Source organism: Miniopterus schreibersii (genome assembly GCF_964146895.1).
Source record: "Miniopterus schreibersii genome assembly, chromosome: 4".
NCBI lineage: Eukaryota > Metazoa > Chordata > Mammalia > Chiroptera > Miniopteridae > Miniopterus > Miniopterus schreibersii.
In genome coordinates, this window is record NC_138105.1 from 90,686,152 (window position 1) to 90,758,240 (window position 72,089).

Consider the following 72,089-nt stretch of genomic DNA (forward strand, 5'->3'; position numbering starts at 1 on the left):
ACGTTTTTGGCCCAGAAAGGAGATAGCTTTCTACCCTATATCTCCCTGGAAAATCTCCGTGTTTTGCCCTAGGAGACGGTGCCAGAGGCAGGACACAGAAGAAGATGACAGAGGGGACTTGCACACCGAGGAAGAGACCTGACTGTGGCATGTTAGGTAAATTTATAACAGAATTGGACAGTATCCCTCTTGGTCCTTGTGAAGCCTTGGAGTTACTGTCAATGGATCTGGTCTAACAAAGATGATGACCTTTAGTAGGAGCTCGGTTCCTGCTCCTACCTTGGAAAGCAGTGGCCTAATCCACTCAAGTGGTCAACGTTGATGGTATTCCTCTCTCTCTTTCAGGATCCCTTAAGGTAGGTATTTTTTTTTGAATTTAGTTTTGCCTGAAAAATCTGCCTCCAATTTGAATGAAATTGAATATGTTTCAGGACTCAAGCAGCATGTCTTCCATCCGAAGCAAAATGGAGATGAATTTCAATTAGATGTTCCCATTATAATCTGTCTCCACCTGGAGTTTTCATCAAAAATTGCTAGGAAGTGTGATATAATGTATGATCAGGATTTGCCCACTGGCAGCTATGTCCCATTATCTTAGTAAAAAAGCACAAAATAATTAGTCTGATGCTTATAGACAGCAGCTTCTTACTGCGAGGGACTTTAATTGAGGTGAGTAATATATATGGAGTTTAAAGCATTATATATTTCCCTCCCAGGAAGACACCGATGACTAATTCCGTTGACAAAGTAACAATGTTTCAGAAGATTTAATGCAAACTGAACACCACAGTCAATAGCCACTGCAAAATGTCCATTTTCAGGCCTTATTTTCGCCGGAGCTTAATTTATGGTAATTTGGAGGTTGCATATCATCTGGAAGCACGCCGTTGGCTGCGGAGTTAGTGCTTGGTTATTGCATAAATCATGGCCGGATGCGTTGGCTTCATTTCATGCTCTTCTTTCTCCTACAGCTGGGATCCTCGCCTTGTCAGCCCCTCCTCGGTCCTGCCCGCTAACTCATGGGGCCCCGAGAGCTCAGTATTTAGGAGATCACTTCTTTGTGGAGTGGCATCGTCCAAGGGCCAGGTAGAGGGTTTCTGGGCGTCAGAGGGAGGGAATTCAGCGAATCTTTCTGTGGGATAGAGTGTTTCGATCGGCTCGCCTTAAGCGCTTTAGGGGGAAATATAATTCCCCTTCCCCACCCTCCCATTGGCCCCTACGCTCTATGCTAATACAAAAGATGAGTTTTAAAAGTATATTGGCTGAATATTGCTCATCAGGGCAGGTTTATATTACTTTTTGTAAAAATCAATTTGAGATAGAGGAGAAGTAAACCAGCATGTTCTAGGCCCACAAATAATCTTCCTGGGAACCTGAGTAATATGAATCAACTGACTATATTGTAGGATTTAGTTTAGGCTACTGGTCTTCAAAGAAACATATTGGATATTTCAGACTAATGAAAGACTTGCCTACTTATTTACAAAGACTTTGAGTTTTTAGATGTCGTTAATCATTTTCAGAAGCTATTACATTTTTTAAATAAGTAAATGTCATACATCCAATTGTGGACAACTTTATTCTAAATGTTGTGGGAAACCATGTTTTAAAAGGTTCTCTTGAACCCTTACGATCATAATATAAATATTGCCATCTATTCATAAGTTTGATTACAATATTCTTCTAATTCATTTATACAACTCTTGCCCTTCAGTTATTGTATAATCATAATGGCCAACATATAAATATACATTGTACATTACCTTTATGTGCATATCACGTTTAATCCACACATCAACCCTATGTTGTGGGCATTATTATCTGCAATTTAAATAAACACATTTACAATGGTATTAAATTATAATATTGTAGGAAATCTGAAAAGTGTCTATAGTACACTGATGTTAAAAACACTAATCAAACAACAAAAAAAAATAAATAAAAAAAAGGGAAAAGACACAAATTACCAATACCAGGAATAAAATAAGTGGATATCACCATAGACCCTGCAGACATTAAAACTATGATAAAGAAAATCCTACAAACCATTTTATGCACATGAATTCAACATTCAACAATAGATAAAATGTACTAATTCTTCAAAATATACACATTACCAACTCACCGAAGAGGAAATAGGGCACTGGAATACTCCTATTAAAAAATGGAATGACTAGTTAAAAACCTGAAAAAGAAATCTAGAGGCTCCAGTGGTTTCACTGGTGAATTCTAGCAAACAGTTAAAGAAGAGTTAACACAAATTCTCAAATTCTATACAATTTCTTCCAGAAAACAGAAGAGGTAGGAATGCTTAACAAGTAATTTTATGAAGCCAGCATTGCCCTGATATAAAAAAGGCAGGCAAAGACACTGCAAGAGAATAAAACTTTTACAAAACAATAAAACTCTCCCTTATGAATATCAGTGTAAATATTCTCCATAAAATATTAGCCAGTGTCATCCAACAGTGTAGTGTATACAAAGAATAATACAACGTGAGCAAGAAGGTCTTATCCTGGGAATGCAAAGCTGAACAGTATCTAAAAGTCAATCAAGGTATCATCTAATGAATTAACACTTTAAAGAAGGAAAAACATGGGTTCATATCCATTGATACAAAGAAAGCACTTGCTAAAATTCAACATTTATTTCTTATAATAACTCTCAAAAAACTAGAAATAGGAGAGCATTTCCTTAACCTAACGAAGGTCATTGATAGAAAAACATAACCGAAATCATTTAATGGTGAGAGACTGAATGCTTTCCCCATGAAGATCACTAGCAAGGCAGGGATAGTTGGTCTCATCACCCCAATTTCACATTCTTCTAGAAGGCCTAGTCAGGGCAATAGGCGATAAAAAGAAATAAAATTCATGTGAATGGAAAAAGAAGAAATAAAATTGCCCCTATTTGCAGACAACATGACTTTCTACATAGAAAATCTAAGGAATTTATAAACAACAGCAAACAAAACTAAATCAAACCAAATAAAAAAACCCTAGAACTAATAGGTGAGCTTTGAAAGGTCACAGATACTAGTTTTAATTTTTATTATTTCTCTTCTCTTACATTGGATTTAATTTGCTCTTTTTCTGCTTTCTAGTAAAATAGAAATTAAGATGATTAATTTAGATTACCCCCCCCCAATATATGCATCCAATGCTGTAACTTTCCCTCTAAACACTGATTTCACTGCATTCTACAAATTTTGATAAGTTGTATTTTCATTCTCATTTTGTTCAAAATATTAAAAAATTTATCTTGAGATTTTTTTAGCTGACTTGTATCTTATTTAGAAGCATGTTGTTTAGTCTATAAGTATTTTGGGATTTTACAGCTATCTTTCTGTTACAGATTTCTAGCTTAATTCCATTGTGGCCTATGTTTCCCCTGCTTTTAAAGTTGTTAAGGTGTGTTTTGTGGGCCAGAATGTGGTCTCTCTCAGTGAATTTAGAGCACTGGTATATTTAGAGCATTGACATTTAATTGATATAGTTGGATTAATGGCTACCACATTTGTTACTATTTTCTATTTATGCCCCTTGTTTTCTTTCCTGTTTTTTCTTCCAGTATTTGTCTGCATTTTGTGGTTTTCTCTGAATATTTTACGTAATTTTTATATGAGCATTTTCTCTCCTTTCTTAGCATATCAGTTACACTTCCTTTTTAAAAAATTTTAAATGTTTTTAATGGTTGTCTTTGTGTTTGCAATATACATTTACGACTGATCCAAGTCCACTTGAACAAATACTATGGCACTTCATGGGTAGTGGGACTATACTATTTGGAGATAAGTCACTCTGAGTAGCCCACAGTTAAGGCGGGGGGAGTCATGCTCCCTGCTCTGGCAGGGAACATTATGCAAATATTTGGAATTCTTCTGTTTGGAAGGTTTAGCTCTTCTCCCCATTTATTTGTTTATTGAGTAATTTATTTCTAGTGATATGGGATCATGGATATTTAATTATGCCTTGGGTTATAATCCAATACTATTTTATTTTATCGCTCAAATTGTTCTAAGTTTGAACATTGGTAGCTCCAGTTGGCTCCTGTTTTCACTTTCATATGCCCTCTTTTTGGTGTGTGTGTGTGTGTGTGTGTGTGTGTGTGCTATCTGACTTTCTGGCACTACAAGATGCTCCTGGATCATCTTGCATATTTCCCGAACAAGCTCCTCCTCTATATTTCCTGCTCCATCCCTAGAATGTCCCATTTTCCAAGAAGACCTGATTCTTTTTCTTATAAGTGGTATTAGAAACCAAGACCTGGACATTAGGTATGTTCATTTCTATTGAGATGTCATTGGTTCTAGGCTATTTCAATTGATGGATCAAGGAAATATTTGTGTGTATACTAACTTTATCTGTATAAGTGTCTATACATTTTTCTATATAACCATTTTAATTTATATTAAGCTGAATGTGAGGAGCTAATAATAATGTTTCCAACTCTAATTCTATTACCACATAGACCATTTTAATCCCTTCTCTTGCTTATCTGCAAACTCCCACTCCAACAGTGAGAAATCTGGTCCCATCGCTCACCATATATGCTTAATTGTTTAATTCCAGTAAGCATGCATACCTAGCTGCACTTGCCTGGGAAAAAACTTTATAAACTAGAGCATAGTGTTTACACTTGATCTTAGACAAAAGGATGAGAAGTGATTGAGAATAGTGTTTAAATAGTATTTTTTTTACCTTTACTTTAACAGACTCCACTAATTTCGAAAGTTACTTAGGTCAGCACCTTTTCTCTCACCCCTTCGAGTGAGCTTGTTTCATTCATTTGTGATACAGTTAAATTACTGTCACATTCTGCATTACATCCTGGGATCCCATGTCATCCTAAGTAATTTTTATTTTTAAAAAAATATATTATTGATTTCAGAGAGAGGAAGGGAGAGGGAGTGAGAGATAGAAACATCAATGATGAGAGTCATTGATCGGCTGCCTCCTGCACGCCCCCTCCTGGGGATCGAGCCCGCAACCCGGGCATGTGCCCTGACCGGGAATCGAACCTTGATCTCCTCTGTCCTAGGTCGATGCTCAACTACTGAGCCACAGCCGGCCGGGCATCCCAAGTAATTTTTAAAAATTTGTCTACATTAAGGTCCACTGTGAAATGCTATAAAATTGAATGGGTTTTGATAGACACATAGTATCATGTATCAGCAGTTATGTGTCATACAGATAGCTTCACCACCCAAAAAAATCCCCTGTATTTTAATTAGCCAACCTCTCCCTGCTGGACCCCTGGCAACCACTGTTCTTTTTACTGTCTCTAGAGTTCTGCCTTTTACAGAACGCCATCTAATTGCAATCAGACAGTAGGAAACCTTTTTAGACTGGCTTCTTTCACTTAAAGGTAGGCATATATGATTCATCCATGTGTTTTATAGCTTTATAGCTTATTTCTTTTTGTTTCTAGGTAATATTCCATTGTTTGTTTGCCATTTGATATTTACAAAGGCACATAAGCAACTCAATGGAGAAAGTATAGTCGTTTCAGCAAACAGTGCAGGATGCATTCAAACCCATTTGCAAAACATGAGCCTAAATCTCATCCTTACACCTTATATAAAAAATCAACTCAAAATGAATTACAAATCTAATTTTAAAGTTATTAAACTTTTAGAAGAAAATCTTCCTGACCTGAGGTTAAGTAAAATGTTTTTTACAGAAGCAGGATCCATAAAAGAAGTTGAAAAACTGGAATTTATCAAAATTAAATACCTCTGCCCTGCAAAGTCCATTATTTAGAGAATGAGAAGACAAACTACAGCCTGGGAGAAAATATTTACAAGTCACATGCCCAACAAAGGACTTGTATCCAAAATATATAAAAACTCTCAAACCTAATAGTAAAGAAACAAACAAACTAATTTCAACATTGGCAAAGACTTCGACAGAAGCTTCAACCAAGAAAACAAATGACCCTTGAAAAGATGTTCAACCAACAGGGAAATGAAAACACATAATCTGGCCCCTTAGTACTTCTCTGAGTTTCTCTCCTCCATCTCCCTGCCTCGCTTGTTCCTCACGAGCCACACACACTGCTTTGCTTTTCCTAGAATATCCCACGTACAGTCTTGACCTCTCCCTGAAATGTGCTTCCCTACCTGAAATAAATGCATGACCTGAGATAAACATCCAGGTAGCTAGCCCTCTCACCTTCTTCAAACTGTGCTTAAATGTCACTGCCCTGAGGCTACTATCTTTACCTAGTTTTAAATTGCAGTCCCCCATCCCAGCACTCTCAGCTCCTCTCCGATTTCTTCTTTATAGCATTTGTCATCTTTCAAAAATTATATAATATACTGATTATATTTATTGCTTATTGGCTATTTACTAATATCTGAATTTTATGGAGACTAGTTAGAAGGCTATTTATTATTAGTAATAATCAGGGAAGTGCTGGTTTAGACTAAGGTGGTTTGGACTAGATCGGTTAGGAGGACTTTGTAATAGTCTAGGCCAGAGATGAGGGTGATTTGGACGAGAGTGGTAGTAAGAGGGGATGGAGGGGATGACTGTGTTCTCCACATTTGTCTCATCTCTTCAATGCCAAATGGACCAATAGAGGCCATCCACGTAATTGATGCAATGAATTAGCTGCCTAAAGCCAGTTGATATGAAATTTATAGGCATGGCTATTGTTTAATGGACCCCATTTTGGAGATCAAATAATACCGCAGTTTTTTAAAGGACCAAGTTTCCATCAGGATCTTCCTGCAGTTTTCAGAAAGCTGGCATGATGCTGTTGGGAATGACGGCGCAGAGCTCTGTTAGAGCTCCAAGAACACACCAGAAGAGGAGGGCCCTTGACTTGGGAGCTGCCGCAGTGGCTGGCAGCTAACCCAGCAGCAGGAGGCAGGGAGGTGACAGACACGCAAGGCAGATGTTCTACTGAGCTCCTCCATCTGGATGGGGCCTTTCGGTTCTACTTTTCCCAGTCATGCAGGAAGCAAGTGCCAACGATGCGTCTTCATTAGGATGAACGGGACCTGGGGCAGACGGAAAGCAGTTGCCACTTACTGAAAGCCCAGGGTCAAGGAGAACCCAGGAACCGTACTGATGGTGCTGTGGGAAAGAGATGGGGCCATAATCTGTTCAAGAAGTGTTTTTGTTTTTTGTTCGTTTTGTTTTATTTTTATTATTATTGTTTGTGTGTTTTTTAAAGGTTAATTGTTGGCAGTATTAAGGGAAACCATCGAATCCTAACCTGCACCAATAACACAGGGAAGAAGTGTGTTGACAGTAGCTTCCTTTTGAATTCTTCCTCCGTACAGACTCCGCTCCTTGTCCCTCAGGCATCGTTCCCCGCTACGGTCCCCGCTGGCCGCAGCCATCATCAGGCACATCAGGCACCATGACCTCCTGATTGTCCCTTGAAGACCCCAAGCATGTTGCTGTCTCATAAAATTTGCACTTGCTATTCTCAGTCTAGAATGCTCTTCTGCACAGGTGCATGGCTTGCTCTGACACTCAAAAGGGCTCTACTCAAATTCATGCCCCAAGGGAGGCCTTGCTTGGTCACCCTGCTTGACCACCTTTCCTTGGCCATCCTGGCTTGGCCACCCTTGTTTGGCCACCCTTGTTTGACCACCCTGGCTTGGCCAACCTGGCTTGGCCACCCTTCCTTGGCCACCCTGGCTTGGCCACCCTGGCTTGGCCACCCTTGCTTGGCCACCCTGGCTTGGCCACCCCTGGCTTGGCCACCCTGATTCCCAGTGGCCCTTTGTGTTACTCTCTAGCCTTCCATACTGCTTTAGTTTCTCTGCATAGTTCTCTGCACCGCCTCACCGTAAAGTACACATATACTTGTTTATCTCCCCAAATGGAATGTAAGCTTAAAGATGCAAAGATTTTGACAGTCTCACTGTGTTATCCCAGGTATCTAGAGTGACATCTGCACAGAAAAGGCCCTCAAGAAGGCCTATGATGAATGACCAAGTGGATCTCATTTAATATTCACAGCACAGTTTGAGAAGCAGGCATTATTGTTACCCAATCTGACAGAGGAGGAAATGAGATTAAGCATTTTATACAAAATCAAACACATATTGATTTCAGAGACTGATCTCTTTGCTAAAGCCATTCTGCCCCATTTTAATCTTTGATTTTTCTCTGTATCATATCAGCTGAAGGGAAGGATCATAAAATACTACTTGCCTAGTTATCAAAGCTTTCCTTTTGCCAGGTCAGAGGGTGACGGTGTGGCTATTGTCCAGGTATAAGAAAACCCTTTTGAGCCTGCTGGGCGTGGCTCAGCAGTTGAGCATCAACCTAGGATCCAGGCGATCGGGGTTCGATTCCCTGTCAGGGCACATGCCCAGGTTGTGGGCTCGATCCCTAGTCGGGGGCGTGTAGGAGGCAGCCGATCAATGACTCTCTCATCATTGATGTTTCTATCTCTCTTTCTCCCTCTCCTTTCCTCTCACTGAAATCAATAAAGATATGTTTAAAAAAAAAAAAAAGAAAGAAAACCCTTTTGAGATAGGAGGTGGGAACAGAAGGAAATTGTTACCATCTGAATGTTTGCGTCCCTTCGAAATTCGTAAGTTGAAATCCTAACTCCAAAATGACAGTATTAGGAGATGGGGCCTTTGAAAGATAATTACGGTTAGATAAGGCTGTGAGGGTGGAGCCCTTAAATGAGATTAAGTTCTCTTGTTAGCACAGACCATGCTCTCAAGCTGCCTGTGTCTCTGTCTCTGTCCTTGTCTCTCTCTGTGTCTGTCTGCCTGTGTCATGGGAGGACATGAGAATCCAGCAGGAGGGCTCTCCCCAGGATACAAATCTGCCAGCAGCTTGATCTTGGACTTCCAGCCTCCAGGACTGTGAGAAACACATGCCTGCTGTTGAAGCTTCCCAGTCAGTGCTGACCTGGGGTAGCAACCCAACCTGACGAGGCCAAGCCCGCTTTCTGAGCATTGACGCTCAAGGCCGCCTCTCCTTTGAGGGGCACCAGAGGGAACGCATATGTCTGGAAGAGGAGGCTTGGCGTGATGCTGCGTCTGAGGGGCAGACGACGACCTTCTCAGCAAAGGACACATGGGAGAACGTGTGTGGCCAGCGGTGGAGCGGCAGCCCTGGTGAGCATTTAGTGATGTGAGGCTCTGGTAGTGGAAATAAGTGTGGAAATCGCAGAGCTTACAAATAGCAACGGCCACGGACCCCAGCCCCCCAAAGCCAGGCCACGCTGCAGTGGCTCGCGGGGGTCGTGGCCCACGTCACGCGGAACGCCTTCGGTGGCGGTGATTATGTCACGCTGCTCGCACCCTTGCTCCGTCCTGACGAATTCCCCACAAAGAGATCTCAGTTGCCGGGGCTTAACTTCTTTGTGGATTTTTGTTAGGAGTGGCTATTTTTTGTACTATCAGTTGCAGAAATAGTTTTTCTTTGTTAAGCACATTATCAAATATATGCCGTTGAAATGATTTTGTCATCATAAAAAGTTTGACCCGTAGATGTGGTAAGCAATACGCGAAAGTAAAATCACGACTTAGTGATAAAACTTGGATAAACCCAAATGCTGGAAGGATGGGGTATTCTGGATAATGAAATATTTTTATTTTTGGTTGGCTAAGGGTTAGGCATCCCCCCTCCCTTTTTTTTAAACTCTGAAAATCTTAAATAATATTTAAGTTTATTCTTCTATGATTTAAAACAGAATATTGAACCTGATAAGATCCACTTTTAATTAAAAATCTTATAGTGCATCCAGTAAATCATCCCAATTTATCAGTTTTCATTGATTATAGTAGATGGAAGATTGGTCTAGATGCTGGTTGGTTATAAGTCATACTTAGAATTTTAAAAATTCACCTTTATAAGTATGCAGTCAAACAGGACAGTCCTAGCTAGTGGGAAGTTAGGGTAGCTTGAATTTCAAAGCTCCCCTGTGTTTTTGTATTTTCCCTATGAAAGGCGGATATTTCTCTCTGCCCTTTTCTTATTAAAAATCAATTTAGTATCTCCACAATCTCATAATTTCTTTGTTTTAGTGATATTCCGAACTTCTGATAAATTTCAGTTGTTGTTGTTACAATGACCTCAGTTTCAATTGTCGTTGTTACAATGACCCACTTGAGTGGAGCAGCTTTAAAATAATAATTGCAATTTGAATGTTATAAAGAGAATCAAAAAAGAAAGTAGGAAATACAAAAAGGTAAAATATTGCCTTTATATAGATTATGTTATGTTAAGGCTATCTATTGTAAACCCTAGATCAGTCACTAAAAAGAAAATAATAAAAGGTATAGCTAAGAAGCCAATAGAGGAAATAAAATAAAACACAAAAAAAATTCAAAAAAATAAAATAAAATAATAACTGCAATTTGAATGTGATAAAGAGAAGCAGAATGATTGGTTTAGAACAACAACAAAAATGAAATACCCAAATAAAACAAAATACACAATTAACACAATTTATAATCATGATCTTAAAGTGTGTTACTATTTTAGTTTTATTTAACAAATCTTTATGTGGAGCTCACCATATTCCAGGCACTGGTCTAAGGGCTGAAGAGACATTAAGTCCCTTCATTAATTCTTATAACACCCCATGAGGTAGTTACTATAATCCCCTTTCCGCACATTAGAAAATGAGACACAGGGAGGCTGCATAGGTTTCCCAAGGTCACATTACTAATAATGAAAGATCTATGATTTGAAACCTACAGAATATGTGCTTTTTAAACTATCGTACTATGCTGTTAGTCTTGGTGGCTTAAAAGATAGCAGTGGTCAAAATGTCAACTTGAGTTCTCATCACTAATATCTGGAAATAGATGAATTTTATGACTTACCTCTCTTACCTAGGGAATATATAATGAGTACTTTACAAGTTTGTGCATTTATGCATGTTACACACACACACACACACACATTACAACATAAACACAGTTATAACTACATTATAGCCCAGTGGCTCAGCGGTTGAGCATCGACCTAGGATCCAGGAGATCTGGGTTCGATTCCCGGTCAGGGCACATGCCCGGGTTGTGGGCTTGATCTTATCGGGGGCATGCAGCAGACAGCTGATCAATGACTCTCTCATCACTGATCTTTCTATCTCTCTCCCTCTCCCTTCCTCTCTCTGAAATGTAAAAAATAAATAAATAACTCCATCATAGCTCTGGCATTTCCTTACAACTTGTCCACTTCAGTGATTCAGGCTTTTCCAATCTCCCCAGAAGAGGCTAATGGAAATGTCTCAGTCCTGGTCAATTTGTAGTTCTTACCTGTCTTGACCTCGCTTCACCTGTGGGGCTGATTATTTCTGTGTTTCGTGCATTTCCACATTCTATGTGAATCTGTTATATACTCCTGCTTCGCTTATATTGTGGTTGATTGATTATAGCAAAAAAAAATCAGTCAGCCTGCAGAGACTCAACTTTCTCTGTGAAGTAGATCAGAAAAGCCAAAATTTTCGTTCTGACTTAGATGAGACGAAACATGGAGCTCTCTTCGTTTCCTAAAACTGGTTCGCATTGCTCTCATGTTTCTCCTTTGCTTATCCCCTCTAGTGGAAGCCATAAAAAGCCATAGGCTTGCCCGTCATGTTAACTGGACTCCTCTAGTTTCAGACCATCTCTTGTAGACACGAATACAGTAAATTCCGAGGTGACACTAGCCTGTCAGTACTGTTTGTCTTGGGCTGATTCCCACAGTGCAAATAGCTGGTTTGGCCCCAGGCATGCTGGCCTCTGCCGTGGACCATGGGCCCCATCTTTATCTCTGGTTGTGGGGTCCTTGCTCTCTGTGGCCGCCTTGTCCTGAGCGCTGGTCTCCTGTCCCCTGCCCCCGTAAGCACCTATAACACAACATTGCAGTAGGATTTTCAAAGGCGAGAGGACGTTACAGATGCTAAGGTACCAGATTAAAATGCAGCTTTTTGAAAGAGGGGGAATCTTTCAGTCAAATCAAAATAGAAAGGGGTCAAAGTACTGAGATTTGGTGAGAAGATTTTCTTTAGAGAATGTTATGTTCAACCTTATAGTAGTCACAGTTCTCCAGGGAAACAGAACCATTAGGGTGTAGACAGACAGACAGATGGATGGGTTTATTTTAAGGAACTGGCTCATGTGATTGCGGGGGGCTGCTAGGAGAGCTCACAGTGGGACCCCTCTGGGTCTCCCTCATGTCAGAGTGAGCTGGAGAAGCCAGGGCGAAGGCAGGGAGAGCCCCTGGAGGACTGCATTCAGGGAAGAACTTCATGTCCACTGGTGGCCAGACAGATCATGTGCCTTTTCCCTGGACCAAATGTGGGCCACACGGAGATCAGACCTGTCCCTGACCTGCTGCAGGCTCTACCTTAGAGGAGAGCAAAGATCGCCCAAGGGTGGGAGTCCATGTGTGCAGTTGCCACTGGAGACCCACACGGAAGGAGAAATCCCGCCGGTGTCATCGGAGCTGTCCCCTGACAGGCAGGCCCAGAGTGGAAGGAGGCTCTGATAGTCCCCACAAAGTGCCCAGTATAAGTATCTGCCAGGCCCACGGAGCGTGAGGTCGCCGTGCCCCTTCCATGCCATGTGGACGGTGGTGCCATGATGAACACGTGGGCTTTTTCTGAGAAGCTTCTGGCCTCCTCGGCTATGCCCATGGAAATGGCGCCTACGTGCAATGTTCTCAAATCCCAACACACTCTCTGGGTGTTTCTGCGCCTGTGTCTCCCTTGAAGGCTGTAGGCTGCCAGGACCCCCCCCTTTTCCCTGTATTCCTTCCTCGCACTGGGAAGGACCTCGACTTCATTGCCTGCCCTCGCAGGAATTTCTGACTCAGGCCATGGCATGTTCTTTTATCTGCTCCTTGTTAGTGGCATAATCTTAATGCAAGAAAGGATGCCGGGAACCACGTGTATTTTAGCAGAACCAAAAATATGTATGTGTATGTATTTTGGGAGATAACCTTGTGGCCGTTTCTTCAGAAGAGCTTCTCTCCTTTGCTCTGTGGCGCCCGTGGACCTTCCTGGGCTTGCCTTGCCTACAGAGGGTTGGGGGAACTCTCATTGCACTAAGATCCTAAACTCCTGGTTGCCTCCTGCATTACACACCGCTCTCTCCCTTTATCTATCAACAGATTTCTTTCCTTTCTTTTTTTTAAAAATATATCTTTATTGATTTCAGAGAGAGGAAAGGAGAGGGAGAGAGAGAGAAACATCAATGATGAGAGAGTCACTGATCGAGCCCGCAACCAGGGCATGTGCCCTCACCAGGAATCGAACCCCGATCGCCGGGGTCCTAGGTCGACACTCAACCGCTGAGCCACGCCCGGCTGGGCAACAGATATCTTTTCTTTATTTTTATTTTTTTGTATTTCATAATCATAAGGTTATTTTTCAGAGGAATTATAATAACCTGATTTCAGTACTCTACTCTCCTCATAAGTTGTTTGTACAAGCCAGGATCACTCACCGGACTCAAAGGCATGGAAGAGTTGGACAGTAACTGTACTACACTGTTTAAAGGTGCAGGCAGGAAACAAAATCCTGGCTTTTCTGCAGATGAAAAAAATACATGAGTATTTGATCAGAGCTATTTCTAATAACTTTAGCACTTTGTCTTGATAGTGAAGCGATTTTCTTTCCTTTTTTTCTAGCAGGGGGTAGAGGCATATTTTCAGTAAAGATTTTAATTGCGTAATTCGACTTCCTAACAATCACATGCTAGATGTATAATGTCTGTGTGTGCGTTTTCATTAAACATTCTTTTCGATCAGACGTAGTTAAAGATTCTTGTTTGGGTTCAGCCCGATCTGTCAGCTCTTCAATCAGCGTGTAGTACATTGTAAAAGAGTATGCTCAAAACAGAGCTTGGCTGTCAGGCTGTGACACCTCTGAATGGGGAAGATTTTCAGAAATCATGAGTGAGATGTTTTAAACGTCTCCTTGACACCCACAGCCCTATTCAAAATACTTCATCAGAGCCCTGTGCTTTGAAAGTGCACTTGAGAATTAATGCGAGGAGGGCAATTTGTCAGTCTTTGTCTTAGCAGAGGCGTCACTGACAGTCACAGAGCCTTGACTTTCAGGCAGCAACGAGTCTCTCCACCGGGGCGCTGCCGGGGGCCCTGGAGATGGAGTGACCTCTTCCAGGGGCGGTCAGAAGGGCCTCGAGCAAAGCAGAAACATAAGAGGCTCCCTTCCAAGTCCTGTCTGTATCTGTCGGAGCCGGTGGCGAGCCGCAAACTCCATTTGTCCTTTGCCAGGAGAATCATATGATTTAGTGTTTCTTCGAAGGAGCCATTTCATACTTAGCTGTGAGTCAGGGACGTGAGCTATTTGTCCCGACTTCAGCTCCTGGTAGGGAAGGCGGTGGCCAAGAGACAGAGCCCTGGCTATTTATTTTAAATAGGTCTCTTAAGGGGCGAAGAAATACCGCAGGCCCGGGGCTGTTCTAAGTTAGCGAGCGTCCTGTCAATTCAGGGAAACCTTTCCAACGCCTGACCTGCCAGGACCCTCCGGGAGCTCGGCCGTGCAGGGCCTCAGGATGGATCGCCTTAAGCCCTGGACCCTCGTGTTTCTTTTCCCTGCATCTCAGCGCCTGTCAAAGGCACGTGCTGGGTTGTGTGCTCGTCTGCAGCCAAAGTTGATGAGATCGAGGTGGGAGTGGGTGCCCAATGCTGGAGAGTAAAGAGAAAATCATAAATGACGTTGAAAGGTAGTCCTGTCTTCCATTTGCATAGTGTCGCTGGTCTTTCAAGGTGCCCCCAAAGGGAAATTCAAAGTAAACATAAATGACAGTGTCACAGAACGCAAACTCGGGAAACCGGGAACCCAATTCCAAAAGCCGAAAGAAATGTAGCCACTGCTGACCCTGGACTATGGTGCCTCTCTTCTGTGTGCCTCTCTCCCCCACCCCCCCCACCCCAGAAAGAGGGTCTTCAAGAAACAGGGAATGGCCACCAGTGTTAGAGGCTGTTGAGGCAACGTGGTAGAACAATGGCCACTGGGCTTAGTGACAAGGGTGACCTGGAGGAGCTCTGTTTTCATGGTGGGGGAGGCAACGTGCCCTCCTGGAGTGGGTTGAAAAGAACATGAGAAGCAGAGCTATGGTGGGACAGCACTGTAATAATTTACATATTCTTGCTGTTCTGTAGCCAACCATTTAGGAAAAGAGGGCATTAGTACTCTGCCTGGGGTTGTGCCTCTAGAGAGTGGCAGGTGCAGGATCCAAACCCAAAACTGTCTGCCCTGCAGCACCGAGCTCTTAATTGTGGTTAATTTTTCCACCGAGGCCATGGGTATGTGGTCGCCTACGGGACAGAGGGCCTTCTTGGTCCCTGGGCACGCTGAGTACATTTGTGGCCACGTATCTGTACTGGACAGAAGAGATACCTTCCATGTTTCCCTTAGCCTCACGAAAATATGACACAGACGAGGGAAGGAGGTTTCGTTCTTAATTCAGCAATTTTGAGCTGGACGTAATTGTCTCATGAGCCCCAGCCCTCCATTATCACTTACAGGAAATTAACTGTTTTAGTGGCTTCCTGTCCCTTATCAGGGCACCTATCGTGATACAGTATTTTGCTGTGTCGCTTGTATATTCTATCCGTAGCATTTAGAATAAAAGAGTAATAGCAACAATTAGTTCTGCTAAATGCATCTTGGAGCTGCGTGTTAGCTTATCTATGGATTTTCTCCTCTGATGTTTGAATATTCCCCCTGCAATTGAAGTTTCAGCAGACAAAGACGATCTGATTTAAGATAATTCTCTTGGTAAGAAAACAATTGTTGCTGCAATCTGCCATTCACCCAGAGCCATCGATCCCAGCATAAACATTCATTTACCGGAGAATTCAAAATAAAACAGGACATATGCTGCCGTTTATAACAAATTCATGGGTAGAGCGCTGCGTTCTTCCCGGGTTCTCCTAGCTAAGTGTTGTTTCATTTACTTTGGTGAAAATTACTCTAAAATATCAGTTTCATCTTTTGCCATTATTCTTAGTTCCAGCTCCAAGCTGGTAAACTTGCTGCAAAGTCAGTCCATCATCTTAACCTCATTGCACTGTTAGGTTTGTTTAAAATTGTCTTTTCAAAGCAATGTGGATGTTTAAATGGTCTCTTTTTATAAGCTGCTCCATCCTTTGGAGCCACTCGCTTTCTGCAATGTGCTGGTCAGGTGCTTGGGAGGAATTCAGGCGTCTGGAGTGTGACTTTGGCCTTGCGTGGTGACCTTCTCGCAGCAACCACATAATCATCTTCGGAAAGCTATCGTTCAGGTGCAAAGAGGTTGTGGCCAGGAAGAAATGCCTTTCATTAGAGTTGTTATTGGGTCTCGCAGCTGGCACCAAGCAGGCAGAATGACCATGAGCGGATAATTAAGTGGCCTCTATTATTTCAGGGAGGAGCAAAGTTCGCAGTTCTGGTGATTGCAAAGCCTCTGAATTGGAGATTAAAAAGGAAAACACACAACATAAAACACTCGTGTGAGCGCAAATTTCCTCCTTTCATTTTTTTAAATGTAGGTGATTGTTTTTTTTCCCTTGACTAATGAGTGTCTTGTAGGACAAGAGGCTCTTGACTGAAGGTTGGCTTTAAAATACTTGCTATCCAACAGCACTCTACGCAGATTGTACAAAGGAGACCACTGTTTAATCACCGAAGTTCAAAACCAAGGTTCCTCTCTTCGAAGCGTGTTTGGAGCCTCTGAAAAATTGCAACAGATGGGTACCTCAAGTTTAAATTCTTTTGATAGTGATTAAGGATTTTCTGCTTAAAATGATGAAAATAAAACTTTCACTGACGGCCTTTGAAGATGACAGGAGAAGATCTATCAGGAAATTATAAATTTTTTGTGAGATTCATTTGAAAATAAATGGTTTTTGCTTCTCTGTACTAGATGATCTGACTTTTTGGCATTTTCATAAAAGTTTTCACTTGAGTTTACATAAAACTCAGAAAGGGGCTATAGTTATAAATAAGAGTATGTGCGTTATTTCTTGTACTTTTTTTTTTTTTAATATATCTTTATTGATTTCAGAGAGAGGAAAGGAGAGGGAGAGAGAGACAGAAACATCAATGATGACAGAGTCATTGATCAAGCCCACAACCTGGGCATGTGCCCTGACCGGGAATCGAACCCTGATCGCCTGGATCCCAGGTCGACACTCAACCGCTGAGCCACGCCCGGCCGGGCTATTTCTTGTACTTTTTAAGAAATATGTTTTTGTTGATTTTAGAGAGAGAGAGGAAGGGAGAGAGAGAGAGAAACATTGATGAGAGAGAACCATTGATCGATTGATCGGCTGCCTCCTGCCCCCCCCCCTCCCCGGGGATGGAGCCTGAAACCCCGGGCATGTGCCCTGACCGGGAACTGAACCAGAGACCTCTCAGTGCATGGGACGACGCTTAACCAACTGAGCCACACTAGCCAAGGATTATTGTACTTGATTAAATTGAAAAACGTAAAACAGGAATTAAATCTCTGGTTAAATAAATAGAGATGGTCCCAACTAAGATTTCATTTATCATTCCTCTCCTGGTCATTCAGAACATCACCACCTGAAGTGAAAAACCTGCCAATGACCTACAGGATGCAACATTTATATAATTTGTCTGCTAGTTTTCTCATCTATAATCTGCATGGGATTGTGTAAAAGTCCATACACATCAACTACAAAAGTATTTAGTCAATTCCTAATAAATTTTTATATTGCTTTCCCCATGTCATTAAGGAGTTGTTTTGAAAATGTTCCAGTGTATTAGGTCCTTCCAGCGTTTCCAGGGAATTGCCACCCCCATGCCGTTAATACCCAGAGGAAGGCAATCTTGAACACATTCACCTTTGGTTATGCTCAATGTCTAGGCTAACTCGATGTTTATCACATCTATGAAATTTGCCATTTAGGTAGTGCACCAGTGCTTTATGTACCTGGCAGATTTAATATCTATAGAATCTCAAAGAGCACATTGTGTAATATACTTGGTTAATATTGTGTAATATACTTGGAAAGGCTTTATATTACAAACTATCAGCAATTATTGATTGGACTAGAGCAGGCTGAGGAATTCTGGAGTGGCAAATTTGTACCAAGTGTAAATGAAACATCATGTAGCATCATGGAAGATTTTTTAATCTCCAGAAGGAACTTTTTATATCATCAGTATATTTTGTAGTTTGGATGTTGAATATGGATGGAAAAAAATCAATATTAAATGCATTTTATTTAAATTAAAAAACGTGCATCATATTTAAATGCAACGGCTCAATGGTTGCACTAAAACAATCTAAAAGTTGTTAATCCCACAGCATGAGGCCCTATCTTTGCAAAATGAGATGACATCTACGAGGTGCCAGAGTTCCAGATTGCTGGCTGCCTTTGCCTTCTCATATGTGCAAGAGCTCAGTAAAATATGCTCTGTGAGAAAAGAAATCAGTGGGCTTATAGGATTCTTTCTAGTGGAAAAAGCTATATTTCTTTATGAAAAATTTCAGAGGTCCGTTGTTTGCTTTTCTCTTATTTTTATTTTATATTATCAATTCCTCTTAGAATTTAGAGGAGTTTTAAAAAATTTCTTTTTTTTTTTAGATTGGTACCTTTAAGAAACTAGTCATAAATCTACATATGTTAGGCTTCCTAAAGCTGTATTTGCATAACTGGCTTGAAAGCAACATTTGTTATAAGCTTACGTGCGGATGCTGTTGCCTTGTGGCAGTTGATTCCAGCCACTGTGAACTGTCAAGGATGAGCTGTGTCTGCCGTGACCCTGTTCCTTTCCCTCCCCGAAGTGGGAGGCACTGGGCGAGCACTTAGATTCTAGGAGGCTGGGAAATAGGCCTTACTATTGCTCAGGATTCACTTGTCCTCTCCTCTGTCCCTGTGGAATGAAAGGCATCCCCAGCTGTTAGGTGCCTCCACTCTTTTCTTCTGTTGGTGCTTCCTATCGGCTATACCTGGGTCAAATCCTAAAATCCACATCTGATCATGGACCTCCATGGCCCTCAAATTTATTATCTCCCCCCCCCCCCCCCAGCGCCAGCTGCAGCTGGAATAATGTAATTCTTGGAGCGTCGATCCCTTCCTGACACAACCTGTCTTCCCCCAGCATAATCTTCCCAGCTCCCCGCCGGGCATGGCCTGTCCCTGAGGATGGGGCCTTGTTTCCTGCCCTGGAGACTGTGATTGGTGCACAGCAGTGTTCTCGGGGAAATTGGGGTCTCCCTTTCCCCAATGGATGCTGGGGATGGACTCCTTATGATATCTCGTAAAAAAGAATTTTCTTAGACTCGCATGGGAGGATGAGTGACTTTTTATTTGCGTGGAATGACATCCCTGGGTTTCCAAAGTCACATTCCAGTCACAGGAGCAGCATAGCAGGGGTTTTCGTAGAGCTAGAAGCAAAGTCAGTGCCATAGTTTCCATTCCACATTGCAGCCGGGTCCAGCTCAGCATCAGGCTAGTTACAGCCCATTGTGTGTCGGGTCCACGTGGCTGTGGACCATGTGGGCAAATGCAGGGGGAGCCAGGAGAGTGCGCCCCCTGCAACCAGCAGAGTCCCAAGAGAGCCAAAAGAGACCAGGAGCAACCAAGACAGCAAATTCCTTTGTCCAGGGAATTAAATATCCTACATCGTCCCCAGCTTGCAGTGGCCACACCCATGCTGGCTAAAGACCTGTTCTCAGGTGTGACTGACAGGAAAGTACCCTCCTGAGGTCACCCTGACTTTGCTGGGCATGCGTCTGTCTTCCCTTGGCCGGGCCCCTGGGGAGTGTGAAGTTGTAGCTTCCAGGGAAGCTGCCCAAATGACATGGCTGTAATGTCTGGCCTTCCCTTTGCTCCTTTCCTATTATTAATAGGTTAATTACAACGGTATTGACAGATGCTCAACAAACATTTTTTAAACAAACAAATGCATTTTCTTTAAAGACACACTGTATCTCAACATTCCTTCCTGCAGTCTGTGGTTCTGCAATGTGGCCATAGCAGTGTGTGCTCTTGCTCACTTATTAACCCAAAGATAAGGATTTTCCTGCTTGGAGAGAATGTGATACATTTATTCCATGGTTGGAGATCCCCTGGTTAAAGAGGTATTCATGAGAAATATAATCAATACAAATGACAATATTTATGTTAAGCTCTTTTTCTCCTATGAAAATAATTTCTTTAGCAATTTTGGTTCCTCTAATCTTTCCAATCTGCCATAAGATTATCTGTGAAATTGCTACGAGATTTACTTGTGGTCTCAGGGCGTAGGGGTTGCTACCTGAAAATGACACTAGAGTCTTTTAGAAAAGTACATCAGGATTAATTTGTTTTATTTTGTTTTGATCTATAAGCAGCTCAGATTCATACTGGCCTCTGCTGTGTGTGGGAGAAATCCATCGATAATTTGTGCTTTTCATGGTAGAGGTTCCCATGAGTCTTTACGTGAATGTCCAGACAGGAAAGGCCAAAGTGCCTTTTTGCCACTTAGAAATGCAGGACAAAGCAGCTGACAAGTGTCATCTGGAGCTTTATATCATATAAACATGCACTCCCTGTGTCGACAAGGGTCTGCCTGTATGATTTTCGTGGTTTCCTTCCAGTTCCTCTAGAAATAAAGGGTTAGTTCACACAAGACAGTCTCAAGATTATTGATATAATCACAAATTGAAAAGGGACCCTGAGCTCTCTCTGTTCACAGAAAAGCATGCCCGGCTCTTTCTGTGTTTGAAGTGATTAACGCTGCTGTAGCATTATGGGGAAAGGATATATCTATAATTACGGGAAGCGGCGGGAGGGAGAAACCCTTTCTGAGAGTGGTCTTTGAAGCCACCCAAGTTATCTGAGTCTGAGCCATTGGCATGGGAAACAGGAAGGAAAAAAGTATGGCAAATACATATATATTTAAAATATGTTTTCTATTGATTTTTAGAGTGAGAGGAAGAGAGAAGAGTAGAGAGATAGAAACATCCATGAGAGAGAAACATTGATCGGCCGCCTCCTGCACGTCCCCTACTGGGGATCGAGCCCGCAAACCCAGGCTTGTACCCTGACGGGGAATCGAACTGGTGACCTCTTGATTCATGGGTCAACACTCAACTACTGCGCAACACCGGTTAGGCTATGACAAATATTTTTTCTAAAAAGGAAGAGAAAATCAGGATATGTAGGAGTGGTAGCGTTTTAGGGGGAGACTATGTGAGAAAGAAAACAAATCGGTTGGGGTCCCGGCAGGCTAATGGATAGGAGGAGATACTGGTTCAGCAGTTAAACAAGGCACCGAATAGAACACTTCCCAGCTCTCTAATAATCTCCCCATTGTTTCTATCACTTCACCCTTCTTTCTGATCTGCAGTATGGAAACGATATTTGTCACCATCTTTGTGGGGCACAATGACACGGACAGAGTTTACTAAAAATATAAAAGACTATGTAAATATTATAAGCATGGATACGGAGTAGGTGAGTCTACCTGCTATCCACCCCCACCCCTTTGGAGTTCATGAAAATACGAGCCTCCTTGAAATGAGGAGAGTGTAGGATTCACGTGAGCTTCAGATTCCCCGTGAAGGCGTCAGGGGTCCGAGGGATTTGTGTTCCTCGCTGGCCTGGGTCCCGCACTTCAAGGAGCTGGCTGCCTGGGGCGGTGTCGGCCGCACACCTGCAGCCCCGCAGAGGATGCGAACCCGACCCGGCCGCCGAATTCCCCCGCTGGCCACGAGGTGCCGCTGTCGCTCTAAGAACTGCTCAGCCCCAGCCTGATCCCGGGAAACCGCTTCCTCCCGGGCTGGCTTCTGAGGTTTCAAAGACGGTCATTGTTTCGAGAAGGTCATTTGCTTAGTTGGGTGGCCGATGTGATGAGAATGTCTACAGCAAGTCGCACTCCAGGTGCTTTGTGTGCGAGCACTTAGGTGTTATTACCAGCATTAATTATCCGAGGGACACGGAACAAACACAGGTGGGCCCTTGTTGGTTCATTTATTTGAAAAGCAAGGCTCTGCAGAATGCAAACCGCCGGGTAGCCACCCAGGCCTTTAACTTGGAGTTTAATTTGGGGATAGGCTACAGCCCCCTCCTCCCCCCCACCTAGTCTATTCATTGATTGTATGTTATAGATTCATAATTAGTTCATATTAGTTCCTCCTCAATATATGTCACACACACACACCCCTATAGTAAAAACATGAAGAACTTACAAATGCCGTTGTTGAGTAAGCTTCCAGCATTCAGTAATTTCAGGGTTTTATTTTATTTTTCCATATACACCCTCTTTACTTGTATAACTTTCATTTTTTAAAAAAATGATCTTTATTGTTGAAAGTATTACACATGCCTCCCCCTTTCCTCCCCATTGACCCCCTTCACCCCTTACTTGTATAACTTTTAATTCATCAACAAAAAGGACATTTTTGTGCACAGGAAGAACCATCTTTCAATGAGGTAACTACCTCTAGTGTTATCCAAAACGCGACCCCAGTGACATGTTACCCAAAACGATACATCTTCGCTCTACTCACCTCTCTTTTTCTTCTGGGGCCAGACGGGATTTGAGGAAGGAATCTGTGCACAGCTTTTACAGCTTTGAGACGACTTTCTAAATTGGAGGACATTGCGGCATTTAGCTGAAGGTCCTGTGTTCCGTTTTAATGGGAGCCCAGGAGGGGGCTTGCCTACTTCTAAAGATGCTATTGAGAGCAGTGCTTTTCTGACTCATTAATTTGGAAAGGCAAGAGAAGGCTGCCATTAAGAAACGTCTTTGCAATTAATTGCATGTAAAACCTCAAGGTTTTTTCCAGATGCATTTATAGAAACCGCTTTGCCTTGTTTATGCCCTTGTACTTCTGCTGGCCCTAGCGCAGGGGTGGAACTGGCCCTCGGCAAAGCTGAGACGCTGGGAACACCTGCTTCTGAGCCCCTCCTGATTTCATTGCAGACCTTTCCCTTCTCTGAACCTAACCCTTCCTTCTGTCTCCCCTTAAATCTTCTTAGTATTGAGTTTAATTGCCTCTGGCATTCAGCTTGTCAACTTTGGGTTGTCCTTGGGTTTGGGGGGCTGAGAGTTCTGTTAGGACCCCGATCTGCCATTTCCTTGCTGTGTAAGTTTAGGGAAATTATTTAATTTCCTTGCGCTTTATGCCCCCATCTGTAAATAGGACTCTTTTGAGCAATAAATGAAATACCACATGTGTTTTGGCATCAGAAGAATCAAACACTGAAGGTACTTGTTAAAGATGAAGTTTTCTGGAACTTATTCTAGATAACTGACCTCGAGTCTTCAAGGAGAGGCCCAGGAGTCTGCACTTTTGAAAGAACTCTAAGAAATTCTTACACTCACCAAAGTGGGCTGGGGCCAGCAAGCTGTGATTTTCTGTCATTCAAACAGTCCTAATGCCATTGTTGTTTGAGAACTGCTGAACTTTAGGGAAATGTTGCTCATTGGCTTAAAACTTTAATGAGCACCTATTTGGCCGAGTGACTGATCCTTCATATAGTGGCATTAAGGAGACTAGAAAAAGGCTAATCTGTGGCTCTGTGTGGCAAGAAGTGGGCAAGACAGTACCACTGGTCAGCTATGTCACAGTCACGTTTACTTTTTTGCCTGTGGCTGACCCTGTGAGTGTGTTAGAATAATCCCTTAACCTCTGGGCTGCACGGTCCTGGTCTGTAAATTTAGGAAATGAGAGCCCATTTCCCGTCTGCTGTGGGGTTAAATGCGGATACAGGTTAAGGCCTCGTGCAGCAGGTGTTCGGGGATGGCCCCTTTGCCGCCTTCACTGGAGACAGTGAGCTACCTGAGACTCCGCGGGACGGCCAGGTCAGGGGGCGGGGACAGCCTGTCCTATGGTCAATGTTATAGCCCGAGCTACTAGAGCAGGTCCTGACCCAGAGCTTACTACTTTTCAGGCAAAGGAGAGGCCTATTAGAGAAAATTTAAGGGCCGACTCTGAGGTCTGGGCCAGAAGCGTTCGCACCTGGGGTCAGGCGCAGGCGAGTGGAAGGCGGAGGGGAACGCGGGCCTTGCCCCTCCTGGAAGCCTAATGCCCAGGCTGGCTCTGCCCCACCCTGGAGAGGGTGTGAGGGGTGCGGCCCGCCTCCTCCACGGTCTGAGCTCTGTGTGCCTCTGAGTCAGTCCCAGCCCCCAGTGGTGAAGCAGTCCGTCCACAGCAACCTGATGGCCATGCAGCCGAAGAGACCATGGTGTGAGTACCTTCAGGGGTTCCCTGAGCGTCGTAAGATGACCCCGCGCCCCCCGCATGAACCTCCGGAGCAGGCCCGGCGACTGACACCCTGATCGTCCGCAGACACCAGTTGGGGGCCTTGAGGCTGCTGTGGCCGCTCGCAGTAAGTTTCCCTACAAATTCCGAATGTCTATCCGGGAACCTTTGGCGGAGATAGAAGTTGTTAGTAAAATTGCCTTTCGTCATTTAATTGAGTTCACGTAGGCAGCAAAATTAATGATACAAGGAGAAGCAGAGCCAGTGGCGTATGGAAAGCAGCGGTGTAGATGAGTGCTGGAAGCTACCAGAGCCCCTGGAGCCAGGAACAGAAGGTGAAGGCATGCTCTTCTCACGTCGGAGGTGTGCAAGTATTTTTGGAACATAAACTTTTTGAATGACACTGAGGACATGAGTAGGACCTTGATTTGCTTTGCCAGCATTGCGTCGTTGTTTATTAAAACCGAGAAGGTTCCTGTCATTTGTTACGGAGCAGGAATTGCCTTACAGATTTCTCCTTCCCCGGCTATTGAGGTGTGTGTAATTTACGTATAATACAACTCACCCATCTGAGTGTAGAGTTTGAAGTTTGTACTTGTATACAGTGGAGTAACCACCGCACAATCAAGACGTAAGAACATTTCATCACCCTAAGTTTTCTCACGATCCTGTAGTGGGCCCCGATCCCTGGCCTCAGACAACCACTCTGATTCTGATCCCTGGAGCTGTATCTTACAGGGTCGTATAAGTGGACTCCTACAGCGTGCAGGCCTTTGCGTTTGACTTGTTTCACTCGGAGTTATGTTTTAGAGATTTGTCCATGTTGCGAATGACCTATTTTGCTCCCTTTTATTGCTGAGTAGTATTATGTGTATGAATATGACATTTAGGGGTTTGCAGTTTTCGGTTAATGCAGAGAGAGTGGCTGTGAGCATCTGTGCACAGGGCCTTACAAGCACTCCCCAGTTAGGTGTAAGGAGAATGGGTTTCTCCCATCAAAATACAACGGCGCTTAAATCTGTATGGGTGTTTACTGATTCTGTATAAGTGATTAAGGGAAATTTAAAGGACTTCAAACTATGAAATAGACTTTAGAGATCTATTACTAAAAATATTTAGATAGAATAGGACCCAGGAGAGATCTGACTTGGGCTATCTGTGCTCTCTCCCGAGTCCTCTCCATTCATGGAAACTTGGAGCTTCTTTTGAGGTATTTCTGACCTGTCTAAGCAAAAATGATCTCTCTTCTGAGTTCATGATTCTGTTTGATATTCATAAGTTACTTAATTGTAATATTGCTCTCTGGTAGCAGTAAATTAGCTAAATAAGCTAAATTAGCAATAAATTAGCTAAGTAAATAAAAGTTAGATAAGAGCTCATATATATAATAACATCACAGTAAAAACATGTTCTGTAACTTGTGACTAATTATGTGTCATGGATGTCTTTCCATGAAAGGATATGTTGTCCTATTATAATTTATTGTATTGTTTCTATAGTATGGATACACTATTATTTATTTAGTCATTCTATTATTCATCAGTATTTAGATTATTTGTGATCATGAGAAAATAGCAAACTATATGCAAATATTTTAGTCTCTACCATCTCTGTAAATGCCAGTTTCATTTTTTCAGCTTAGGTCTAAAACTTTGGCACTGTCCTGATACCTCTCTTTTTCTAACACCCCATATACAATTCATCTGCAAATCCTGTTGATTTTATTTTTTTAAATATATGCAGATTCTATTTTTAAAAAATATGCAGATATTGGCCATTTTCTCAGCACCTCTAACCACCACCATCTGGTCCAAACCATCACTGCCTCTTATCTGGATTATTGTCATCACTTTCTAGCACCCTCTCTACTTCCCAACAACTGCCAAGAGTGATCTTTTAAAACTCGAATAAAAATCACACTGCTCAGAGCTCTTCAATGACTACCCATCGAACTCACTGAAATCTAGAGTTTTTGCCATGGTCTTTAAGACCCCCCCACCCCCCTGAGCAAGGATTCTACAACTTTTCTGACCTCGACCTCTATTCTCTCCCCCTGCTCACCTGCCACATTCAAATAGTTACTATTTATTGAATGTCATAAGCACAGTGTCCTCTTGGGGACTTTGCTTTTATTGCTCTCACTACATCGGCTCCTTATTTGCCTGACTTCACTCCCTTATTTCTCCTTTAGGTCTCTGTTCAAATGTTGCCGATGTTTGTCGAATGAGTGTTGAATGAACATAGCTTTATCCGTTTGAATAAATGCGTTGTAGAATTTGTAGAATGAATTCTAGAAGTGAAATTGTTTGCTTTTGCATTGAGCGCAATCTTTTTTCTGTTTTGTTATTACACTCCATCGGCCTACCTTCCTGCCTACTGTGTTTTGCTGCTCTCACGCCCTCTTCGAAATGGTTTTCTGAGTCTGTCTGGTTTCTACTCTGGCTGGCTGGCTGGCTTTCTGCCTGTCCTGGGAGCTCTGGAGGAAAGGCAGGCTCTAGGCAGCTGGCCTGGTCCCCATGGGCCTCTTCACAAGGCTGTGATTTCAAGAGTGACCTTGGGGTACGACTGAGTTGTCATTAAATTTTTAATAGATGAAAGAATCTCCCCTTTATGCTTCAGTAACATTCGTTTCTCCCTTAATGCCCCTCACGAAGTTGTAAATATTCAGTACCACAAATAAAAGTTACAAAAAAGCTCTTATTTATCGTATGGGTTTAAAATTTCTAGAACATATTTGAAATTGGAATAGATCATAGAAATCCTGGGATGTTAGTCATGAAGTAAAATCCCTGCTCATGTATACCTTTTAAAAATTGCTTATTCTTACCACCATCCTTTTAAGAAAATAACATGACTATTTATTCTTAGATCATTTTTTTAGAGAGGGAGGAAGGGAGAGAGAGAGAGAGACAGGCAGACAGAGAGACAGGGACAGACACACCCATCGGTTGCCTCCTGAGGGGACTGAACCACAACCTAGGCATATGCCTTGACTGGGAATCAAACCCAAGACCTTCTGATGTACAGGGCAAGGCTCCAGCCACAACTGAGCCACACCGGCCAGGGCCGTTCTTAGACACCCTGTGATTTGCATTGTCTCCTCCATCACTAGGATAACAGTGACTAATCCAAATAATAAATTACGGAATTTCTGAATTAGAAGAACTCATTTCTTTAGAACCCTAATTTTATAAGAAGGGAAACAGCCGTCTCCAGAGGTTGGGTGACTTATTCAAGGTCACACAGTTAGTTAATGGTACAGGTGTGTCTTCTGACCCCTCCCCTAGTGCTCAGTAGCATCCACTGAACAGTGTCTGTGAACCAAGCTCTGCTAAATGAAGTTCTACCCTCCAGATAATTTCCGCTCCTTCCGATTGTCCTGACACCCCGCAGTTTATTTAGATTACCTGACCTGGCCTCATATTTCCTCTGGAGCTAGCGGGACAAGGATCACCCTATTAGAGCGCTTAATTTTGTGCTAATGATCCTTCGTGCCGTCTGAAGTCTTCGGGCTGCAGCTTTTCAAAGGCACTGCGTGCGGCGTGTCCTCTGCTGGCCGCGTGGTGTGCGCCCCCAGCCCCCCCAGCCCCCGCAGCCCCCCGCAGCCGCCCGCTTTTAATTGCCTCTCCTTCCTGATGAAGCCGGCACCGGCTCAGTGCTAATTGAACTTCGCTCTTCATTCAGGCTGTTATTAAGCAAATAGTCACAGTGTTTGGTCTCACTTTAATAGGAGCATTGATGTTTGCTTAACATCAAAAACTTATTCGTAATCCATTGAAAAGGCAATTAATGGGGGCACGTGGGCGAGGGGATTGAGCTAGTCTGCGGCCCAGGACAAAGCGCGGCGAGGACACCGGCATCCCGAGGCCTGGCTGTCTGCGTCCCGGGAGTTGCAAACTGGCTGTTAAGTTTGGGACTCATCCCAGATCGATGAGGCGGTCGCTTATACGAAGTGGCAGTTACGTGTCTGTTACTGAAATGAAGGATGTCATCTCCCTTGATCCCAGCCTCTCTCTCTGTCTTCTCTCTTTAAAACATTCCCCCGAGCTTTTCAGCATATAGAGTTATATGTCATCAGAGAAAACACGGACAGGTAAAAAGAAACAAACACCTCATATACACACGTCTGTTTTTTTTTTTAAATCTTCACCAAGGACAAGCTTAGAGAGAGAGAGAGGGAGAGAAAAACATTGATGTGAGAGAGAAATATCGATAGGTTGCCTTCAGGACGTGTCCCCAAGTGGGACTGAACCCACAACCCAAGTATGTGCCCTGATGGGGAAGGGAACCGGCAACCTTTTGGTTCACAGGATGGTGGTCAACCAACGGAGCCACTCTGGCTGGGCTTCACTTCTTTTTAATTTTTAAAAAATTTTTCTCTTCTCAGACTTAGACTGTTTTATTTTATTTATTAAATTTATTGGGGTGACCTTGGTTAATAAGATTACATAGGTTTCAAGTGTTCATTTCTATGATATATGATCTGCATATTGCATTGTGTGCCCACCACCCAAAGTCAAATCATCTTCCATCACCATATATTTGGCCCCCTTTACCATTTACTACCCCCCACCCCCTTCCCTCTGGTAACCGTACTCTGGTCTTCATATGTACTCTCACCCACCCGGAGACAACCACTGGTAAGATTTTTGTGTATGCTCTTTTGTGCTCCATTTAAACATAGATATACATAGAAAATATTGGTTCACATACCACACTGACCTATTGTTTGTTTATTTTTTAATTGGCCATATGTCCTGGACAACACAGTGGACCTACGTATCATATTCAATGGCTTTTACATATACTTCGGGGTGGGTAGGTTGTCATATGATTTCATATTGTGTCATGTTGTTGAAGGCTGAGAAACTTAGAAGGTACCTCTTGTTTGTATAGTGCTAATTGAGCATCATTATTTGGGTGAGTAATATTAATATTAGGAAATCAATTTGACGCACTGCTCTGTTGTAAGACATCACCTTCTGTTGTGTGAGTATATGCAATATTTGGTATAATTAAGCTACAAATTTATATCCTGTATAAGTTGCATATATAGATACACACACTCTAGGTTAGCTAGGATTATGATGCATAAAATGTTGGTAATAGGTTTAAAAGATTAGCATAGTCCGCCTTTCCATGAGATCATTCCTTGTACATACAAATTGTTATTTCTAACATCATCATAAAAGTAAGGCTGGGGGATTATCGATTTTTGGAGGCTTTTACTAGATAGCTTGATAATTGACTCAGGATTTTAGCACTTGGCCCTGGGCTTGCTGTTTACCTTGCTTATCAAGCAATTTGGTGTACTTAATTTTAATAGCTGTATTTACTTTTAGGGCTTATACTTTGGGGGAGCATTATCTCTAGTCAGAATCTCATAGAATTATTTTCTCTCTTCAAGTTAAAAATGTACAAGAGTTTAAAATAAGAATCTCCTCAATAAGTTTAAGAGAGTGGAATGCAAAATCTGCTTTTAATGGGTTTACAACTCCATGAGGTAGAAATGTCTGTAGATGAGAATTGAAAAGAAAAACAAAAGAGAAAGCAGTTAGTATATTAGATGGTAAAATTGATGCATATTTTTAGTAAAGAATAAATAAAAATTGGGAAAAGGGGACTTCAGGTAAGTCTTTTGTTTGTTTGCTTTTTATTGTCATCATTCCAAAAAGCTGTGAGTTGAGGCTTATCTGTCAAAAGATTTGGTTGGAAAAATAGTTTTGATCACAATGACTGATAAATATAATCAATCAGAAGTACATGTGGCTCCGTAGGCTCGTAAGGGAGGAGAGAAACACTGGGTAAGGTTAGGGAATGATAAACATCGGGGAGCCTTCCTGCCTCCCCCCTCTTTTGTCCCCCTAGACTCATTGATTGTTTGCTTTTCAGGAGTCTATTTTCCGCATGTGATACCGGATCTCTCAATATCTCTTAGGCTGACACGTTGCTCCTCCTAACCTGATCACTAAGGCAGATACAAAATTTAAAAAAGAAAACAGTTATGGTTGGAGGCCTCTATTTCTTGCTGTTCAAAGGAATTTTTTTTAACATTTTAAAAATTAAATTTATTGGGGTAACATTGGTTAATAACATTATGCAATTTTCAGGTGTATAGATTTTAAAACTCTGATGTTTTAAGTATTACATGTTGATTTTAAAAAATTAGAAATACAGCCCAGCCGGGTGTGGCTCAGCGGTTGAGCGTCGACCTAGGATCCAGGCGATCAGGGTTCGATTCCTGGTCAGGGCACACGCCCGGGTTGCGGGCTCGATCAATGACTCTCTCATCATTGATGTTTCTATCTCTGTCTCTCCCTCTCCCTTCCTCTCTCTGAAATCAATAAAGATATATTTTAAAACAAAAACAAAAAATTAGAAATACAAATAATGTAAAAATAAAATAAGAATAATTGATACATTCTCTATTCAGAGTTATATATATCCTAGTATTAAAGGGTTTTATTTTTTTTTCAGTCTCTTATTCTTTCCAAATGTACACTTGCGTGTATATTTTTGCTACAATACTAGAATAGTGTTATAATAAACCCTCCTGTATACACATTTTGAGTACAGTTCTAATTGTTTCCTGAGAATGAATTAAAATTACTTTGAGTTTCTCTGAGGTCACCGTGGGGCTTGGGGCTGGAGAAAGGGAATGGAGACTAGAGGAAGAAAGGAACCACAGCTTTTGAGGTATTTTGGTCCTTCTAGTTATCCCTCCCTACTTTGTGGGGTACTACGGAATTGTCCCTGGCTCGGTTATACTTCCCAGGACACCCTAATTGACATTTAGGGTACATGGGAAGGAAAAACTAAGACAGGTTCTTATGCATGTAAGCCACTCCTTATCAGTTTGTAGAAAATGAAAGGTTGTTTGAGACTGTTATATGCTATAAACAGTCTGATGTATAAATTCAGCTTTTTCCCGAGGGAGCATATGAACTACAGAGCATTCTTCCTGAGTGTTCTTCCTTTAAAAGAGAACACGGCTTCAGTAACAGAGATTCAGAAACAGAGGAGTAAGAGAAATACGAAATTCTGCTTTTGCAAACATACTGAACTGGAAAATAGAAAAGCTGAAATCAACAATAACAACAACAAAAAAATGCCACATCCATTTGGACTAAAATACACGTATATATAACACACCTTTCCAAGCATAAAAACGAAAACTCTAGCCAAGGGAATGAAAGAACTATCTTTTGGGAAACTGCTGAAATAGGCCTGTTGTTGAAGTAGTTTTATTTCCCCTTTAGAAGATCTGTGTACTGCAGTTCTGGGAGTGAGAGGGATGATTTTGAATGAAGAACAGAGCCACTGAAGACGTTGTGCACAGCACCGGGATTTACGAAGGCTGGTTTGAATTAAAGCTAAATGTCACCAGCAAACAGAAGACAACAGACATGTACATGTTATTTATTGTACTGAGAATTGGGGAGGGGAGCTGGGGTGGGCTTACGCTTGCAGGACTCTTATACGGCACTAATTTTTATAGGAGGAACTTAGACCTTACAAAAGCACACGCTTCTCTCAAATCTTCATAGCTGTTGAGATTAATTCATTAGTTGGCAAGAGATGGAATGATACCTCCTCCTTGGACCAAATGGTTAATGCAGTGACTCATGCAGCGGGTTTGCACTAAGCACCAACTGTTTGCCAGGCGCCGTTCAGCCGGCCTGAGGACTTCGGTGGACCAGGCAGACAGGGCCTCGTCTTTGGGATCTTCTGCAGCCGGGAAGCGGGTCATCCAGGGCAAGAGAGGGCTGAGCGCTCTGCCAACAATTAAAGTTGGATAACTGGGAGAAGCTGGTTCCGGTTGGGTGGTCAGGGAAGGCCACTGTGTCACGTTTCAGAGGGCCTCCCAAGATAATTCTGCAAGCCTGCTCCTTCCTGCAGTTTAGAATAGTATCTATCTCTCCTCCTGTGGCCCTCACCTTCCTGCAGAGGGCTTACTGTTATGATTTGCTTTGACCGAAGAACTGAAATAAAGATGCACTGGATAAAAAGAGCCGGACATGCAATTTTTATAAATCAGAGGCTCAGGTGCACCGTCATTTTCTCAGCTCCGAGAAAATCATAAATTATTTTTTATTGGAACGAATTATAGCTGCTCTAGATCTTCATGATTGCTGAACAGGAGGTCTTTTCTTTCTTTCTTTTTCTTTTTTTTTTGCTAAACATCAAGGAGCTGCCAGTTTTAATTTTCTTTTAGAATTTACACATTAAAAACATTGTTTTAGCTGTTGAACAAAACTGCCTCTTATATCCCAGGGACGGTGCCAGGGTCTGAAATGCACATCTTGGTTTGATTTCCTCTCCTCCAGCTTGAGTCACGAGTAAAAGCCAGCCTTGCGTTTTATGATTAGAGAGCTAGTATTCAATATTAATAACTATGGGAAAAAAATCAAGTTCCAACTTTACCCTTTAATATCTTCATGCTCAGAAGTCATATATTCGGGAGTTTTGAGAGCATGTCGACCACATTGCTGGTATCTTTACTTGATTGTGCTATGGGGTTCTTTAGCACAGATTTTTAGTGCATTAATCCTGGCACTATTGTTTTCAAGACACAGCAGAATGGCAGAAAAATAAATGAGCAAATATTTATTCATGGTTCGTTATGCATCAGACACTTTTCTAGGAGATGGAGAGGCTGCAGAGAACAACAACAAAAAAAGGAGGGGCGAAAATTACTGTCCCCACGTAGAGTCCATCTGAATGCAGGGAGGTGTTAGACAATACATGCCAGGTGGTGATAGATACTAAGAGAAAGAATTGCAGAGAAGGGACCAAGGGACAGTGAGGGTGGGGGTGAGGCTTACAATTTTAGAAAGGAAAAAGATTGGCTTGGAAAGTTATTACTGAGCTGATAACTTTTGAGTATAGGTGGGAAGATGGTAAGGGAGCAAGCCTATGTGAGTATCTGGGTAGGTGAGAGCAGTAAGTGCAAAGGTCCTGAGGCAAGTGCTTGCCTAGCATGGTCTAGGAGCAGTAGGGAAGCCAGTGTGGCTAGAGTAGGGTAAGAGGAAAGAAGAGTTGCGGGACTCAGACAAGATGAGGGAGCCAGATCATGCAGGCTGTTATGACCAATTACAAACACTTTGGCTTTTAGTTGGAGTTATGTGGAGAGTCATTTCAGGATTGTGAGCACAGAAACTTCATGTTTGACTTTCTGAGAATATACTAAAGAGAGCAAGGGAGGGAGCAGAGAGACCAATTAGGAGGCTGTTTCAATAATCCAGGCAAGAGGAGATGGTGGTTGGAGTGCAGCAGTGAAGTAACGGTGGCGAGAAGTTGTCTGATTCTGCATATGTTTATGATTAGAGCCAACAGGTATTACTGTCGGGTTGAATGAAGCCAAGGCTTTTGGCTGGAGCAAATGGAAGATAGAGTTGCTATTTGCAGAGATTGGGAAGACTGGTTGGCAAGGGTGCAGGTTTTGGCGGGGTGGGGTGGTGGTGAGGATCAGGAGCTTGGTTTTGGGTTCAATATCCAACAGGGATCATAAACAAGATACTGGGATTGAGTGGCTCAGGCTGGAGGAATAGATTTGGGAGCAGTCAGCACCAGAATGCATGCTCTCCACTGCTGGGCACACTGCTTTCCGTGTTACACTGTTCGTGACTTGCATAGAATTGTGTTTGTGGCAATCTAGAGCTATAATCCAGTTTAAAACTGGGTCTCCCAAATTTTATCTGTGGCTTAATTCAGGATCGGGAGTGACTTTATGTTTATTTTTGTTTGTTTTTACCAATATTCTTCATTCTGCCTACTCAGTGATAACCATGTAGCTTTTTACTCTCCTTGTTTCCCAAAGGTGTGGGCGAGGGCCGGAGGCTACATTGAGTTCCTGGCCACAGGAAAGCAAGGCCTTTTTGGCATGGCTCTGAAAGGAAGCTCTTTTCCAGAGAGTTTTTGTTGCCTTCGAGTCGATTGTGGTTTGAAGCTTTGTGATGCAGTAATCTGTAACATTTCCAGAGTGCCATTAGCTTTTCCCAGCGCTTGGCGAACACTTGTTAACTGCCCGCCTTACCACCTCACGGGGCAGGTAAAGCCGGATTTGCGTTCAGTGTAGGAGTTTCCCCGGGAGGTGGTGGGGGCCTGAGCAGTGAGGCGACTGTGTATCGAACATCTGGCCAGTCAGGGCTACAAGGGTTCATGATGCAAGTCGTGATGATGACCCCATCTTCATGAATTATTATTATTGTGGTACTTCCAGCATTCTCCTCATAAAAGTCAGAGCCCCGAATAAAAGAGGTGTGTTTTCTTGCCCTAGAGATCACAACTGATAATGACCATGGCGATGAACAGATGGGTGATATGAAGCACCAAGGAGAAAAATGAGGTGGCCAGAGCTGCCTTAAACACTTCCAATTAGGAAAAGAGAGAACCGTTACCCTCGGAGGACCGTAAAGCAGCGTATACTCAGTGATCTCGTAGAGTGCGAGTAGAAGCATTTGACTGACTGGCTAATTACAAATGCAACTTCATTTTTGCTAATATTGTTGGAGCACTCAGGCAAAAAGTTTTTATTATTTTTTTTATTCACTCATAGACAACTTTATGGACATGTTGTATATGATGGACACTTCATAGCCTCAAGGGGAGACAGCAATATATAAAACAGACTGACATCCCTGCCCCCATGGAGCTTTCTAGGGGTGGGGATAATGTAATTAACATTTACTGAGTGCTCACCATCACTGAACCCGCCTCTATTCTGCATTTAAGAAATAATTTAATAACAGCAATAGTCCTATTGTTACCCACATTTTTCAGAGAAGGAAATGAAGACATAGGGGAAGTAAGTTACTTGCTCAAATGCAGTTAGTACATGGTAGGGCTTTCATTGAAATAGAGCGACTCTTCTTTAGTTCTGTTTTCTCCATGAAGTATTGGAGATGAAGGGGGTGGTTGGTTTAAATGTCACATTAACTACCTGGAATGATAAAATTTGACATATTGATATTAAATTCTTGGGAGTCAAAAATGCATCCAGAATTATGGCACAGGTCAGAGAAAAATAAAATGGCCTCACATAGTGTTTCTCTAAGTTTTTGCCTTGGGCAAGTAGGGCTGGGTTATTCCATTCTCACATACCCTCCTTCCTGTTCATCTATATTTAATGAGGACTGCTGATTCTTTGAGATAAGTCTTATTTCTAGGCTATTTGGAGATGATAATTCAGGGCTGGCCTTAGGCAAAATTGTGAAGTATGTTGAGTTAGGAATCGTAGACCCAGTCTCTTACTGTCTCCCCACCCTCATTTTACTCAGTCACTTAACCCCTTTTCTGTTCCTTTCTACAAATAAAATGAACAAAAATAGCTCCAGTTTAACTCTTTCACCACACAAAATAACTTTACTTTTATGTATTTCAAGTGGTATTCTACTTTCCATGATGAAATTTCATGCAAACTTTAGATTAAGGTCTAGGCCTTGGAGACCTCTCAAAACATCCTTTTAAATATCTTCAAAGTATTATTAAGTATGATGCAGTAGAAAGAATGAAGGCTTTCAGGTTGAATAGAATTGGGTTTTAATTCTGACCCAATCATTTACAAATTTGTGGGATGCTGGGCAAAATCATTTAGTCATTGGAGTCTCATTTCCCATATCTAAGTAAGAATAAATAATTTCTAATGTATGTGAAGTGACTTTTTTGTGCCTAGTGCTTGATAGATCCTTAATAGGTGGTTGATGCTTGTTAATATTCATCCAACAGCTGCTCGAGTATCTATTATGTATGGGCTCGGTTCTGGGGAGAGGAATTACAGTGTGGTGCAAATATTGCGAGTGCTGATGAAAAACACAATGAAAATAGTATTCACTCTGAGCCTCAGTCACTGGAGTAAGGTGCCTTCCTTTTCACGCCTCTTCATTCCTCTTTCCCTCTTTTATGGGTGACCCTGGCAACCAAGACACTTTTCTTAGTGCCCCTCAGGGTCCTATTCTGTTAAGAATGGCTTCTACCCATCCTGTAGCCATTTGTCTGGCCGAAGCTTTGAGACCGGCCGTGAATGCCGCTCCTGCTGTTCCTGTGGGCCCCTTATTGCTGTGTTTGACCTGCTACGTTCTTCTGGAAGGTGAGGAGTTTGCGCCTGCCGCCTGCAGTGCCTGCGCTTCTAACATCCGTGTCGCACGGCCTCCTGAAGTAGCGGTGACCCCGCTCAGGCTCTAGTGGGAGTAAAGCGGAGGGGTGGATTCCAAAACTAGGAAAACTGGAAGCAAAGGAGAAGAGCTGGTTTTGCAAAGTTCAACCCCACAAGAATGGCAGCGCCATTAGCTAAAATTTTGACCACAGAAGAAGGTGGTTTCAAATGGGTGACGGGAAAGGCCTGGGCAGTCGGAGGATGGTTTCATCTCTGGACGTATCAATTTGACATGTGCAGTATTTATCAAGGCTAGTCTGTAGTTCCGTTTGTAGAGACCTTTGAAAGCAGGCACATTAGTGTATATATTTTTTGATCTCTGGTACTTTCCAGAGTAACAGGAGCAGAACGCTTGAAAGTCGAACAGATCAGGGAGGAGACAAGCGTTTGGAAGAGGAATGCGGGCTGGGAAGGGAGGGAGGAGACATGGGTCAGGGAGTCCCCTGCACAGGGATGATTTTAACCCCCGAGACTGGATGAAAATGCCCAGGGGGCAAAGGGGTAGGTGGAGGAAGAGAGCAGGGAGGGGGATCAGGGTGCTTCTGCGGGGGGCTCGCACTTCGTGAAGGAGCAGCCAGAGGGCCTGCGGTGGACCCAGCACCTGGGAAAGTGGTGGCCGCGTGAGATAAGAGAGCTGCGGATGTCCCTTGTCAGGACACGGGAGGGCTGCGCGCGGATCAGGAAGCAGCGCTGAGCGACAGATGGTGGATCTTGCGAGGGAGTGGCCACCAGAAGCTCTCAGGGGAGCAGTTGGGACATAGTCGTCGGCACAGATCGCTGCGGATTAAGAGGCAGAGGCAAGAAATGAGCTACTCCTTCCAGATCGCTTTCCGTGGAGGGAGGGCTCACGCGGAAAGGGAGAGAAAAAGCCCACCCCCACCCCCTGACGTCTCTTTTTAGGGAGAAAAATGGTGGTTCTTAGTTGCAAGGAGAAGTAGATAGGTTAGGTCCTGATAAACGCTGGGAAGGAAAAAGTGATATTTAGGATTTAAGGAAACAGGTAGGATTCTGGCAATCAGCATTCCATAACCGGCAGTCTGAAAATCCTGCTGCCGGTGATGTTCTCACAGCGCTGATCATCAGATCGGAATGAAACTGCCGTTACAGGAGCAGTGCCCGTTTACTAAGGGCCTACTGTGTCCTGGCCACCGCACTGTTTCACATACATTATCGCCTCCTTTAACCTCTGTACATGCTTGGCATACATTACCTCCTTTACGTCTTCGAACAACAGCCTGGGCCAGGCTCCTTGACAGGCTGCCAGCCGCCTTTGTGTGAAGTAGGAAAGGTGGCCCTTCTGGGTGGAGGGAGGGGGCCAGCCTGGCTAAGTAGAGCAGGGGTGGATTTGGGCTCCTTTCCTCCTAAACCAAATCGCTTTGTGGGCTTGGTTCATCTGCCTCGCACCTGGATGAGGCAGCCTTGTCCACTGTCCCCATTTATTTTTCTTTTTGTTAATCTTCCCCTGAGGATATTTTTTTCATTGCTTTTTCAGAGAGAGTAGGAGAGAGGGAGGGAGAGACAGATGAGGGGAGTGGGGGGAGGGGGAGAGAGAGAGAGAGAGAGAAACATGGATGTGAGAGAGCCACATCCACTGGTTGCCCTGACAAGGCTGGGGCCGGGGGGAAGCGAACTGCAACCTGGGGCCTTGCCCTTGCCCCTTGAGCAGAAATCAAACCCGAGACCCGACACTCTAACCACTGAGAAACACTGGCCAGGGCAGTTGTCCCCATTTTACAGTATGAAAACTTCAGATTTAGAGGAGTGTATCAGCCTACTCATGCTTATATAACATGGGGCATTTCTCGGCTTTTGACAATAGGATTTTACTCACTAGCGTCTTTGGTGGGTCTGTGGAGAAATGTTGTTGACTAAACAATTCCTTGAATTTCCTCTTCAGGTTTTACCTCCTTTCTATGATGTGTTTACCAGTCTCATACTTACTCAGGTTTCTCTCTCTCCTCATTGACTTATTCACATGAAATAATTTTCTTAGTTGTTATACTATTAAGAATTATTGCAATTACTACTTGGTCATGGAACTTTGCATAATTATATACATCTTTTTAGTGGACATTAGTTTTAGATGATAATTATTGCATTAATTTTTAATTGAGTTTATAAGCATTCAGGCACAGGGAAAGCTCATCTGTATGAGGTTTTTGTTTTTGATAATATCATTCTTTATTAAAAACCTCTCAAACATCTTTGAATAACCATGTATCTTCTTTTATCCATCGTAGAAGATTATCAGGTTCTATTACATTGCTTGATGATGACATAACATAGAATGACAAATCTGGTCCATCATTATATGCCATGTACAATTTTTATTTAATTTTACAATGTTAAAGCTGTCATGAAAAATCCCAGGGGAAATATCTTTGGGAATTGCAAAAGCAATTGTTTTTGAAATAAATTGTTTAGAGGTTGCCAGTAGGTACTAGATTTTGCAAATGTAACTTGTAATTGGAATTTTCTGATGTTGAGAGAAAGTAAATTAAAATCAGATGTTCATTTCTTGCTATTTAAGTCCGTGGTTTACTCATCCTGCCTTCTGAAAAATAGGTATAATTAAATCTCTTGAATAATTTACTAAATATTCTATGAAAAGCAGCATACAGATTAGTAAGTAAACAGAAACATTGGCAAAAACGGCTCCCAGTTAGAAAATGATTGATTAGTTTGTTGAAGCTGGTAAAGTATTTCATATTTTCAGATTCTGGGACTATAAAGCAAGTAACCTACTGCGTGTTAAAATCAGAGGCTGCCAACTGCTTTGAGACACACTCCTTGTTAGAGTAAACTTGTTTCACTATTTCTTCTGTTTTGTTTTTGTTTCTCAGAGATAATGCATTTTCTTGAAATATTACAGGAGACCTCTTAAGCAAAAGAAGAATTTCTTTATGATACGTGTATGTCAATCTAGGACATTACTCTACAGCAGTGGTCCTCAAAGTGTGGTTCTCACACCAGTAGCATCAGCATCACCTGAGATCTTGTTAGAAATGTGAATTCTGTAGCCCTACCCCAGACCTACTGGATCAGAAACTCTGGGATGGGCCCAGTGACCTATCTGTATTTTTTAAAGACCCCAAAGGGGATACTGATTCATGCTAAGGTTTGAGAACTACAGCTCTAATGGAAATTTAGTGCACCAAAATCACCTAGGTTGCTGCTAATTATTTACAATATTTTACTACTGGGAGCGGAACTGCTAAGTCATGGAGTATGGACATATTCAAGTTTACTAGGTAATTCTCAACAGTTTTATAAACTCTTGTTTCAATTTAAATTGCCACCAGTGTAACTGGAAGTCTTACTGTCTTTGTACCTAACTTTATTAGTCAATTTTTTTTACCAATCTGGTAGGTGTGAAGTGGTACGCAGTTGTGGTTTAAATTTGAATATCCCTAATGAGGTTTAGTATCTTTTCATATATTTATTGGCCAGTTGTGTTTGCACTTTAAGTGAATTGCTTATTTTTATCTTATGCCCATTTCTTGATTGGGTTGTCTTTTTGGACTTAGGAGTTTTGAAATATTATGGGTTCTAATCTTTTGCCATTTTATATTTCAGTTATCTTTTTGCTGGTTATAATTTTGTATTATTCTTTGTCATGAATCTTAGAAGAAAAGGAGTTCATAATTTTTAAAATCTGTCTTTTTATTTATGAGTTTTGTTTTTGTGATTTATTTAAAAGTTTTTTCTATTCCCAGAAAACAGAACTATTTTGTTTTTTTTCTCAAAAGGTGTTTAATGTTTTGCCTTTAACATTGTTTTTAGTTCATATTAAAATTATATGTACATATACATAATATACATTTTGTTGAGGTATAATTTACATAAAACAAAATATACCTATTTAAAGTGTACAGTTTGGGTTTTGACAAATGTGTACACTCATGTAGCCACCCCCACATCAAGATGTAGAAAATTTTCTTTTTTTTTTTAAAAGTTTTTCTGTGTCTTTTTTTTTTTTTTTAAAGTATATATTTATTGACTTGAAAGAGAGGAAGGGAGAGGGAGAGGGAGAGAGAGAAAAACATTAATGATGAGAGAGTCATTGGTCGGCTGCCTCCTGCACGCCCCCAATTGGGGATCGAGCCCACAACCTGGGCATGTGCTCTGACCAGAACTCGAACCACGATCTCCTGGATCCCAGGTTGATGCTTAACCGCTGAGCCACGCCTGGCTGGGTAAGATGTGTTTTCATCAGCTCAAAAAGCTGCCTTGTATCTTTTTACAGTCAGTGCCTCCAGCCCACCTGGCCCCAGCTAAACACTGATCTGTTTTGCAGCCAGAGATTAGTTGATCTTTTCTAAATTTCTTATAAATGGAACTGTATGGTATGTATTATTTTGCATCTGGCTTCTTTCACTCAGCAAAATGTATTTGAGATTTATCCATGTTGTTGTGTGAGCTCTAGTTGGTTCCTCTTTAGTTTCTTTTTTGCCGAGTCCTAGTCTAGTCTACTGCATGCATCGTCTACATTTGTGTATCTGTTTTCCAGTGGATGGACTTTCTCCAGTATTTTGACTATTGTGAATAGAGCTGCTGGAAATATTTGTATTCAAGTCATATGTGGACATATGTTTATTTATCTTGGGAAAATACTAGGAGTGGTAAGTTCAAGTTTAATTTTATTAAAAACCGCAAAGTATTTTCAAAAGTACTGGTACTTTTTTGTCCCATCAGCCATGCATGAAAATTTTAGTTTCTCCATTTTCTCACCAACACTTGGTATTGTCAGTTTTATTAACTTTAGACATTTGAATGTGTATGTAGTGATGTCACCTTGTGGTTTTAGTTTGCATGAAATTGATCTGTGTGATTCATGGAACAGATTCTTCTTGATTACTTTTTCCATATGACCAGCCAGTTGTCTCAGCATCATTTACTGAATCAGGTAAACTTTTCTTAATAATATGCAATGATAAATTCTGTCACATGTTAAAGAAATGAGGTAATTAAAGATAATTTATTATTGAAAGTTAGTCTTTAGCTCTTTCTCCTCAATTCTACCCTTTTGTATATCTTTTAACATTAAATATGCAGTTTATTCTATAACAATTATTAAGACTTCTGTGTTTGACTACTGTTAAATTGCAAGGTTAAAACCTAATAAAAACTATTTACATTGTTGTGACTGTATATTTAAAAATATTTTGTATAAATAACATTATTTTTAGACATAAGCACAACAACAATGAATATATATAACAATAATCACAATTAAGGAAATATGTTCCAAAATATATCAAGGCTGCAATATTATTTGACCTGAGAACCATGTTTGGTATTGTTCTGAGTCAAGGATGTTAAATTGTGCTAATGTTAGTTTATATCACAATTTTTATAGAAACCCTATAGTGAAGTAAACAGTGCAAAGTAAATTCATCTATTTTTATGTTTTTCCTGAGAAAATTTATGTTTGCATCCTCAAAGCAGAAGCTTCAAATTTATTTTCTAATATTTAAATTCCCTAGTTAAGGGCAGAGACAAGAAGATTTAAAATGTCTAATCTCTTAGGGTTTAAAAATACACGCAATTATGGTATGTTGGATTTATTACTTTTGTAGATTAAAATCAATGGGATTTTAGCAATTAATGACAAAATTACATGTAATGGTCTTATGGTACTAATAGTCTTAGTAAGCCATCTGTAGCAGTTTTCAATTCTCAATATAATTGCATAGAGTAGTTTATGTTTCTAAGGAAAAAAATCTCTAGACAAACTATGCCTCATTTTACTTCTGTTTTCAGTTTATCCCCTGACTGAATCTGAGATCTATGAGCTACCCTCCTTTGGAGATTTGGCAGTTTGCAGAGACATAGAGATTATAAAATCATGATTTGAAAAGCCTCATACTTTTTGAGATAGCAGCTTCTTTCTATGCCAGTATCAGTACTTTATTGTCTAGTTGTTGTTGTTTTTGCATGTGAGCTGAGGGGGAAGGGAGAAGGGAGAGATAAAATTCTGCCCTTCATGTGGGTGTGAAGGTTCATCATTTGGACATGAGAATGTTTCACTCACCTGTGAGTCAGTTGGGTAGAGTAGAGTCTACCCACTGGCATTTAGTTACATAACACAGGTGGTCATTTTCTTCTAACAAGTGCGTGTGTGTCTGAGGGTGAGGCCCATAGACCATTGTGAACTCGAGGTGCAAAATTTAGTTAATCTGAAGTCAATCCATGGCCATTTCATCACTACTTAATATCTTTTATTTTCTTCCATGATGTTTTCCCCCTTTATCTTCAATCCTTTCAATCATTCCATGGTGTCTATAATCACTCACTTTATTGAATTTAGCACGTTTATGTGTTATTAAGGTATATCCTTAACAATCAAGCTGCTATTTGTATATGTGTGTGTGTGTGTGTGTGTGTGTGTGTGTAAGTTTTTGGTTAACATAGATGGTATTGTTATGTAACACAATCCTGATCTTCCCCATGAACATTTAAAAAATATTTTATTTATTAGTAAAGTATATTACTCATTCATTTTTGTTTCCATCATATACATGTATTACTTTACTTACCCATTCTTTTTGGTGGCCTCCAGCATCTTGGTATGAGAAACAGTGTGTTAATAATTGTCTTCGTAGGTGTCTCCTTAGGGACTGTTGTTGGGTGCCAGCGTGTGCTCAGACTTAATGTCCTCCCATGATAATTCATGAGGCTTTTACTAACTGATGTTATGTGATCTTTTAAATTTTAACATTCTGATGTGTGTAAAATGGCATTTATTCTTTTTAATTTGCATTGATTACTAATGAGGTCAAACAGCGTATGCTTGTTAGTCATTAAAGCTTTTCCTTTTGGTAAATTGCCTGTTCATAGTCTTGCTTATTTTACTTATAGATTTCTAGTTTTGTGTGTTTTTTTCTGGATGATTTATAGGGATTTCCTGTATACTATTGTAATGAATCTCTTGACTGTGTTCATTTCAGTGAATGTCTTTCCTTAGTCTGTCACTCATTTTTAAATGAAATTCTTCATTGAAGGTGAATCCTTCGTGAAATTTGCAATGAAGTTATTTTCTCTTCATAGTATGTATTTCTGAGTATTTAAAAAAATGATTTTCTTCTCTGTTCCCCAAGGTCTCAAATATCTACTCTTATGGGTTTTTTTCTTTAGCTTTATGTTTTTGTATATACTGTTTTTCTCTTTATATTGAAAGAATATCCCAGCATAGTCTATTGTATAATGCATCCTGAACCTACTGATTCATGATGTCTCTCTTACAAAGCTCCTCTGCTCTTTCCCACTGGCTTAATTGCCTATTCCTGCACTAGTTACTATCTGTCTGTCATCTACCAATGTATCTAATGTATCTGTCATTTATCTCTGTATCTTTGGCTTTACAGAATCTCTTAGAGCAAGACCTCCATCTTTTTTCTTTTTTCTTAAATTATTCTATTTACTTTGGATTCTATGCTCTTTCATATAAATTGTAGGAAGATTCTATCAAATTGCATTCAGCTTTATTCATAATAATGTTTTTTGGAATGACATAAGATTTATAGAGTAGTCTAGGGGACAATTGGTATCATAACTATTTAATTATCCCATCCATGGGCACAGTATAACTTTTCACTGACTTTTAAAAATTTTTATTAGAGTTATTATGTTTTCCTGTAAGTGTCCTTTTACTTTAGAGTGATTCCTAGATATTTGATACGTACTTTGTCATGGCTGTTGCTAGTATTTTGTTTTCTATTTTGTCACTTAGTTTGTTATTGTTAAAGACAAATGTATACATTTTATGTAAAAATTTTACTTGCAAGTTTTTGTCAACTCTTATCAATAAAAGATTTTGTTAATTTTTATATGTTGGCTATGCAAGAGATAATATCTATTAAAAATAACAGTTTCACGTCATTCAGAATTTTCATATCTCTGATTTCTTTGGTGTATGAAATTGGTTTATGGCTTTCTTATTGTTTGTGGCTTCTAGTGCTATATTGAAGAGTAGCAGTATGTCTGATGGTAAAGGGAATATGTCTAAACTTATATCATTGAGTATATATTTACTGTGGAATTTTAGCCAATATTGATCAAGTTAAGAAAGGCCTCTTTTGTTTCTGGTTTTCTACTTCTTAAAAATAAATTATTTTCCTATAAACTATTTAGATTTGTATAATGCTTTCTCTGCATCTATTGAAATAAAATGATCATTTTTTTTTTTTGCTTTAGTCCATTTATTTGGTGCATTATGTGATTAGATTTTCTGATGTTACAGTTGCTACATTTATGGGATATGGACATTTTTATATAGAATTAGAGCAGTTAGCTTATACCTTATTTAAGATTTTGGAATCTATTTCATATATTGAAATGATTCTATGTCATTTTCTTGTGTCCAGATTTGGTTTTAGATTAATACAGCTTTGCAATATAATCAGGAAGTTTATATTCTTTTTATACTTTCCAGAATTTCTTGAATAAGACCGAGATCATTTTTGTCCTGACAGCATCTGGTGATGGGCCCAGGGTTACTGTTGATTAGCAGGGAACCTATTAGCATCTTTGCATCTATCACAGTGTTATACTGAAAATATTTAACAACAGGCTGGGGTCAGGGGAGCTTCCTGATTTAAGTGTTTGCCAATTTCAGTGGTGTAAATATTGCCACCATGTCTGACTTCAGCTACTAATATGAAGTCTCTGTGAAATTGTGAGGAAATACGCGTATCAGCTCATGTGAACTGGCACAGGCTGACTCCAGCATACCCCTGGTCTGTTACCACATCTGACTATGGCCGCCTTCAGAGGGTACTGGCAGCTGTCTCGTTTCTGCCTTCCAAATCCTTTACACATTCCTCTTGACCAGCTCTGCTCAGAACTATTTGGGGAAGGGAATTCTGGGAATCTTATTTCTTGCTTAACACATATAAATTTAGATTTATTTTTGCAATTTCATTTAGCAGACAAATCTGCCTTTTTTTCAAACATTGCACGGATTCAAAGGCATTTCAACATAAACTGCCCACTCCCAACTAATATATTATTTTTACTTTTTTTTACCACACTAATTTGATGACATCATCATTATCACTACATCTTCGAGTAAATTCTTATCAACATTTGTCATTTTCTCAACATTCCTTCTTGCATTTTAGGCTTTCAGCAATCATTTTCCAACTTCCTGATGTACATTTTTAATAATACTTTCAGTGAGTACATGTTGGTTGTAAACTTTTTCTCTGAAAAAAGTGTGTTTATTTGCCCTTTGTTCTTTTTTTTTTTTTTTAATATATCTTTATTGGTTTCAGAGAGAGGAAAGGAGAGGGAGAGAGAGATAGAAACATCAATGATGAGAGAGTCATTGATCGAGCCCACAACCCAGGCATATGCCCTGAGCAGGAATCGAACCCTGATCGCCTGGATCCTAGGTCGATACTCAACAGCTGAGCCACGCCTGGCCAGGCTGTTCTTAAAATTGTAAATTTTGCTAAATTTAAAGTTATAGATTAACAGTTACTTTCTTTTAGAACTTTGTGAACATTTTATTACTGGGTCCTCCGGCTTTTCATTCTAACAGACCTCAGAAATGCCATTGATGTAACCACATTTGATTTTTCCACTCACTATTTATTGAGCAACTAATATATACACTATTAGATCTCATACTGGACTCCAAGTGCACTGAAGATGGAAATAATGTTTTATTCGATACTGTATCCCAGCCTTCTATTGCAAAGCCTGAAAACTGAAGACATTAATATTTGCAGTTATATAGTTATTGTCATAGGATCTCATACTGCATCTCCTATTACTGCAGATTCAGTAAGTTTATAGAATTAGTTAATACCCACCTCACTAACCCCAGACTGCCTCTGTAGTAGGATGCGAGGGCTGATTTTCTACCTAATTATGGAATATCCTTGATGTCTTCATTTAGATTTGCTTCCATTCTGCCACTTTAAATTATTTTATTTTATTTTTTAAAATATATCTTTATTGATTTTAGAGAGAGGAAGGGAGAGGGAGAGAGAAAAACATCAGTGATGAGAGAGCCATTGACCAGCTGCCTCCTGCAAGCCCCCTGCTGGGGATCGAGCCCGCAACCCGGGCATGTGCCCTGACTGGAAATCGCACCGCAATCTCCTGGATCCCAGGTTGATGCTCAACCACTGAGCCACACCGGCCGGGCCATTCTACCACTTTAGGTGGTGCTCATGGTTACGGGTCCCTTCCTGTACCTTTGCTTATTGGACTTCTGTTTTAATTCATTCACGAATGCTACTCTCTTTTCCCCCCCAGTTCATCCTGGACACCACTAACATATTATTTTTTTCTGAGGAATAACTCTTATCAGAAAACTCCTTGATTTGAAAACTTTCATTTATTTTCTCTCTGTTGCCTTTAATACATTGTCTAACTCTTCCCAGTGGCGTCCACACTGTCTTCAGGATGGACCCCCGACCTTTTTTTCCAAGCTTATCTCCCACTGCCTCCCTACGTGGTAACCAGCGCTAACACTTACGTGCTCTGCATGTGCCTGGCATCATGTTAAGGGGTTGATATGTATCAAGTCATTTAACCTTTGAAATAAATCTAGGGATATGTGCCTTTATCCTTAATTGACAGATGAGGGTACCGTGGTTTAGAGGGCTTATGTAATTTCCACAAGTTCAGGCAGCTAACAAGGGGTAAAGCTGAATTTGAATCCAGACAGCCTCCCTCCAGAGCTGAGGCTGTGAATCACCGGAGCACATTGCTTACCTGTACCCTACGCTGAAGCCCAAATCGATCCCTCATGTGTCCCAAACCTCACTACGCTTTTTTTTTTTTGTCCCTTTGTTTACACGTTGTCTTCCTTCTGCATTGCTTCATGAATCACATGACAAAATCTACCATGGGCCCAACTTACATTTCACTTCTTGCAAATCTCCCCACCTTTCTTCACTCCTAATGCACTCCGTGTGCCCTTCCCATAGCCCTGTCACAGAAACACTTGGGACAGTGGTCTTTATCTGCGCCCTTTCTCCCTGGGCCAGGGATCAGTTTCGGAGGGTAGACGATGTCCGTGTTTCTCCTGCAGGCACTTGCTTTGGGATCTGAGTCAGCAGAAATAAGTTCAGATGCTGCTTCTACGATTTTGTAGCTGCAAAGGGCACGATGCTCTGTGTGTCCTTTCTCACCCATAAAATGAAGATGACAACCCACTTCGGGGCTGTGATGAGAGAGAAACAAGGTAACACCGGTAAAGGTGCTGGCACAGAGCAGTGTTCACCCAGCACTACAGCCTCTCGTCCCACTTAGCGTGAGTGCAGGGCCTCGGATGTGTTGCACATTTGGGAAAAATGGTTGAAAGAATGGATGAATGCCCATTGTGTCTGTCATCGGCGGATCAGCCAGTGTAGAGAGATTGTTTTCTCTGTGTGTGATTTTCCTGATGTTGCCCCTCTGTCCCCCACCCCCACCCCCAATGCAAGCTGCTGGCTTCCAGGTCACCTTGCTTTTTCTAGGTGAGAGTGGCTTCAATTGGTTCAAGAGATAAACTAATCCTTTTTATTGAATTAGTTGTCTAATGTTTCTTTCTTTGAGGACAAGTTGTCTTAATCCATTTCAATGCAGAGACTCCTGTAAATAAATAATGAATCCTTCGTGGGAGTTTCTTGTCAGTTTAAAGGGAGCTACATTAGATATATGGGCTCTTTTTAGGATCCCTCAAGGCTGCTGTTCTCCGTCTTCATAGGTCTAACCCTATGTCCAATTTTCTTCTTGTTCCTATGTGCAAATGGCATAGGGGTTGTCCTTTGGATAACTGGGGAGATGGAAATAGAATTCCTCATTGCTGAGATTACTTTCAACTTAACAGATGAGAAGTGAAAACAGAACTTCTTTCATTTCTGGGTGCCATCTGGAATCACCCTGATCAACAGATCGCCATGGGTCTTGCCACAGCTGGGCATGGAATTCCACCTTCCCATTCAATATCACTGGCTGACTGCCTTTATTTTTATTTTTTAAGAAAATGAGTTGGGGGGTGAGAGAGAGTGAGAGACAGAGAGAGAGAGAAAGAGGCATGGGCTTGTTCCCCCCATTTATGCATTCGTTGGCTGATTCTTGTATGTGCACTGACTGGGGATCGAACCCAGAACCTTGGTGTATCAGGACGATGCTTTAACCAACTGAGCTACCCAGCCAGGGCTGCCTGTCTGTCTGTCTTCTGAGCAAGATTCAAGGCCATTCTCCTGGAACTGGCTGCCTCTGAAGCATTCTTCCATCTCTGTTTTCATTTAGAAGATGGGAAACATTTGTTTTTTTGGAGTCCACATCTGGGCTCCAAAATATAGTGTTTTTAAAAGGTCATTGCAATATATGGTCTCTAAAGATGTAGTTTTATTTACATATTAGTATTCTTACACTCTGTTTAATTGACAGTGCTAAGAGTAGGGACAGCCCTTGTGAACACCTTGGGAAAAGCACACAGCCCCGCCCCTGGGTACTCCCTGCCACAGCTACGCGACACCGGCTCTCCCTGCGAACGTAACCAAGTGAAGCGATCTTTTCTACAAAGCAAAATAAAGCTGTCGCTGTAATCAGTGTGAACATACCCAACAAAACACGGCTAATTACTGAAGGGGGAAAAGAAACCAGAATGAATTTTGTGAGAAATAGGCCATCTTCCTCACCAGGCAGTTATTTTTTGCTGTTCCCCTAACTCTGGAGAATAGGAATTTGATGACATTAATGCAGCTTATTAATGATCATTGTAACTCACTCCATCCACCTAATTAAATCATCAGCTACAATTGGTAACAGGGGAACATAATTTAAATGGAGCTGTTCTGACAAACTAGATGCCACCACACTCCTAAATATTTAATACTCCCTGTGGCTGGATTAACAGGAAGGTTTAAAGAGCCATTTAGCCAGGTCTTTCAAAGGTGACTGACAGACATTCTCTGTGCCTTTTTAAAAAAAGTCAGGTTAATTATAAATAAATTTCTGCCTAAAATCTTTTGTTATTGGGTGTAACGTAGAATGAGAAGTTATAATTAAAATCATTTTGCTCCTTTGATATGATAGCTGAGCCCTTGAAGGAGAATTGATTTATTTTAAACACTTTATTAAGACCTTACAACCCCACGGCTTATTTATTTTTATAACTGGAGTTTTGTACCTTTTAATTCCCTTCATCCATTTTAATGCCACGCTCAACCCCCACCTTGGCCACCACCCGTCTGTTCTCTGTGTCTGTGAGCTTGTTTTTGTAAGACTCCGCATAGGAGTGAGACCACACAGGATTTGTCTCTCTGCTTATTTCACTTAGCACAATGCCCTCAAGGTCCACCCACGGTGTCGCAGATGTCAATATTTCACTCTTTTTAATGGTTGAGTAATACTCCGTTGTGTATGTCTAGCACAGCTCCTCCGGCCATAGGCCGATGGGCACTTAGATTGTTTCCACGCCTTGACGACTGTAAATAATGCTGCCGCAAACAAGAGGGTGCATATATCTTTTTCCAGTGAGTGTTTTTGTTTTCTCCCTTTTCTATTTTCTGTGGAATCAATTTATATCTTTCTTTCGTATTTACTACTATAACTGTTTGACTTAGATTAGATTTTTTAATTAATGGATGCGAGGGCACAAACCCATAGCTAGGCCTCGCTGCCTGTTTCAGACCCTAATCCTCCCAGGCTAGGATGCTGTTGCCAGCCCAGTTCAAGAAAGAGCTAGAACTACTGGGCATCCTTGACTGATTTCACCCTTAAACAACAGGCATATCCCATTTCCCTTTTATATTTATTAATCTATTTGTCTTGAATAGATTTGTGTCTTTTTTTCCCCATTGGGGAGGAGGTAATGATTTTCCTAAGACTATTATATCCTATAGGAAGTAATGCTTTTATTTGTCATGTGCTCAACCATTTACATTTCAATAATGTTCTTGCTTTAGCATTTTGAAATTTAAAAACTCTATTACCGCCCGGCCAGGCATGGCTCAGCAGTTGAGCATCAACCTAGGATCCAGGAGATCAAGGTGCGATTCCCGGTCAGGGCACATGCAGGGTTGTGGGCTCGATCCCTCGTGGGCGGCCTGCAGGAGGCAGCTGATCAATGACTCTCATTGTTGATATTTCTCTCTCTCTCTCTTCCCATCCCTCTCTCTGAAATCAATAAAGAAATATTTTAAAAACAAACAAACAAACAACTCTGTTACCTTGTACATGCCATTGATTTTTAAATTTTTGGTAATGTTCTGTGGCAGGCTTCCAAAGTTTTGCACACCGTGTGCACCCGGCAGTCTCTTCCTCTGTGTCGCTGGTCACAATATGGAGAAGGAAAGGAGGATGGTGCTGTTTGCTGCTGATGGCGATTGACGTGGGTGACCTCTAGGGTTTGGCTTGTTTATGTAAACGCATGAAATTGTTATCGTGCAGAGGTTTGTCATTGTCTTTATAAGTATGTGTGTATATGTGTAAGGAGTCATGTATACATATGCATGCATGCATGTGTGCATATGTGTGTATATGCGTATTTCATCCTGTTATTATTATTATTATTTTTAATCATCACCTGAGGACATTTTTTTTTAGTTGATTTTAGAGAGAGGAAAGGAGAGAGAGAGAGAGAAAGACATTGATCTCTTGCCTCCTGCACGTGCTTTGACCGGGGATCGAACCCGCAACCTGGGTGTGTGCCCCTGACTGGAAAATCAAACCCATCACCTTTCAGTGTACAGGATGATGCTCTAACCAAGTAAGCCACACTAGCCAGGTTCATTCTGTTATTTTTGATTAGCTTGTTGAAAATTCATTTAATCTCTTGAGCAGGTATAGTAGCTGAGGGTAAGAGAGCCCAGGACTGGTTCAAAGGAACTTAGTAGGTGAATGTGAAAATCCAATAGATCAGGTTTAATGACTATCTTGCTCTTTTTATTCTGCACTTAGACTGGGCAGAGGACTTGGGAGCTTGACTGTTAGAAATTTTAAACAGATCTTGTGAGTGCTGATTCTCTAGAGAGGATCCAAGTCAAATGCCATGAACATTGACAAATTTCTCTGTTTTAGTTCTGTTGCATTTACATGATGGATTGTCAAAGAAAAGGGCACGAAGATGACAGTTTAGTTTCACATTAATCAGATCCTGCTTTATTGCCATCACAAAAACTTCTGGGGTCATGATCCAGAGTGTCTGTGATTCTGAGTCTCATAAATATGGCTTTATAGAACGTCCCTGTGAAGTTATTAATATTAATGTTAATTGCTTGTGGTTTCCCCTTGGTGTTAAGTCCTCGGTTGCTGTCGTGGTTTGTCCTGAGTTCTGTGGCTGGCATTCGCAGCGTTCCTGAGATTATGCAGTTTTGAGCTGTCCTATGCTATCTCAAGAGGCATAATGGCTTTTTGGCCTCTGAGCTTTGTGTTCTCATTATATGATTTCCCCCCCTTGTCCTCATACACTTTCCTCTGTGAAGATTTGTTGGACCACTTTTTAAATTTCTCTACGGCTCAGTTTCCTTCTGTAAAGTGGAGATAACAGTGGTAACTTTTACACAGTGTTGTTGTGAAGATTGAATATAGTAACAAGTGTAGGGAGATGAGCCCAATGTGTGTCATTTGGAAGTGCCAAAAAAAAAAGTCACTCACAAAACTCATTGGTACTCTCTGAATTAGATAATAGGCTATAGCAAAACTCACACACTCACTTGAATTTGCAAACGTGAGCATTTGTGTTTTCCTACCTTTTTTTTCTTAACACTGTCTAGCCCTACACCTCAGTGTCAAGTAATAATAAGCAGCAACCTCTGAAAAGTCTGTAAATTTTTATTTATTATTATTATATTTGTAATATAACTTTATTGATTTCAGAGAGAGGAAGGGAGAGGGAGAGAGAGAGAGAGAAACATCAATGATAAGAGAGAGTCATTGATCGGCTGCCTCCTGCACACCTCCAACTGGGGATCGAGCTCACAACCTGGACATGTGCCCTGACCGGGAATCAAACTGAGATCTCCTGGATCCTAGGTTGATGCTCAACCGCTGAGCCATGCCAGCCAGGCATGTATGTTAATTTTCATAATTCACTTATGCACCACTGAGTGAATTGGCTCACTTGGCTTTCTAAATGATATCCTAGGAGAGTTACCATTTTTTTCCAAAAGGTAAAAGTAGAAGAAGTGCTTCAAGGTGCAGGTGTAGGAAGACCCTGAACCCGGCTCCTCCCTGGGGCACAACTCTACAGCTATGGTTGGAACAATTTCCTGTGAAAAAGACCTGAAAACCAGCTAAACAGCTCCTCCATAACACAGGGCAAAAGGGCCACACCAAAACTGGTAGGAGAGGCAGAGACATGGTTCTACCCAAAACCCCCCTTCTAGCTTAGTGACTCACAATAGAGAGGCACTCTCACAAAGCAAAAACCTATAGCATACACAAAAGACAATGGAAAACGAACCTACACATAACACTATAGAAAGGCATCGAACCATAAGGTAGGAAAGCAAGAGAAGAAAGGAGCAGAGAGGAACTACAAAACAGCCAGATAACCAAATGTCAGTAAATACAAACCTATCAGTAATTACTTTAAATGTAAATGAACCAAATTCTCCAATCAAAAGACATATAGTGGCTGAATGGATATGCTGCCTATAAGAGATCCACTTCAGATGGAAGGATGCATACAAGTATTTGTTCTTTTTCCTCCCTATATAAATATAAATCACACCCCAGAGGAACCAAATACTCCCGGGTAGCAAAAGTAAGTTTGCAGTCATGAGTATGTATGTGAAGCACAGTTTATTCTTGTATTATTATTTATTAATTATTGCATTATTTGTTTGTGTTATGTAAACCCTCTTTTGCTCCCCATATTATGAGGGGAAGATTTATCTTGTAGAAAACATTCCAGCTAATAGATGAATAGATACTACAGGAAAGGGGGTGTCAACATTTTCATTCACTAATAAATCAATGGGTCTAGAGGTTGATCATCAATCACATTATCATCGTAAGAAGAGTGGCACCCAGACAATGTGTTTTTTTATGATTACTTTAGCCAAAATAATTGAACCTGAACCTGACCAACCTTCTAATTTTAACTTCCAATTGACATGAAATCTAGGGAACAAAGGTATATATTGCAATTAGTAAAATTCAGACTTTGGGAAACTGAACAAGACAAATGCAAGAGGGAAGAAGAGGGAGAGGGAGAGGGAGAGGGAAAGGGAGGGGAGGGGGAGGGGGAGGGGGAGAGGGAGAGGGAGAGGGAGAGGGAGGGGGAGGGGAGGGGGAGGGGGAGGGGGAGAGAGAAGGCGAACCTTATAGATTTTGAAAGGCCTAAGAAATTTATTGGCTAATTACAATGAATAAATTTGAGTTTGATCCTGATTTGAACAAATGTATTATTTAAAAATATTTTAAAAAGCAAAACAAAAGGGAAAAGTAGCTTATTCCTTTCTTACTACTGTTTTCAGACCCATTGAACTCTGAGTAATGGTACGGCCCCTATGACTGCTTTGAGGATGAGCTCTGTGCTTTTTGTTTTGATTGCATTCTCCCTCTGAAGGGCCTGTTTCATCTCTAGCATTGAGTTACTTGTTCTTTGATTTCCATCAAAGAGAGTTATTTCATCAAAGATTAACAAAGGCCTCTCTCTCATATTGCCTTTCTGTTATCTGACTTAACATTTACTGATTATGAAAAAGTTAGATCACCGAAGAGTTTAATAAAAATGTTAAAGAAAAGAATTAAAACTAAAAACATAGCATATCTGAAAGGCTTAAATGGCATTGTGGTTCTTTTTAAAAATTTAATCAGTGTACACAGCTAACAGAAACACTAATTATCAGGATATTGCCTGGATGATGATTGGGAAGGAGGAGAGAAAGGGAAGGGATGAACAGGTGGAATGAACTTTAAAGACAGCTAAGATGTCCAGCAGGCATGGCTCAGTGGTTGAGCATCAACCTATGATCCCTGGGCAGGGCATATGCCCGGGTTGCAGGCTCGATCCCCAGTAGGGGGCGTGCAGGAGGCAGCCGACCAATAACTCTCTCATCATTGATGTTTCTCTCTCTCCCTCTCCCTTCTTCTCTCTGAAATCAATAAAAACATATTAAAAAATCAAAATATTGGTGGGTATGAAATTTATGAAACCAAAAAGGCAATTTGCTTATGAATTTTAGTAACTTTTGAAGATTAAATGCTAACCATGGGCTGTAGTCTGTCTGCCTGTTCATTTGAATGAGTAATTTTTTCTCTCACTTCATCTCTCCTTGACCTGTGAAATAATGAGAGAATCTTTTCACAAATTCCCAGCCCTTTAGAGAGAGGGCTGTGTTGACCACAGCTAGTGACGGCCTAGCATTTAGTAGTTCACCTTGTCTTCATTTGTGTTGGTCACTGATTTTCACCAATAGTCTGGTAATGAACTCACCCTCAGATTTCTATGTACAATTTTACCAGTGATTTCACCTCCGAGATCTTTGTACAAAACTTCAGGATTAATATGATGCTTCTAGTTGTACCCTGGGTGGCAAAGGGACTTATTTTGGGGTCTACTAGATGAAAATTCCAGGAATTCTGAATGGTATCAAGGGAGGCTATACTTTAATGCTGATTATGATTTTAGGTACAAAAATTGTGATTTCAAGCAAAACATGCTAAATCTTGGAGAATCCAACCCCTTGAAGACTGCCACAGCAGAAGGTATTGTAACAAGTCTGCAGAAGGTTTTGCCCAAGGCCCTCCATTACTCGGGAAAATGCTTATTGTATTTTATTTTGGTCTTTTCTAGTTACACCTGATTTCAGCGAGGTTTCTTTTCCTCTGCTCCTGGCCAGGCTGCCATGCTCTACATCATTAACCCTAAACTCTGGGGAACTGATCCCCTGACAGCCTCTTTGATATTAGATTAGATCCCTTCCAGGCTGCATTTAATTGACTGAGTTCCTGGGGGAATAGCTGGTTCCTGTTCCCTGTTTCACTCGGCCACTCTTCTTTAGTAGCTGGCTTGCAAATGGACTGTCTCCATCAAGAGGAAGGATGACAGATAAAACAGATGCCTAAATTCCGAATTCTCCTTTTTCCCTTCTAATAACGTGTCTGCAGTTAGACCTGTCAATGAGCTCCTTTGTTTTTTTGAACCCTCTTTCTCCAAGTAATAAGAAAGTGGCTTCTTCCCTCTTATGGCCTTCTCGCGGCGCCTTATCAATTTTCCCAAAAATGAAACACGGGAGTACTGGTAATCAGTTCTTTTTCCTTGACTCAAATGTCTTCACTTCTGTTTTTAAATGTTTTAAGTCTTTTACTTTTTAAAAATGACTCTAACATTGTAAACATTTTTGCTGATTGTTCATTTTTTTGCAATGATTAAAAAATTAAAGCCACCTTGTTTTCTCCAAAATATAAAAGGAATATATGCTCAGTGTCAAAAATTCAAACATGATAGAGCTATGTAATATATAAAATAAATGATGTCTATAACAATAATCCCTTTCTTCCCCCAAATCTAATTTTTATTTTTTATGAGTTTTTATTTTATGTATAAAATGAGTATGAGTATGTATTTTATATATATTATATATATATAATTTTTACATATATATATATAATTTTTAATGGTAGCAGTATCACTTTCCAACAATTAAAAACAATGAGTTGTGTGTGGGGGGTGATAGTTAAAATTTATTCCTATTTTTCCTCTAAGACATATCTGGATACTCTTGAGCAAACAGCCTAGAGTCCAGTTGGAATCACAGATTTATAATTGGTGGAAATATTTAAAATCTGGTTGAATCACCAAAACCCTTCTTTCTTGGTCCTTTCCATGCCCTCAAGAGAGCTGTGAATTGTTACACTCAAGTTACAAGGGGCTGATTTAATTCTCTTTGTTTTCTGCCCTTGACCTTAATTCTCTCTGGTGTGTCCCCCCTCGATATGATAGCTCAAGGTTAAGACCACACAGATGTGTTGGGTTTGACTTTCCTATTTCCTAGCTATGTGGCCCTAGGAACATGTCCCCATCTTCCAAGTGGAAAGGGTACTAATTCTTGTGATTGTTAATTCTTGAATTTCTTTTTGTGACTGAATAATAGCAATTAAGTGACTCCCGGAGACCCACTTGCATAGCACTAGGTTCCCTTCTTCAGGAGAAAACAGGACTTTGAGGTGGAGGTAAGCCGGGCAATGACTGGTGCACCTCCCAACTCCCCACAGTCTGTGCTTCACCGTGACCCCAAACTGTTTAAGCCCAAATTTCCCCTGCTCCCCATGCCCAGTGTTAAGAGAATTTTCTTTTATAGTTTATTTTTTTCTCCTGATACAAGAAAATAAATTAGTAATCCTTCAGATGCAGGGCTTTTGATGGTGACTTTGCAGATATGCCAATGAATTTAAAAATAATTTTGTGCCAGTCAACAGAACACGCCCAGAGTAATATTCTCTTTCCCCCCTGAGTCTCTAAGGTAAAGTAGCAGAGCCAATGCCAGCTTCTCTTTTATTAAAAAAATTATTGAATTTATTGGGGTGACATTGGTTAACAAAATTATATAGGTTTCAGACGTACAATTTTATAATACATCATTTGTATATTATATTGTGTGTTCATCACCCCAAGTCAAGTCTCCTTCCATCCTGGCCTCTTTCTTTTCTCCTGGGTCTTAGGATAAATAACCTTGCAAGTTAATTTCCCTGCCATTCCTTCTGTGTGTTATCCTTGGAGGAAAGGCCCTTGGGAGAAGCTGGTTCTGCTCAGGTGGACAGAAGTTGTGAGAGGTCCTTTAAATTCTCTGAAATCTAGACACAGACTGGAACTGTTGACATTTTCATAAGATCCACTACATCAAGAAAAAGTCCCAATACCCTGCTCAAGTCCTTTAGCTCCTCCAGGGATGGGAAAGATGGTTCTAGAAGAATCATAACACTGTAAGCAACATCTATCCCAAAGCATGACACGCCTAATTCTTGAAACCAAGGATGGAAGCTAGGTGAAGGGGGCTTGAAAATTGGCAATATTACTGTCTTTTTTTCCCTTTGTTCTAAGATTCCAAATAAATGAGCTTATTTTTTTTCCTTTTGCACCCTGTTTAAATTCTGCCTAATTTGTTCAAACCACATGTATGAACTAAGGAAGTTTAATAGAGGTGGGAAAGAAATGGAGTTAACCCACCCAAGTGATTCTGTAGCACCTGCAGTACCTGGTAAGCACTTAGGAAATGGTTACTTTCATGATGGTGGATGGTCCTGGATGCATTTGGGGTCTTCTTATTGCTTTGTTCATATCCATTCTCTGATCCTCAAATGATCCTTGTCATTCCACTGCACTAAAATATTTCACTTCCTTGTCATCTCTCCTGCCTTGATCTGTGGTGACTTGTTTATCCCCAAAGCCAGAGGTATTGAGTCCCCTGAGGTAGAGATGAAAGGGAAGCTCTATACACAAGAATTAGCACTTTCATTTGGCTCCTCCTTAGGTGCTCCTTATGTTGCAACTCCAGATTTGCTTTTCCAATTTCTAATTGTGCCTAACCATGAAAAAAAATCAACAATAAGTCTTCCACGGGCTCTGTTGAAGGGTCACCCAAACAGCATCACCCAATTTCATATGTAAATTTCATTCTCCATTTGTGCTGATCAGAGCCTCAGGATCGGGTTCAACACCTTAACTCTTTTTGTATTTTTAGATGACTGTGTCATTTATTCAAATATATTTATGCCATGTCTATTATATGCCAGGTATTCTATTAACATTGAGAAAAAAATAATTTGTTGGCCCTAATGAGGTACATATATTAGTGGAGGAAACAGAAGATAAACAAGAAAACAAATGTGTAATGATTTTAGGAAGGATAAGTGCGAGAGGTAGAGTGTCATGTAGAATAGTAAAGCTGATTATAAAACCAGAACAGTTATAGGAGAAAGGGATATTTTAGATAGGATGTTCAGACGATGGGATATTTGGTTAAAAACCCAAATGAAATGAGTAGTCACTCTGTGAGAAGCCCTGGCTAAAGAGAGGTCCAAGTGGAAAAACAAAGTACAAGAGTAAGCCAGGAGTGAGCCTGAAAGACCAGAGAGGCTGGAGTAGAGTGGGTGGAGGGCAGGGTGGCCCAGAAGAGCCCAGAGAAGGAGCCCCAAACTTGACTGCCCAGGGCTATGTAGGTCATGGCAAAGAGCTGGGATCCTAAACCTACTGAGGACCATTTCTACTTATTTAAGAATTTCTATTCTGAGCTTGTCAAAAGAATTTGCCTGGTCATCTTTCCTCCCTGGAGAACTATCAGGACTTCTCAAACGATACCATATTTCATTTATTATAAGCTATTTTTTTTTGTTTTTTCCATCCACCTCTCTGAATTTGGGATGTGAGAATGTCTTAGAATAGTGTCATAGTTTATTTGACACCACTTGTCTTTCCTAGTGGTAAATTTAAAAAAATGGAGCATCTTATAATTGATGATGTCCTCGATGTGGTGAACTATGGTATGTCCAGGTTTCCGAACGGTTCCTAGTTGACCTCTCTCCGATCTCCCTAGCTTCCTGGTGGCTTGAGCAACAGTCAGAAGCTCTTAAGTACTGAGGTATTTTCTTATAACGAGAATGAATGCCTTTCAAGCATATGCACTTAGGAATCAGTCTTCCTTCTAATTGTAAATTTTCATGATGGTGACTGGCTGGAAACAGGAGCACAGCTTTGGAACAGCTTGTCATGTGCAGATCTAACTTGGTCACAAAGTAAATGAATTCACTACTCTGACTTCATTGTTGGTCTGCACTGACTGAGCAAAGCGGTTTATTAGGCATCTTTTCCTAGTTTGTGTACAGCATTGATGATTCTTGCATTCTCTCTGAGGTTTTTATTTATTTGTTTATTTATTTTTAAAATTTTATTATTGTGAGGTTTTTAAACCATATATGGAATCCCTTTTTTGTGAATGGACTTATGGAATTCACCTATTAAAATAAATATATTCTTTCTGTACTGTAGACTCTGAGTTCCTTGAGGGAAGGGACTGTGCCATTCATTTCTCTAATTTCAGTCCCTACTAGAATACCTTGGTCACTGTAGATATTCAATAAAAACTGATTAAATGGGTAAACGATGTCACAGTTTACCACCTCAAGTAACTTACAGTCTAAAAAAGATCTTGCTTTTTAACATATTAAAAATTTAAACAGCCCAGCCGGGCGTGGCTCAGCGGTTGAGTGTCGACCTAGGATCCAGGCGATCGGGGTTCGATTCCCGGTCAGGGCACATGCCCGGGTTGCGGGCTGCAGCCGATCAATGGTTCTCTCATCATTGATGTTTCTATCTCTCTCTCTCCCTCTCCCTTCCTCTCTCTGAAATCAATAAAGATATATTTAAAAAAAAAATTTAAACAGATTCCTAGTTCATTGGGACCAAATATGTGTGTATTACAACTCAGAAGTCAAAATAAAGTGGCTCTCTTTATAATTTTTGTCTGATCCCATCTTGTCCTTGGACTCCCATTTCTGAGTCTTGTTCTTAAACTCGTATTTAAACTTCATGTTTAAAATGAACTCAAACCTGCTGGGTGTTAAACAATCTTCTTTGGGTAAATATCCAGCCAATTCAAAGTCCAGAAACTTATCAAAGTCTATTTTTGCTTTTCAGTCTGCCTTCCTTCCCAAGATGATATATGTGTGGAGTGATCTTGGTTAAAATGAAATATTGTGTTTGTTGGCTGGTCACCAAAGAGAATTAGTCCATCAGTTTGCTGGGTGTCTGTCTAGGCAAGTGATATAAAGGCATGTCATGGTTTGGTCTTTTGGGGTCACCTCGTTTCAGTCCCAACCTGCCATTGCGTGAGGGAGAAGGGCCACGTGTATGTGTTCCAGCTGACACCGGCGGCAGCTTGGCTCTCCAGCTGACAGCCACCATCGACTGCCAGGCAGCCGGTGGGTGAGCCTGTGCCTGCTTCCACACCTCAGCTTTCAGGTCTTCCAGCAGAGGCTTCAGCCAACAGGGAGCAGACATAAGCCAGCCCCATTGTGTCTTGTCCAAAGTTTTGACCCAAAGAACCCATGAGCATAACAAATGATTGTTTTATGCCACTAAGGTTTAGAGTAATTAAAAAAATGTTTTTATTGATTTCAGAGAGAGGAAGGGAGAGGGAGAGAGGGGTAGAGACATAAATGATGAAAGAGAGTCATTGATCAGCTGCCTCCTGCACGCCCCCTACTGGGGATCGAGACCACAACCCAGGCATGTGCCCTGACCGGGAATCAAACCATGACCTCCTGCATCCTAGGTCGACGCCTAACCACTGAGCCACACTGGCTGGGTTGGAGTAATTTTGTATGTAATCCTTGTTATGCCACACTCCCCCCCACTCTTTCCTTTATCTCTTCTCTTCCTTCAAAAAATGAATTACCTTAAAGATTCAGAATATTCGGAAGACAATCTTAAAAAAAAAATAGGGACTGTTTTTTCCAAGACCATACTTGATGACTATTTAAATCATAGGGTGCTTTTGAAATGTGAAGAAAAGCATTTACTCTTCTTTAAAGGACTTTTGTTAGAGCCAAATTATATGAAGATTTTTTTTTTTTAAACTCGGGACAGTTCCACCAGCTTCACCCCAGGCCAAAAGCTATTTTCATTAGAGAAAAAAAAATGTTTTTCATTTTCTCAAACGATAATATGTGCGCCCAAATAAGTACAAAGTTGAAAGTCAAAAGTTGTGATACAGCTGGCTTGCATTACTTGATCTCCATCTGAATGCTGGTCGCATGATTATTGGAGTTCGTTGTCACAGCAGGGCGGGGACAGGACGTGCGGCATCAAAAGGAAATTACATTTGCTGAAAAATATGGGTGAAAATGTCTTCAGCAATTACCACAGGTCATCTGTGCTGCACACAGCAAATGGCAGGAAGAGGGCCTCCTCTGGGAAGGAGCAGAGAGGAGGGTTAGGACTGGGCTATTGTGCGCTGCGGAATCAAAGGGACCCCCATTATGCAGGCCCCGCGTAAACAGCAATATTAGTATAATGGGCTGCAATAAATTACCATGGTTTTGAAGACTTCTGCTTTATTCTTTCAGGTCAGCGAACATGCCGTCACCTTCCCTCGCTTCGTGCGCCCGCCCTACCCTTTCAGACCCGGATGCTGCTGTTCTCTTCCAGCTGGCTGCCTTCAGAGTTTTGAATTAGCACTCAATATGTTTTAATTCAATTTGGAAACTAATGGATGCCTGAACTTATTTAGCCCATCCATTCAAGCATCTTGAAGTGCAGTTCTGATTGAGGCAATTTTTCTAATTATAATTTTAATTCTTCATTTTTCTCTCTGTCTCTCAAAAATTAAACTCTGCTCCATTGGTGACTAGAAAACTCGAGGTAAGCAGCATAGGAAAGTAGAATCTAAGTGGGTCTTCTAAATGTTTTCCTTGTATAGCAAGTGGAAAAGATAAGTGTTAAATAATGTTAGATGTGTGACAATAGCAACAGTCTTGTGTATAACTCAGCCTATTTTTACCTGGATTTTATGGCTAGTCTGGGGGACAAGTTGTGTTTCTCCACCAGAAAAAAGACACATGAAATAAAGACCTACCTCCACATGGTTAACCTATCAGACAGGTGTTTCTCTTGTTACGTGGCTTCCTGGGGCTTTAAAAAGGCTCAGATATTTGCATTTTAAGGACGAACTCAGCATCTTTCTGCTTCAGTAGGCTAAGTATATAGTCTCTATGTCCCTTCGCTCTGCTGTTCGAAAGCTTTTCCTTCACAGTGGGAGAGAGATGCTTGCAGCCAAATTTGGAAGAAAGGCTCGGCATTTCCCACCATAACAAAATTTCCTTTTCCTGTGTTCCAAGGGTAGGGCGTCTGGATAGCCTTAGCGATGAGTCATGTTTCATCAGCTAGAGTGGATGGTGGTCCCTCTTCTCATCAAGCTTTTCTATATTCCCCCTTTTTGGTAACTCACCTGGGCTCCTGATCATAGGAATGGCTGGAATTCGGATCAGGCCTTGATTCTATTACCCATCTCCCTGGCAATAGAAACTGGTCCTAGGCATGGATGGGCTCAAGAACTAGGCAATGATCAGCAGAGTCCTTAAAGTGTTATTGTCATTAGACACTGGGAAAAAAAGCTCACGCTTTCCAATAAGGGTGCTTGTTTGGCTTATGGTTCCTGTTTCTCCTACTATTTTGGCTACCCTATTATATATATCTTTATTGATGTATCTTTATTGATTTCAGAGAGAGGAAAGGAGAGGGAGAGAGAGAGATAGAAACATCAATGATGAGAGAGTCATGGATTGGCTGCAGCCCGCAACCCGGGCATGTGTCCTGACCGGGAATCGAAACCCGATCGCCTGGATCCTAGGTCAACGCTCAACCGCTGAGCCACGCCCGGCCGGGCTTGGCTACCCTATTTTAGTTAGAGGACACAGAAAGGCAAAGAGAACAGTGTTGCAATGATGGGAGATGAACACAGAGAGAACATGTGTGTCCTAACAGCCTGGAGTCCCTCAATCTTTCCCCCAGGTCCTAGATTTTTGTGGCCTTCCATCAGTTCTTGAACCTACGCCACTACTCAGCTACATGGCCAACACAATTCTCTTTAGTAAAGCTTAGTTTGAGTTGGGTTTCTGTCACTTGCAACTCAGTCACATTACATTGGCTTGTATGGATGGGGCTGGGTATATGTAAGTGTGTATTTACTTCTATATATGACATGTGAGACTGGCCACTCCTATTACCTTCCTTTTTCAGCACCCTTCTTTCTATACATTAATTCAAGAGATATACATTAACTACCACTGTGTAATGATTACTGAGCTTGCAAAGGCCGACGAGAAATCCATTCTACTCTCAATGAGCATGCAGATTCTTTGGGGAGACTGACATGTAGATAGCCACAAAATAAGTCACGTTTCCTAGAACACTAGCCCTACAAGGTATTTTGTGAAGAAAGGGATTCCTGGCTTTAAGAACTTTATGCTACATACACTTGAAAAATGTGTTAAACCATAATCTCTTTTTAAGTTTCACACTGCACATAAGAACTCAGACATGCTACAGAAATGGTGCATCATTAGCCAAATATTTTACAACTTACTGATAATGGAAACCTTTGTTCCCTAGCTGACCTATTGACATTCCATGAAACTCATGCTCCTCAGAAAGTATTGAATAGAGATAGACAGCTATAGGGGAACGGAGATGGGGAATTAATTCATCTTTGGAGCGGATGGAAATGGCTTCACAGGGGAGGTAAGAATGTGAATTAAGCACTAATGAATGAGTTCACCAGCTCAGGAAAGGGAAAGGCTATTCTGGCAAAAGGTATAAGATGTGGGAAGGCAGAGTTTATAAAAATAAAACTATGGTTTATCTGGGAATAATTAAGATCCCGTGGAACTGGAAAGGGCCCTGAAAGAAATAATACCAAGAAAGACAAGAAAGGAAAAGATAGGGAAATCATAAGTGTCAGGTTAGGACAGTCAGGGCTTATGCTATAGTGATAAGCCATTAAATATCGTTTTGTGGTGCATACATTTTATTTCAATCACAATGTAGCGCTTACTGTTTTGGAAACAAATATGTTTTATTGTCTAGGGCATTTTTTCCCCCCAACTGAAGTGTTTAAAATTTTGCTGATTGGCAGAGTAAACAGACTAAAAGGAAAGAGTCTAGAAAGAATGAGTTTCGTTTTCTTCCATCTCCCAAAAGTTTATTCCCTTCAATAGTCTATCTTACTTATATAGAGACTAACTTTAAATTGGAACATTCTTTGTGATAAACAATTACTACCTCCTGGTAGTTAACCATTAAGCCCATTTACATTTTAGGAAGCTCTATGGAAAATAAAAATTATTAGAAAGTCCCTCCATTCCATTTTACCTAAATTCCCCCAAAACTGGTTGAGAACTTCATCTCCCTAACATCTTTCCCAGCAACTCCAACACACTCATTCATTTAACAAGTGTTCCCTGAGTGCCCCATGCCTGTTAGAATCTCTGTTAGTCACTGGGAATCCACTACAGTGGTAGAGCTCCCAGGCGCAGTGAGCTTTGAGTCTAATGGGGAGACAGAGAAATCAACAGAAATCCCAATGTAATGTCCCGAAGAGGGTAACTCCAGTGCTCTGGGGAGTACCCAGGTGGAATACCTAGGCACCAGGTTTGTGATCTCTCTGCCTGTCTGTCTGCGTGAAGGGTCAGAGATAGCTTCATGGAGATGACATCTAAAGCGAATTCCAAAAAAATGAACAGGAATAATCCACATATAAGAAAATGAGTGGCGGTGAGGTCATCCTGGGCAGAGAGAAGAGAATCTTCCAAAGACCAGGCAGGAGGCCTTCTTGTTCAGTTCGGCCTTGAATCAGGGTCGATTTGTTGGAGATAAGACTGGACAGGCAGACAAAGCACAAAGAACTCTCACATCACTTAAAGTCATTTTGATTTTGTTCTGAAGATTATGTGGCCTCACCAAAGTGCCTTAAGCACTGGTTCAATTTTCATTTAATAAACACGAAGCCAAGTTAAGGATGGAGAGGGGCAAGGCTGAAGGCCACAAAGGCTGCTAGAATAGTCAAAGTTAGAGATGCTGGTCCCTGGTTCAGGGGAGGGGCAGGGGCGATGGAAAGAAAGAGTTGGCGAGGGATGGAGGAGGCAGGGAAGAGGGGATTTGGTGTTTGTTTGGACATGAATGTAAAGGGAAGGGAGGAGGGGAGAGCTGAATGAATTTTCTATCACATCTTCTTCAGTAGCCTTTGAATTTATCAAGTGTCTGCTAACTGAAAATATTTTCCGTGAAGTTATTTCCCTTCTCGTTTGTCTTCTTTCTCCAACCAAGCAGAAGCTTCATAAGGGGCAGGGATCAGTTTGTATTATACAGGGTGGGGCAAAAGTAGGTTTACAGTTGTGAGTATGCCAAACACAAGGTTTATTCTTGTATTATTATTTATTAATTATTGTATTATTTTCCATACGAACAACTGTGAACCTACTTTTGCCCCACCCTGTATGTAGCACCACAGAAAGCACATAGTGGATGCTAAAAAGAAAAGAGTGAATATTTATTTTTTCCCTTAAAAAAGAATCACATGTGCTTTCATCTTTGCTCTTGTCTTTTTTCGTTGGGGAAAAAGCTGTAAGTACTACTTGCCACACTGGGCTTTGGGAAGGTATTTCATTTTTTTCTACTTGAATACAAACTAATAGCATTGAACCAGATTCTTGAACTTCTCTATTACTTTATCCGGATGTTTTACGAGTATTTTTTGGTTATTTCATCTTCTTTTCCAGTTGCCCTCTCCTGTCAGCTGAGAAGTGCCCTTTCCTCCTTGACTAATCATTGCTATTATGTCTGGGAAAATCATCTCTGATATTCTCCCTGTACACTTTTAGGTCAACTCTGTCCTGTGGGAGCAAAGTAGATGTGGAGTGACAGATCTGGGTCTTGTAAGATATAAATGAGGAAAGGCAGGAGCGCCTTTGGTACATCCGGGCGCCCTCGCCATAGCTCCACTGGGCTTTGCACGCTTCTCATTAATCAGAGCAAGGAGTCAGGGAATCCTCCCAAAGTGTGTGCCTTGTCCCCAAAGTCTGGCTCAGCAGAAAGCCTGGGGGGTGGGCAGAAGTGGGAAAGGAAGACCTGCCATTTGTTTGGTACTTGCTTTGTGTCAACAACCTAATGGATTAGACATTTATTCCCACTTTGTAGAAGAACAGATGGATGCTCAGAAGTGTAACCCACGTGCTCCAAGCCACACAAAGCGCAAGAGGGAAAAGGCAGGCTTGAAACCAGCCAGCAGAGCCCTCGGTTTGCCCATCTTTACTTGCTGCCTTTACTCCGTGCAGTGGTCTGGGGTGAAAACACGATGCAGATTGTTACACACGATGCTGAGAGTGTGTGAGCGACGCTGGGGCTAGATGGACCCTGGAGAAGGTTGAAATGTCCCTCACGCTGTCCTGGACGCAGGGAGATCTCGGTGTGGGCTGCCTCTCTTCCTTCTGTTTTCCGACGTTAAGCAGCTTAGGCAGCTCTCTCGGGCTTTCCTCCGGGCTGCTGGGCCTGGTTATGCTCAAAAGCACGAGGCTGAGAGGGGAGTGCGGTGATCAGCCCCGACACATGGCTGCACCTGCCCGGTGGAGTCACTCACTTCCTTATTTTTCCTGATTATTGTAGGTATGTTTTCCATTGTTTTAAAAAATTATTTTTATATTTATTATTATTATTATTTTTTAAATGTATCTTTATTGATTTCAGAGAGAGGAAAGGAGAGGGAGAGAGAGAGATAGAAACATCCATGATGAGAGAGTCATTGATTGAGCCCACAACCCGGGCCTGTGCCCTGACCAGGAATCGAACCCCGATCGCCTGGATCCCAGGTCCATGCTCAACTGCTGAGCCACGCCCGCCTGGACAAAAAATTATTTTTATTTTTAATTACAGTTTACATTCACTTTATTCTGTATTAGTTTCAGATGTACAGCAGGGTGGTTAGAAAATCATGTACTTTGCAGAGTGGTCCCCCTGCTACTTCGAGTGCCCACCTGGCCCCATACGTATTTATCTCTGTGTTATTGACCATCGTCCCTACGCTGTAATCGGCAGCTCTGGGACTGTTCTGTAACTACCAGTTTGTCCTTGTTAGTCCCTTCGCTGTAGGCATGTGAGTTTACAGCCCTTAATCTAAAGGCTGAGCCCTGAAATCGTAGCGAGCCTGAGTACGAAAGCTCGGGAACCGGCCTCGCTTGGGAATACGTTCTACTGCATTGTTTTAAAAATTATGCATGTTAAACATGGTGGTGGGAAAAATACAACAGTGTCAAAGCTCTGGACCACCTACATTGAAGAATTTGGTGTGGGTTTCTTTTCCAGAACTTTCCAGGCCCGGGAATTTGGTCATGGGGAAGTGAGGGATTGATTAGAGGTATGCAACCGAGCTGAACCTGAGCAGTGTGCTCACGCTGCAGGCAGGACAGCAGTCAGGGTGTGCCTGTGGCATCCCGCAGTGACACAGCAGGGACGAGAGCCGGCGTCGGGCATTAACTCCTGCCCCGTTCCCGCGTGCAGGAAAACAGCGCGGCCCTGCTGCTGCTTAGACGGTCAGAGGAAAGACGGTGGAGACCCTCGGTCAGTTGCCATCGAGGAGATCAAGACGATGGGGCAGCAGGAGAAGGTCCTGGGGTGCAGCACCTGCCCACCCGGCGACCTTCCAGAAGCATTTGCTTTGTTTCCAGTGGGAACCATCTACGTGGTAGTCACGGGGGGCAGTGGAGGGAGATTATTCGGAAGAGGCAGCAAGGAGAAAATAACCTTGTGCCTGTTCTCCCTCTTTTGAGCTGGGGTCCCCTGGTCAGAAAGCTTGCTGAGGCCACAGGGAGCTCAGATCTCCGCCTCCCGGTGTCGCACCGTTCCCGCGTCACCCAGATCACTGTGAGCGCGACTCCACGCGTGGCCTCTGACCCAGCCGGGCTCCTCCCGCGGCTGTGCTGCAGAGCCTGCCGCCCCGCCCGGGCGCCCGCGCCCACCCCGCAGGTGGTGCCTGTGTCTGCGTCTCCCTTACCACTCTCTTAAATTCAATCAGCGCCCTCAGCCGGGAGGCCAGCGTGCCCTCTGCAGCGGGGAGGAGGCGGCCTCAGACCTTGCCTGAGGCCCTGTCTTGGCGTTTTCATGGAGTCCTTCCCTCCTCCCCAGTTTAAATTCCATCCGCTGCAAGGGTCACAAATCAGCGGTTGTTAGAATCTATTATGAAGAAATAAACATTTATCAAATTGCTTTTCGAGAAGGTGAATAATTTAGTAAAAAATTTACCACCACCATCACAACTAAATCGTGCCACTGACCGGCGATTTATTTTATTCCTTTGAGGTGCAAGGAGTGAGAGCACGCTGAGAGAATATTGATTAGCTGGTGCAGATAAATAAAATTCTTTATAATTTGAGGTTACCAACTTGTTGCCAATTAAGAGCTGAAAAAACCACTTAAATGCCCCCAGAGTAGCAGCAGAGCCCCTGGGGTTTGCTGATGACCAGGGTCGCAGGCTCGTTGCTGCCAGCGTACTATTTAATCACCCCCAGTTATTGCTGGGGCACTTGGGAGAGGCCTCCTGTTTGGTCTGTCTGTGTAAAGCTGCATTACTTCCTGGGGAATGTTTTTCTGAACATGTGTTATCATCTCTCCTAATATTTTTTGGGACACTTGAACTGTGTTAGGCATCATATTATCTCTTTTATGTAACGGATCTAATTTAGTTCTTTTAACAGCCCTGTCTGGTAGGTCCTATTATTTTCATTTTACTCGCAGGGAAACTGAAGCTCAGAGAGGGAAGTTCACCGGCCCAGGGCCACACAGCTTATGAAAGTGCTGAAGACCTCAGCACGCCTCCCTGTTCAGTAAGGCATTTGGGAAATGACGTATTTCTAAGCTGCAAAAAGATGCGCATTAATTGGATTGAGGATAAATGGTGGGGATCATGGGAACTGCATGAAGGAGGGAAAATTTGCCTGTGTCCTGAAAGATGACTAAGTCAGAGGCTGTCGATGTCACAGCCAGACTGAAAAGCTGGTCAGCGTATAAGCATTCTCGATGAGGGTGGTAGCAAAGCCGGACAGGCCTTGACAGCATCCAAGGGCGAACAAGCCCGTTGCCCATGTTTAGGGATCTTCAATCAGGAGAGGAGTAGGATTGGATGACACCCCCAAGTTCCTCTCCTTCCCCTTTTTAATCTTGGTCACAAGCCCTAATACCAAGAAATAACAAGGACTTCTCTCAAACTGACATCTGTTTCCTTATAAAGAAATTTGTTCTATAGTTGTGCTACTCATTAGATAATCTGGAGTCTCAAATGGACTCTCAAGAGAGATCATTCTTTGTATCATGAGTCAAATTGGTGGAACATTGATATTCAAATTTTTTGGTCACATTTTTAACCTGAAGGCGGTCCGTGATAACAGCCTCGGCAGACACCCCAGGCCTTTCCTAGTTAAGTAAGAAACTATAAGCAGACTTCTCAGAATTCCTGGGATAGGGCTCGTGCTTCAGTGTTGTGACTTATTTTAATGTCCTGAGATATATTTGAGTCAAAAACTCCAAACAACTCACTGGCTGGAGGTTGGTCAGTGACAGTCGTTTGGGAAACTTCCTTTAGTCTTTTGGATGCGTTAAAAAATGTGGCATTTGCAGGAGCCGCAGGCTAAGAAAATATTTATTGGGTGCAGAACATCTTTGCATCTGCGAGTGAAACCTGCCTAGTGTCTGAGGCTGGCGTTTTCCCCTGCAGGCTCTCTCGCACCGTGTTAATGAGGGAGGAGTTAAGTTGGATGGGTGAGACCAAAGGCGTGAGAATATACATTTTCAAAGAGCTGCTGCACTTTTCCATGTGTGCTTCCACTGCCAGAAAACTTGGCAGGCACCAGATACAGCTACTGCAGGACTCGAAAGTTACATGACTACCAGAGGGAAAAAGCTGATTTGCTCACTAGGAGGCTCTATTAAGTGAACATCTGTTAACTGTAAAAATCCCATGCACCAAATGGGAAAATATAATGAAATTCAGAGCTTTCGAGCAAATTAAAATCATAAAATACCAGTGGGCAGGAATCATTGTGCGTTTCACGATTCCTACATTTACATGGAAAGCTGGAGCCAGGCCACACAAAGCGGAAACACTTAAGGTTCTTTACCGCGGGTCTGGAATAGAGCTGTCCCTGTCCTTTGCTTAGGAAGCAGGCTGGCGGTTGGGGGACTATGTGCTCGGTGAGGGAGTTCCTGTGAAAAGCTCCCTGGCTGACAACTGCTGACACAATAAAAGATTGTGGCTCTAGTAGGAGGGCTCGTGTCAGAACAAGGAAGGTCTGGGATTTGGCTCTGTCTTGCAGAGGTGGGGACTGTTACAGATTTGTGCTGCCCAGATGCTGCTGAAATCCTCACGGAGGGACAGGAGGGAGCAGAGGATGTGTGTTTCTTCCATATGGTGTGTGCCCAAGAAAAATGCCTGAGCAGTGTGGCGTGGGGAAGGAATGGTGTTAAAAAATGCTCATCCCATTTGGAGCATTGGATGCAAAGGGCAATGCAGGGCCAACTTTCAGACGGGGGTCTTGCACACGCTCCCAGTTGTGGAAATCTACCCGCTAGCTGTTTCCTTGGTTGTTTTGAATTGTAACTGGGCTAGGCTAGGGAGCAAGAGAAAAACACAGGTTAACTAGTGAGAACACATCTACGTGGAAGAGAGGGTGAGGTCAGTTTAATTTCAATACTACATGGATCCCTGTGGCCACTTGGGCGTTTGTTATATTAATGGCTTTGAACGCGTTAGCAGTGGCATTGGAGTTATTTAATCTCGTGATTATGTTCACTGATTTCCTGTGGGAGCAAAGGCGGGGTGGGGAGTTAACAAGGGGATGTGAAGCATTACGAAAGGGTCAAAGGTACAGAGCCCACGAGGAAAATTGTGATGATTGTCAGGTGCATATAAATGGAATGGGCTTCTGGGAAGATGTGCTTTACCCCACGCTTTTGCTGAGCTCTAATTGGACACCTAGTTTCCCTAATTGTGTGCTGAGGTCTAGTTACTGTAGTTAAGAGGGAAGCTGTATATCAGAGGGCAGAGGGGAAAGCTTTTAAATAAGGCTTCTTTCCCAAATGCCTAAGCAAGAAATTGGAACAGAAATAGACTGTAGAGCTAAAAAGTCTTAAAGTGCCTCTTAAATCTTTACTACAATTACCATAATATAGAATAATAGAGCCCGTACTATTTTTGAAAGCTTTTGAAGGTTGCAAGTAGCAGCCATAAATTGGGGGTTTCAGCAAATCTGTAACTGTAGTTTTTCAGAGGCTTTTTATTTTAATGAAAGAGAAAAGGTCTTAATAAAACCAGAGAGAACTAATAGGGGACATTGTGAGGTAATGGGACTGTCTCCTTAGCTCTAGAAGTGCAAAGGAGTCTAAATGATTGGCCAGTGTGTGCTTAATAGAAAGGAAAAAATCAGATTCTCCTTCCTGGCCACATTTGGGGACTTTCAGGAAAATTTGATTTACTGTCAACAACATGGAGGTGGCCAAGCGTGAGAGGGAGAAATAATCTGACACTGGCTGAGATGTAAATAGTTTGGAGAAAATGAGGCAGACATTCTGGCTCCCTTCGTGAGGGGAAGAACAAAATGCTAGTAGGATACCTTGCTGTGAAGAGAAACTCAGTACCAATGACCTGATTGGCCTGGAGAAAATTGATCCCACGTCCTTTGAGATTTGTTATGGGTGGGAGTTCTGAAAGAAACCCTTTTAGCAGTAGATTCCTTCCTCCCTCTACCTATTTCTACAAATAGAAGAAAAATATCTTTGAGCAGCCACAATTGGTTGCTAACCAAGAACACCAATTCCCATTTGAGATCAGTGATTAAGGTTTGATGTGTTCATAATACATCAACAAAAATTTAATAGCAGTTTGATAGTCCAGAGGAACAAAGTTATTATTGGCAGTTGGGTTTCTTAAGGAAGCTGGTAGATGAAGCCTCAAATGGTTTAAACTACAAAACACGTTTCCGTTCTACTTGCTGTGATGCAGACTGGGCAGAGAATGAGAGGCAGAGCAACGCATTACATGAGATTTCTTTCTGTATTTTCTCTTCCCTTTCTTCCCTTTTTCCTCCAAAATGGTGAACAAAACCTCTTTGAAGTCAGAGACTGTTGCAGTGTAAGAGAGGAGACTGACACAGGCAATTAGGATGTAACGTGACAGGAGTAGTGCTGATGGTGGTGGTGATGATGGTGACAGTGATGGTGACAATGGGTGGTAGTGGTAGTGGTGGGATGGTGATAGTGGTGGTGGTGATGGTGATAGTGGTGGTGGTGATGGT